The sequence below is a fragment of the Malus sylvestris genome, chromosome 13 (assembly GCF_916048215.2).
Source record: "Malus sylvestris chromosome 13, drMalSylv7.2, whole genome shotgun sequence".
NCBI classification, from domain to species: domain Eukaryota; kingdom Viridiplantae; phylum Streptophyta; class Magnoliopsida; order Rosales; family Rosaceae; genus Malus; species Malus sylvestris.
Window position 1 is genome coordinate 27,244,556 of NC_062272.1, and position 71,117 is coordinate 27,315,672.

Genomic DNA, 71,117 nt, shown 5'->3' on the forward strand with positions numbered 1-71,117 from the left:
AAAAAAAATTACCACACATGGAGGAGGGATTTACCTTCATGCATCTCAGTTTTCATGATTATAGAGACACATAGGTGTGTATGTTGCTGGGCCTCAAGTTGCAGACAATAATGAAGAGCTATGAGAGAGAGTGGAGCTGCTGTGAGAGAGAAGGCTGTAAGAATGGGCGATGGGCTTGAGGTTGGAGAAATGAGAGCATCTCTCATATTCTAGAGAGAGAGTGAGAGAATGAGAGAGTGGTTGGGAATCTGAAAAGCATCTCCTTTTTCTTTCTATATGGGTTGGTTTGAAAATGAGAGTGGCTCATGGCTCAAGGCAATTGAAAGGGGATCCAATGTTTCAACACATGCTAGAACAAAAACATTAATGTTCTTTTCTTTTGTTGAACAAAATTAAATTTTTTTTGGATTGTGTTTAGTTTGCGGATCTATTTTCTGTAAAAAAAAAGGGAACTTTAACGAAAAGCACCCGGTACTGTTCACTTTAACGAAAAACCACATTTTTACACTAAAAAGTCAATCCTGGTACTATTCACTTTACCCTTTATTTTGTCCTTATCATTAAAACTCAAAGTTTTCAAGCCATTTTCATTAGTTTTCCTAAAAAAAAATGGTTATAATTAATCTCGGATCCATATGGGTGGCATGTTAACAATCACATGCAAAACTATTTTGGGGATTTACCATTTGATGACTACTCTTCACAATACACTTACTCTACACATAGAGATGATGAAGATAGTCAAAATTTTGAACCTCATAGGAACTCTATGTGGTACTAAGTCACTTATGTATCTTACCATGCAATGTATAAAGTGTAAAATATTGTACTAATTCATTATATATAAATGATTATGGTGTGTTTAAACTTCTTTCATTAATTACTACATATTTTCTACACTCACAATGTTTGCCAGCTCGCTATATAATCAACTTGATAATGTTAAATCCATCATGCAATGCATTTCCTTCCAATTGTTTGTGATAAACTAATAGATAATTGACTAAATAAACATCCTGCAAAGTTTCAATAAAAATTTCCAAGTTTTTCTTACAATTTCCGTGGTTTCCATATTATTTTTACCGATATCGATAATATCCTGATATTTCCATCGATATTTCCGTGTTTTCGGAATACCGATATTTCCGATATCATCGATATTTAATACCTTGGTTTGGATGCATCAAAGTTGTCGAATTGCCCCGAGCTTGGGTTTTAGCCAGTACGACATCAGGAGTTTAGCCGATATGACATTATGGCTCTGTTTGGCACATCGTATAAAGCACCGGATAGTACTAATAATATGGTGTACGGTGTTTGGTGGCCGTTTGGATTAAATAGACACCAGATTAAATAATCTGGGCCCACCTTTTTTACACGCCGTTCACCCGCTTGCTTATACAGCCCAAATTCACTGTATAACTTACTCGGCCTCACTTCCTCTCCGCTCGCTCTCACCTTCGCTTCCTCTCTGCTTGCTCCCACTTCCTCTCCAGGCGCTCTATCTTCCTCTCCAGACGCACTCTTCCGCTCATCCCAGGTTCGTCTTTTCTTCTTCTTCGTTTGAATCATTGTTCCTCTTTTCAATTTTCTTCTTCTGGGATTCCACCCATCCCTCTATTCTTCCCCCTGCTCTTACCGCTCATCCCAGGTTCGTCTTCTCTTCCTCTTAGTTTGAATCACAGTTCCTCTTTTCAATTTTCTTCTTCTGGGATTCCGCCCATCCCTCTATTCTTCCCTCTGCTCCTATTTTTCTTGCAATTTTCTTTCAATTGATTGAATTTAGTTATTATTTTCTCTCTAATTATGCAATTGATTATGTAATTTTGCGTTTTAATTAGAATTTTTGAATTTTTGGGTTTGCTTTTGGGGTCGAATTTAGGGTTTATTGCGGTTAAATTGGGTTTATTGCGCTCGCCTTAAAATTGGATGTGGACAATCTGCAGGATACTCAACCTCTCTTAAACATTGCATAAGTTCTTGTTAACTTTGCTTCCACACTCGATTTAAGCAAATAAACTTTCCAATTATATTGGATCCGAACACAACGAGAGCGTAAAAGATACTGATTTCACAGATTGAAAGCTTTAAGGGAATGGGGTTGATTGATTTTAAATACCATACCACAAAGCATGTAAAAACAAATTGTCTGTACACTTCCTTTCAATTGCTGAGACTTCCCCAATATTATAAAAAGCATGACCTGTGACATATTTTCCTAATCAGAAAAATAAAGGTAATAAAACCATATAGCATTTCTCTTGATCTTGTCTGGTATAAAAATAGGCTCGAGAACAATTGGCTAGCCAGCTTTCACATGAGGTTCCCTGTAGTAGTAAAGTTTTTCATACTGGTAGAGAATGTGTACATAAAGGTTTAAGAGAGGTTAAGGATCCTGCAGATTGTCCCCATCCAATTTGGTGTTTGAGACTACATATATTTTATAATTACTATGACATTTTTTGGTAGGACTTATTAACATGCTTCATTCCTTTTTCAGTGTTATATGCATTCATGCTCCAGTTAATTTTTTGCCACTATCTAATAATGCTATTTTATATTTTCACTAGACATGGATGAAAAAAAGATTGTGGCATGCTTCATTGTTAAGGTTGGTACTTGAATATCATGACTTGGTTGATGATGTGGTTCATGATGAAACGTAATTCAGCAAGAAGGCATAATAGGCAACTTGCACTTACAATCGCACATTTGTTAGGAGAATGGTAGGGTCAGCCTATTTAGACAGCATAATAGGATATGATGATGTTCAGTGCATGAACCAAATTAGAATGGATAGAAGAACGTTTCATTATTTATGTCAAATGCTTCATGACCACGGTAGAGTACAATTGGATGGTGTAGTGACAATGGAAGAACAAGTTTGCATGTTTTTGCATATACTTGCACATCATGTAAAGAATCGTACAATTGGGAGTAGGTTTTGTTGATTGGGGGAGACCATAGTAGGTATTTCAATTCCATTCTACATGGAGTGTTAAGGCTACAAGGTGCACTTTTGAAAGTGCCAGAACTCATTCCTAATGCCTACCCAGATCCTAAATGGAGTTGGTTGGAGGTATTCTTCATATTTTATAAAAATTACTTATAAAATTAATGTAATTAAATATATTGAGCTTACTAATGTTAATGATTTTTTTTAGAATTGCTTGGGGGCATTGGATGGGACTTACATTAACGTTCATGTCCCTGAGCAAGATAAACCAAGATACCGATCAAGGAAGGGAGAGATTGCGACCAATATGTTGGGAGTTTGTAATGTGGACATGAATTTTATATTTGTGTACCCAGGTTGGGAAGGGTCAGCCTCTGATTCTAGAGTACTCCGAGATGCGATAAGTAGACCATCGGGATTAAAAGTTCCCACGGGTAACAATAGATTATTTGTTTATATTAGTAATTTTTTTGAAGAGAATTTATATTAGTAATTTGAATCCTCATTTTTCTTATATACAATAATATACATTTTTTGGTGTATTAGGGTGCTACTACCTTGTGGATGGTGGGTACACAAATGGTCTAGGATACCTTGCACCGTATAGGGGAGTGCGTTACCATCTCTCAGAGTGGAGAAATAGAAGACTCCCGATTAATCATGATGAAACATGCTCAAGCTAGAAATGTCATTGAGAGTTGTTTTGGACTACTTAAGATGCGTTGGAGCATCTTAAGAGGTCCATCATTTTTCCTAATTAGAACACAACTTAGGATTATGACAGCCTGCTGCCTATTACATAATCTTATTAGAAGGCATATGTTAGTTGATCCAATAGAAAATGAAATCCTAAACTTGGACGAATCTGAAAGTAGTGATGATGATGAAGATATGATTGAGACTGTTCAACCTACACAAGAATGGACTGCATGGAGAAACACTTTGACTATGAATATGTACAACGAGTGGAGTGCACAAGCATGATTTGATTAATTTTCTTACATATTCATGTTGTATTTTGGTTATGGTTTGTTATTTGAACAAATAGTTATTTCTTATGTATTCAGTTATGATGCTTTATTCGAACAAAGTGTGAACTGGTTATGTATTTATTTAAAAAGTGTGATGATTTGCTTATGGTTTTTATCACTTACTATTAATTGTATGCACTATTGATTATATGCTATCTTATTGTGTATGTAATTATAGGAATGGAAAGTGATCAAAGTAGTCAACCAAAAGGAAGTAGAAGGGTTTGGAAACAATATGAAGAAGATGCATTGTTGTCCATACTTGAGGAAGCAGTTGTTAAGAATTTGCGATGTGATAACGGTTGTTTCAAGCCCGAAACAGCTATTAATTTGAAATGTCCTAATGCAAATATAAAGGTAGTTCCACATATTGAGTCCAAAATGAGGAGGTGGAAAAAAGATTATGCAATAGTTTATGACATGGTTAATAAAACTGGTTTTGCATGGAATGATGCACGAAAGTGTATTGAGGTTGATAGCACTGAAGTATGGCAATCCTATGTGAAGGTAATTCTCTAACATAAAATTAGAATTTAACTTTACATATTTGATTACTTAACATGTTCCTTTGCATAGAATTTAATACTATGATTGTGTCCACCAAACTGATTGGGTACACAACAGTCTTGCTGATTAAATTTAATAGTATGATTGGGTACACAACAGTCTTGCTGATTAAATGGATGGATGCTTGATTATATCAAGACAAGTTGAAGTGAACAAAATAAGATTATGTATTTTATGGATAATGTGATTTGTTTTCGCATTGTAGGTTAAGAAAGAAGCAGAGGGCTAGCTAGGAAAATCATTTCCATTGTATGACAGATTGAATGTTATTTTTGGGAAAGACCGAGCAACTGGAGTAGGAGCTGCAATTCCTACTGAGATGATGAATGAGCCTGAGCACATTAATGAAGATGAAGGTGAAGATGAGGTGGAAACTATATCTCCCTCTATTGCTCGACGGTCTGGCAGTTCAAGTACCCGGAAAAGGAAGAGAGCTGCTAATGATAATGATCTTGCTATGGCATTTAAAGAAATGATTTCTGAATCAGTTGATAAGTTGGGTGGAGTTTTACAAGCTACTTTTGGGAACGGGCCACTGATGTGAAAATTAACTTGACACACAAATTAAACCCTATTGATGACAATTGTAGTAATGATGCAAGTAGGGATCGTTCTAGACCGGGGATTAACTAGGGATGCCAATCAACAAATATAAGATTCAAAAAACACTAAACTAGACTCTATAAACTCAAAACTAACTTAAAACACTCAAAACAGCAAATAACAATAAAAGACTCAATTCTAGACCTAACAAGTGATTTGGACGAAAATAGAACTTCAAAGACTCAAAAGACTTAAAGGAAACAAGTTTTGACTCTAAAAACAAGACTTAAAAGCAAGGGGTTTGGTTTTGACGAAATTGAACTTTTAAAACATAAACTTTGTAAACAAACTTAAAAACTCACGAAATTGATGAAATAGAATGGTGAAAGGCTAGTTATAGGGTTCCTTCTCCACACATGAAACATATGCATACGACTCGATTTCCAGTTACTCTTTCAACAAACCCTGAATGATAATGCCCCAAATTAACTAGATTGCACCAATTAATTCTCAGATTTCCCTAGATTAATTGAATTGAATGGAATACGCATTACAACCAAATTATTCTTATCAAGGACCCTAACTATGGAATACGCATGATAGAGACACATATCAAAGACCATTAAGTTCAATGGAAATCATAAGCATTGACGAGGCATTCATAACTATGGAATACGCATGTTACTCTTGTCGAGGATTTACTTAACACAATCGTGACTAGCGACTTTTACTACTTATGAATATAAGTTAATAACGATTAGGTGAAATTCCATTATACTCTAGCATCAAATTCATGCATGCAAACAAAGTGTCGACCCTCAATCAACATACATAAACATGTTATCAATCAAATAGATAAGTAAACCACATTCACGATTTATGAAATATCATAACTGGAGGAAATCAAGTTATATAAAACATATGATCATGGCTTTGAATTCCCCTCTAACTACAAAGAAATTAGTTCCTCATGTTCGCAAATAAACAAAGATAATTAAATTTAAACATTGACATAAAGATAGAAAACACCTAGAAACGCTCCAACAATCCAAGCTCCTTGAATGGCATGCACGGTTCCAAGAGTCTCCTTCCTTCTCCTTTGCAAACTCACGGCACAAGAGGGATGTTTGGGTGAATGGTGTAGTGAAAATATGGTAGAGGGTGGTAATCAATTGGTGCGGCAAAGGGTTGTATTTATAGGCTGAAAATCACAGCCCCTAGGTAGCAAAGGAAAAGGATTTAAAGGCCTAATTTGCATGGGAAAATAACACACAATCCTTGAAGGAAAACAAATCAGAAATCCAAAGGGAATGGGAGGATAAGGTGAGGCATTAAACTAGGAAAGGATAAGGGCTTCTAGAAACCAAAATCCCAAGGGAATTGGGTGAAAACTCACGGCAAGAATTGGAGGGAAAGTGGCTGAATTGCAATGCAAAGCAAAGGTTTTCTAGAAAGGTTCTAGGCGCCACCTTTGTAGGAAAGGATTAGATCTTCAGGAAATCTAATTTTAAGCATCCTAATATAGTTAGGAATCCTCCCAAGTAGCTGAAATATAGGTGGATTAGGATTAGGATAAGATAGGATAGGATAGGGTTTGGATAATGTTTTGGATAAGGTTTCTTCACTTGAGCTGATTCTTTGGCTTTAACTTCCCTTCTTCAAGTAGGAAACCTTGTTTGAGTAGAAAACTTCAATCTTCTAGAAATCCAACTTCACTTAGGAATCATTCTTCAACTAGGAATCCTTCTTCAACTAGGAATCCATTGTTGACTAGGATTTCATCTTCAATTAAGCACTTTCCTACTTCAATTAGGAAACTTTGCATCTTCAATTCTTCAACTTTGAAACACATTCCTAGCTTCTTCAATCCTTCAAATTTGTCCATTCTCTGTGCTCCACATGCATGAGCTTCATTCTAGCTCAATTTTGCTCCAAAATGCTCCAAATTGCATCTTTTTGCTTACTTTGTCCTTAAAACCTGAAAACACATGAAAATAGCTTAAAAGACTAACTTAACTAAGAAAACACAACATAAATGCATAAGAACTAGCTAACTAAGCCGCATAAATATGCTCCTATCAAATTCCCCCACACTTAGCTTTTACTAGTCCTCGAGCAAAACAAAGAAACAAAACATAACCTAAACCTTCCAACGTTCGCCTCAGGGATTTCCAATGGTACATGACACGCAAAAGATCACCACTCACATAGATCTTAGCCATCCCTACTCTTAAGCACATACTTAAGCATAATCATCACTTACTAGTTCACATTTAATCGATTAAAACAATGTTCTGAATGAAATAACATGCCTTAGAGAATCCCTCAATTCCTTACTAGATATGCACTCAATTTTCACACAGATTTTCTAACTACACATCCTACACTAGTTATATGTGAGAAGATTGATATGAATATGAAAACTAATGCTCACATATGTTATGATAAGAAAAGCATTTTCTGGAATTATGAATGTATGTATATGATCTCATGAATGGAATGCTACTACTTAGATGCGAGAACCAAGGATATCATATGCTCATACCAATTCCAATCTCCACATATTGAAACACATAACAATCAAAATAGAAGCAAAGGGTTGTAACGGGGCTAAGGTATTGGCTAACAAAGAAAGGTAAGGATAAACAAACATTCTTAAAGAATAATAAGCAAAGTAATGAAATTGACACTTAGAATTCACTTTTGCATGCAAAAATCAATTTTTAAACACAAGGGGAAGACTCATGCAACACTTAGGGTCAAATTCAACTTTCTGGACCCTTTCTTCAACAACCAACACATGTGAGGTAATTCTCACTTCTTTTCAACTCTTTTTCCATTCTTTTCACACTTTTTTCTTCATTTTTTCTTTTTCTACGAATTTTGCTCCTTTTTTTTTTTTTTTTTTACCCGTGCCCTTCTACTTCTTTTGGCACACAAAATTTCCCTTCCCCCACACTTATTTTTCTGCACAATGTTGATCAAAAGGAATTCCCTCTAAGTCATGCTTTATTATCCTTTAAGAACAAGGGTATGGATAGTTCTAATCTAGGCTAGGTAAGGATAATGTGGCTAACAAAGAAAATGGCTAACTAAGGCTCAAAAGGGTAAACCTACAAAACAAATGCATGGTATGAAGGCTTTTTGGCTCTGGTGGTAACTACTAAACAACTTCATCTTGTTATATGTTATGCTAATCAATTTTAAGCTTTGAATGAAACGGGCATGAGTTCTAGTATTTAAACTAAAGTGATAAAACGCATTCTAAGTAGCAACCAAGCAAAGAATATGCAACGACTTAGAAAACAAGAAATCACATATTAATAACTCTCCAAATACAATTTAGGCTCAAATCTCTCAAGGTTGTAGCGTTTGTTTGAGTTCCTTCCTTCAAGCATGTTACAAAAACTGATTTTTTCTTTGTGATTACATGTGAATTCGTAAACAACAACGATGACCAAGCATAAACAAAAGAGCATATCAAACTTCCATCCATGTTTGTAACTTTCTTTAACCGTCATGCAATTAAAAACCAAATCCTCATCATTGTGTTGGAAGGTACTCTAAGACACAAACAAACACACAAAAACGACTCTTTTTTTGGGTTTTCAAAACAAATTTTCAAATTTTTATGGGATTTTCGGATTTTTATGTTAAAACACACTAAAACGCTTCAAAACACACTAAAAACACTTAAAAACAGTGAAAAACAACTTTTGAAATGTTAGGTGGTAAAATCCTACGAATTTTTCAATAAAAACAAAACACTTGTTTACCCCCCCACACTTAAACCAAACATTGTCCTCAATGTTTCAAGCATAGACCCACACAAATGCAAGCAAATAACACAACTAGCAAACATGACAAATATGGCAAAGTAAAAGCAATAAAGAGTAGGGTTTAGGAACGCAAATCTGGTTGTGATGCTGGAGCTTCCTAGGTCTTCTTTATTCGCATGGGTTGCCTCCCACGAAGCGCTTGCTTTAACGTTTTCCAGCCGGACGATGCCTCCAATCAAGCTTGAATAGGGCCCACGGCATGGAGGGAGACTTCCTCCACGGCATTCTCCTCAAAAGTTGTGAAATATGGCTTCAAACGATGTCCATTGACTTTGAATTCTTGTTGCGTTTTCAAACTTTGAATTTGAACTGCACCATGCGGAAAAATATTAGTAACAATAAAAGGACCAATCCACTTAGAAAGCAACTTACCTGGAAACAACCGAAGGTGAGAATTGAAAAGTAACACTTTCTGCCCGATAAAGAATGTCTTGCTACGAATCATCTTCTCATGGAATGCCTTCATTTTCTCCTTGTAAATGCGAGCATTCTCGTAAGCTTCATTCCTAACTTCCTCAAGCTCATTCAATTGAAGCTTTCTATGAAGTCCTGCGGCATCAATGTCCATATTGAATGTTTTGATGGCCCAATGTGCTTTGTGCTCCAATTCAACCGGAAGATGGCATGGTTTCCCATAGATTAGCCGAAATGGGGACATTCCAATTGGTGTTTTGTAGGCTGTACGATACGCCCACAATGCATCATTCAAGCGCAAGCTCCAATCTTTCCGGTTTGGTCCTACGGTCTTCTCCAAAATCTGCTTGATTTCTCTATTTGAAACCTCTGCTTGCCCACTTGTTTGAGGATGATAAGGTGTTGCCACCTTATGCGTGACATTATATTTCTTGAGTAGCGCCTCAATTGTTCGATTGCAGAAATGGGAGCCCCCATCACTTATAAGTATCCGCGGCATTCCAAACCTTGCAAATATGTTAGTCTTAACAAAATCTGCAACCACTTTAGAATCATTAGTACGGGTGGCTCTTGCTTCCACCCATTTCAAAACATAATCAACCGCAAGTAGAATATAAACAAAACCATGAGATGAAGGAAAAGGACCCATGAAATCAATGCCCCAAACATAAAAAATTTCAACATTAAAGATGGGGCTTTGCGGCATTTGGTATTTTGGTCCTATATTTCCAGTTCGTTGACAACGATCACATGCTATGCAAAACGTTCTAGCATCCTTAAAGATAGTAGGCCAATAAAAACCACATTCAAGTACTTTCCGTGCAGTCCTTTGAGTGCCAAAGTGACCTCCATATGCATAAGTGTGACAAAAGTTTAGAATAGACTGAATTTCAGAATCATGCACACACCTACGAATGATTTGATCAGAGCAATATTTCCATAAATACGGATCATCCCACACATAATTTCGTGCATCATACTTGAGTTTATCACGTTGGTTTTTATTTAACTCACTTGGAATGACTTTAGACGCCAAATAATTAACTAAATCTGCATACCATGGCACACTAACCTCAATGGACATCAATTGCTCATCCGGGAATGTCTCTGGGATAGGCACGACATCTTCTTCATGCACCAAACGGCTCAAGTGATCAGCCACCACGTTCTCACTTCCTTTCTTGTCTCGGATTTCGATATCGAACTCTTGGAGAAGAAGCATCCATCAAATAAGCCTTGGTTTAGCCTCCTTCTTCGTGAGCAAGTACTTCAATGCTGCATGATCAGTGTAAATTATTACTTTAGTACCAAGTAAATAAGAACAAAACTTATCTAAAGCAAAAACAACAGCAAGAAGTTCTTTTTCCGTTGTGGAATAATTCAATTGAGCGTCGTTCAAGGTCCTAGAGGCATAATATATGACGTGTGGCTGTTTGTCCTTCCTTTGTCCCAAAACAGCGCCTAGAGCATAATCGGACGCATCGCACATAAGCTCGAAGGGAATGCTCCAATCTAGTGGCCGAATGGTGGGGGCCGAAGTTAGCATCTCCTTGAGGTGGTTGAACGCCTTGTCACACTCCTCGTTGAATTCGAAGGACACATCCTTTTGGAGAAGTCGGCATAGGGGTGTGGAAATCTTTGAAAAATCCTTGATGAATCGCCAATAAAATCCTGCATATCCTAGAAAAGAACGAACCTCTCTAACCGAAGTTGGAGAGGGTAAGTAGCGTACAAGATCTATTTTCGATTTATCAACCTCAATTCCCCTTTCAGAAACGATATGCCCTAAAACTATGCCTTGTTTTACCATAAAGTGACACTTTTCCCAATTTAAAACAAGGTTAGTTTCAACGCATCGTTTTCAGATTAATGTGAGATTTTCCAAGTAACCATCAAACGAATCGCCAAATACACTAAAATCATCCATGAATACCTCAATAATCTTCTCAATAAAATTTGAAAAGATACTTACCATGCATCTTTGGAACGTGGCCGGTGCATTGCATAAACCGAATGGCATGCGACGGTAAGCAAAAGTACCAAATGGACACGTGAAGGTGGTCTTTTCTTGGTTGTCTGGAGCTATGACAATTTGATTGTATCCCGAATAACTGTCAAGAAAACAATAAAAAGAATGACCGACTAACCTTTCCAGCATTTGATCGATGAATGGTAATCGAAAGTGGTCCTTCTTTGTGGTGTTGTTGAGTTTCCTATAGTCAATGCACACTCTCCAACCTGTTTGGATACGGGTTGGCACAAGCTTATCCTCGGCATTCTTCACCACAGTGACTCCGGACTTCTTTGGGACAACTTGAACCGGTGAGACCCAACGGCTATCCGAAATTGGATAAATCACTCCACAATCGAGAAGCTTTATAATCTCTTTTTTCACAACTTCCATCATTGGAGGGTTGAGTCGGCGTTGAGCCTCTCGAGTTGGTTTAGCCCCCTCCTCTAGAAATATGCGATGCATGCATGTTGTAGGGCTAATCCCCTTAATATCGGCCAATGTCCATCCAATGGCTATTTTGTGCTCTTTCAACACCCGAATCAAGTTTTCCTCCTCTAATGTCGTGAGTGATGAGGAGACAATGATGGGCAACGTCTCTTCATCTCCCAAAAATACATACTTTAAATGATCCGGCAATGGTTTAAGCTCAAGAACGGGGGCCTGAATCACAGAAGGTAACAACGTATTAGTGGAAACGGGAATTGGAATTGGGTTAGAAGGCTTACCACGATGTTGTGGCAATGATTCAAAGGCAGCCATAAGCTCGGCATGTTCTTCCTTGGGTACGGCCAGATTGAGCTTCATTCCAATTCCTTGTGCAATTGTTGTTTCAAGGGGATCGTCTTCCAACATATCAAGATAATCCTGCGCCAATTCATCCAATACATCAATAGAAAAACAAGAATGATCATCTTTAGGAAATTTCATAGCTTCAGAAATGTTAAAATTAATAATCTCCCCATCAAATTCCATTGTTAACGTCCCTTTGAACACATCGATCTTGGTGCGTGCTGTTTTCATGAAGGGCCTCCCAAGTAAAATCGGCAATGGGGTGACATTTGGTGAGTCCTCCATCTCTAAAACGTAGAAATCTGCTGGGAATATCAAGTTATCCACCTGCACCAAAACATCTTCCAAAACTCCTTTCGGATATGCATTAGAACGATCGGCTAATTGAATTATAACACCATCGTTTTTAAGCTCTCCTAAGTTCATAGATGCATATATTGAGTATGGCATGACATTAATTGAAGCTCCTAGATCTAACATAGCATGTTCAAACTTAGTATTGCCTATAACACATGGAATTGTAAAACTACCCAGATCTTTGCATTTAGGGGGTAATTTTCTTTGCAAAACAGCGGAAACATTCTCACTTACCTGGACAACCTCTTAGTTTGAAATTCTCCTTCTTGTTGTACATAGTTCCTTAAAAAACTTGGCGTACCTTGGTACTTGCTTAATTGCGTCAAGAAGAGGTATATTGACTTGCACTTTCTGAAACGTCTCCAAAATGTCTTTCTCGTTCTCTTCCTTTTTGGATTACCTCAACCTGCTAGGAAAAGGCACGTTTAGTGGAATAGAACTAGAAGAATTCGGATTTGAACTTACCTTGGTCGAATTGGATGGTTTGGAAATGCAAGATGGCTGCGGAAAAGGTTGTTCCATCCTTGCGGTGGGTGTGGCCTGTGTTTCCTCCTCAAACAACAACTTTTCATCCTCTTTATGACTTGATTTGGATGCTTGGGGTTCAGTTTCAACTTGTTTACCACTCCTCAATGTGATTGCTTTGGCGGTTTCGAATCCCCCATTTGGATTTGCAACGGTTGAACTAAGGAGTTTTCCTTGGTCTCGAAACTGTCCTACAAACTCCGCAATTTGCCCCACTTGCTTCTCGAACTCGTCCACCTTCTTGTCCCTAGTTTGCATGCCCTGCGCCATAGAAGTTAGTAAATTAAAAATCTGATCATTATCAATAGAAGAACCTGATTTTTGGGCGGGTTATGCTTGGGTTTGATTTGGTGCAAACGGCTTTTGATAGAAACCCGGGGGTTGTTGCCTAAACGTGCTTTGTTGTTGGCCTTGTTGGGGTTCTCTCCATTTGAAATTTGGGTGATCACGCCAACCGGGATTGTAAGTATTAGAAAAGGGGGCATTCCTCGGTTGGTATTGGTTGCCAAATCCCACGGCATTGAGGGTCTCCCACCCTCCATTCTCTATCAATTGTGGGCACTTGTTCGTAGGGTGTCCTTGCATGGAGCATACGCCACAAGCTACCACGTTTTACACTTTTGGACCTTCCACCACCTGAGAAAGCAAAGTAGTAAGGTTAGCCATTTGATTTTGAAGTTCGGTTATGGCACTTACCTCATTCACTTGGTGTTGCCGTGGGTTGTTCCTTTGTCCAACACCTTCGTATTGTTGAGCGTTTAATGCTCGATTGGCAATCAATGTCTTTGCTGCCGTGGGGGTCTTGTCCACCAAGGCTCCTCCCGCCGAGGCATCTAGCATTTGACGTTCGATTGGTAGAAGCCCCTCGTAAAAGTATTGTAGAAGAAGCTCCTCCTTCATTTGATGCTGTGGACAAGAAGCAACAAGAGATTTAAAACGTTCATAATAAGTAGGAAAAGATTCACCTTCATCTTGTTGAATTCCACTTATCCTTTTTCGTAGGAGGATGACTCGAGAAGTTGGGAAAAACTTCTCCAAGAAGGCCCGTTTCATGCTCTCCCAAGATGTGACTGTTCCGGGAGCCAATTCATATAACCAATCTTTCGCCTTTTCCAAGAGAGAAAAGGGAAAGGCCTTCATCTTTAATATGCTCCCATCGACGTTGATTGGAGTCATGCTTGAGCAAACCACCTCGAACTCTTTCAAGTGCTTGTTAGGATCCTCCATGGACAACCCATGGTACTTCGGAATGTGGTGTAGCAAACTTGACTTCAACTCGAATTCCTCGGTCTTTCCTTGGGTAGCTGCAGGATATTGAATACATAGAGGTGCGGCATTGTCCAATCCCGAAGCTGAAAGCTCCTTGATTGTACGATTGTCTTGTTCCATGGCTTCCTCCATTTCACCCACTCTAGCCGTGGGTTCCTCTTCCTCAAGCTCAACTTCGGCTTCTGAGTTTGAACTTGATTCACTAGGTTCTAGATTCTTCCTTTTTCGTCTCAACTCTTGCTCAAAATTGTCGTCAAAGTCCAAGATGTGTTCACGAATCGGATGAGAACTCCGAGTCATAAACTAGTACCTCAAACAAAAATAGGTCAGAATCTGGAAAAGTTAAACAAACTAAAATAAAACAATCCAAGGGATTAGCAACTTTGCTAATCCCCGGCAACGGCTCCAAAATTTGATGTGAAAATTAACTTGACACACAAATTAAACCCTATTGATGACAATTGTAGTAATGATGCAAGTAGGGATCGTTCTAGACCGGGGATTAACTAGGGATGCCAATCAACAAATATAAGATTCAAAAAACACTAAACTAGACTCTATAAACTCAAAACTAACTTAAAACACTCAAAACACCAAATAACAATAAAAAAGACTCAATTCTAGACCTAACAAGTGATTTGGATGAAAATAGAACTTCAAAGACTCAAAAGACTTAAAGGAAACAAGTTTTGACTCTAAAAACAAGACTTAAAAGCAAGGGGTTTGGTTTTGACGAAATTGAACTTTTAAAACATAAACTTTGTAAACAAACTTAAAAACTCACGAAATTGATGAAATAGAATGGTGAAAGGCTAGTTAGAGGGTTCCTTCTCCACACATGAAACATATGCATACGACTCGATTTCCAGTTACTCTTTCAACAAACCATGAATGACAATGCCCCAAATTAACTAGATTGCACCAATTAATTCTCAGATTTCCCTAGATTCATTGAATTGAATGGAATACGCATTACAACCAAATTATTCTTATCAAGGACCCTAACTATGGAATACGCATGATAGAGACACATATCAAAGACCATTAAGTTCAATGGAAATCATAAGCATTGACGAGGCATTCATAACTATGGAATACACATGTTACTCTTGCCAAGGATTTACTTAACACAATCGTGACTAGCGACTTTTACTACTTATGAATATAAGTTAATAACGATTAGGTGAAATTCCCTTATACTCTAGCATCAAATTCATGCATGCACACTAAGTGTCGACCCTCAATCAACATACATAAACATGTTATCAATCAAATAGATAAGTAAACCACATTCACGATTTATGAAATCATAACTGGAGGAAATCAAGTTATATAAAACATATGATCATGGCTTTGAATTCCCCTCTAACTACAAAGAAATTAGTTCCTCAGGTTCGCAAATAAACAAAGATAATTAAATTTAAACAATGACATAAAGATAGAAGACACCTAGAAACGCTCCAACAATCCAAGCTCCTTGAATGGCATGCACGGTTCCAAGAGTCTCCTTCCTTCTCCTTTGCAAACTCACGGCATAAGAGGGATGTTTGGGTGAATGGTGTAGTGAAAATATGGTAGAGGGTGGTAATCAATTGGTGCGGCAAAGGGTTGTATTTATAGGCTGTAAATCACAGCCCCTAGGTAGCAAAGGAAAAGGATTTAAAGGCCTAATTTGCATGGGAAAATAACACACAATCCTTGAAGGAAAACAAATCAGAAATCCAAAGGGAATGGGAGGATAAGGTGCGGCATTAAACTAGGAAAGGATAAGGGCTTCTAGAAACCAAAATCCCAAGGGAATTGGGTGAAAACTCACGGCAAGAATTGGAGGGAAAGTGGCTGAATTGCAATGCAAGGCAAAGGTTTTCTAGAAAGGTTCTAGGCGCCACCTTTGTAGGAAAGGATTAGATTTCTAGAAATCTGATTTTAAGCATCCTAATATAGTTAGGAATCCTCCCAAGTAGCTGAAATATAGGTAGATTAGGATTAGGATAAGATAGGATAGGATAGGGTTTGGATAATGTTTTGGATAAGGTTTCTTCACTTGAGCTGATTCTTTGGCTTTAACTTCCCTTCTTCAAGTAGGAAACCTTGTTTGAGTAGGAAACTTCAATCTTCTAGAAATCCAACTTCACTTAGGAATCATTCTTCAACCAGGAATCCTTCTTCAACTAGGAATCCATTATTGACTAGGATTTCATCTTCAATTAAGCACTTTCCTACTTCAATTAGGAAACTTTGCATCTTCAATTCTTCAACTTTGAAACACATTCCTAGCTTCTTCAATCCTTCAAATTTGTCCATTCTCTGTGCTCCACATGCATGAGCTCCATTCTAGCTCAATTTTGCTCCAAAATGCTCCAAATTGCATCTTTTTGCTTACTTTGTCCTTAAAACCTGAAAACACATGAAAATAGCTTAAAAGACTAACTTAACTAAGAAAACACAACATAAATGCATAAGAACTAGCTAACTAAGGCACATAAATATGCTCCTATCAGCCACAACTGAAGATTGCTTCAGAATTGCCAAAGATGAATTTGTCTACTGATGATCAAATCAAGGCACTAAATATCCTTTTCGAAAAGCCACAAAATGAGGGGACATTCTTGACTTTGGATGGTCCAATGAAAAAAGACTTTTTACTCATGTTACTTGGACAAAGTAACCGCAATTGACATTTCAAACCAACAACAAGATATTTTGTTAAAAGCAACATGCATATCTTTTGTTAAAAGCTGCAACATGCGTATATTTTGTTAAAAGCAGCATGCAAATATTATGGCTATCTAGACAAACAGTTTCTTACTGAAACTAACTTGCATTTGTATATTTTTTGAACTTGGATATGTGGTTGGATCATATAACGTAACGATTGTAGTTGTTTTTTGTGAACCTTTGTTTATGTTATTGGAAAATATTTTGAATTTGATGTATGGAATTTACTATATTTCTTTTTTATTTGAAAATTTTTGTGGTTTTCAATAGGTATAAATATGAGAAAAGTTCAACAAACTAACAAAGATTTGTCAAATTTTTTTTTTCTCTTGTCCTATCCGGTTCAGTACCAAACACAGTATAAATAATACGATCATTAATCAAATACTGCACCAAACGCTCGACTAATTTAGTCAGTACTATCTGGTGGCTATTTATCCTATCCAATAGAAATAGTCAGTACAGTCCGAGCTGCCAAACGAGGGGGGTTTAGTTGGTATGTGATAGGAGCATATTTATGCGACTGAGTTAGCTTGTTCTCATGCATTTATGCTGTTATTTCTTAGTTAATTATGTATTTTAAGCTATTTTCATGTGTTTGTAGGTCTATAGGCCTTATAAAGCAATAAGATGCATTTTGGTGCATTTTGGAGCAGTTTTAGGCTTGGAATGGATAGCACATGCATGGAGCAAGGTGGATGGACGAAATTGAAGACTAAAGAGGCTAGGAATGTGTTAAAGAGAAAGAAGAATTAATGTAAAAAGGACAAAGAGCTTAGCCACAAAGGGGTGTCACTCCACCATTCACCTTTCCATCATTGCCGTGCACCACCATTGGACTCCCTTTGGATTCTTATGCCATGCATCATCATCCATGTTCCCTTCATTGACTCATTTGTTGCATCATTGCACTTCCTTTCCTTTGTCTACCATGTGCACAATATCCTTTCACCTCCTTGCACTCATTGATTCACCACTTACTCACCTTTCCACCCATGCCATGCATAATCACCCTTGTCCCCTTCATTATTTCAGATTTCATGCATCATTACATTGAATCATTGCACTAAATTGCTACACCATTCCTTGTTCCCTCCATCATTTCAGATTCATGCATCATTACATTGAATCATTGCACTCAATTGCTACACAATTCCTTGTTCCCTCCATCATTTCAGATTTCATGCATCATTACATTGAATCATTGCACTCAATTGCTACACCATTCCTTGTTCCCTCCATTATTTCAGATTCATGCATCATTACATTGAATCATTGCACTCAATTGCTACACAATTCCTTGTTCCCTCCATCATTTCAGATTTCATGCATCATTACATTGAATCATTGCACTCAATTGCTACACCATCTCTTGTTCCCTCTATCATTTCAGATTTCATGCATCATTGCACTCAATTGCTACACCGTTCCATGTTCCCCTCCATTGCCATGCACTTCCTCTATAAAAGGAAGTGTGTGTAACATAAATTGAGTTTAGTTTTTGCTTGATCATTCATCCCCATTTCAATACAACCTTCACCCAAACACATCCATTCATCTTCACATCCATTCCTCCATACAAAAAAACCTTCAAACACTCACCAAGACCTTGTGCCGTAGCAAAGGAAGGGAAGGAAAATGTTTGGACGTGCTTGCTGTCCAACTTGGATCGTTGGAGCGTTTAGGTGTTTTCTTTCTTTTGTTTCTAATGTTTAAATTCATTTCCTTTCGTTTTGTTATGAATATAAGTGGCTAAACCCCTCTTAGCTAGAGGTGAATTCAAAGCCATGATTATGTATGTAATATGATTTGATAAATTTCAGTTATGAACTCGCGAATCGTAAATGCAATTGGCTTAACTATTTGATTGATAACTTCTTTGTATTTGTTAATTAAGGGTCGACACGTAATTGGCATGCATAAATCCGTTGCTAGAATATAAGGAAGTTTCACATAATCGTTACAAACTTATATTCACATGTAGTGAAGGTCGTTTATAAACGATCGTGTTAAGTTTAATTCCTAGCATGAGTGACATAATGTCATAGTTGCAAGTGCTTTGTCAATGCTTATGATTTTCATTAAACGTAATGATCTTTTATTGTATCTCTATTATGATGTCATGTAGGGAACTTTTGAAGAATGTTTTGGGTTGTCGAATGATGTCATCCAATCCAATAAAACAAGGAAAATCTGAGAGTTAACTAATGATGTCATGGTTAATTTGGAGCATTGTTGTTCATAATTCAATGAAGTAGTAACTGGAAATCAAGTTTGCATACATGTCATGAGTGGAGAAAAAGCCTCTAGCTATCCCATCCATCATCTTATTTCTCACATTTGTTTTACAATCTGTCTAGTTTTTCATACTTGTTTGTTTGTTTCAACTTCGTCCAAAACTCAATCCCCATTTACTTTAGTGTGTCTAATTAGTTAGAATCTGTTTTAATTTGTGTTTTTAAATGTTTTGATTCAAGTAAAAGTCAATTTTCATCCAAAGTCATTCCTAGTGTCTAGTTTAAGTTTATTTAGTTGTTTTAATCTGTTTTGAGTATTTTAAGTTTGCTTTGAGTCTTGTGAGTCTTGTTAAGTATTTTTAAGTTTAGTTTCATGTTTTTGAGTCAGTTTTGACAACTGTAGTATAAGTATAAGTAGGGATCGTTCTGGACTGGGGATTAGGAGGGCTTGCTAATAACCTCTAAACTGACTCAAAAACATAAAACTAAACTTAAAAATACTTAACAAGACTCACAAGACTCAAAGCAAACTTAAAATACTCAAACCAACTTAGAACAACTAAGTAAACTTAAACTAGACAATAGGAATGACTTTGGACGAAAATTGACTTTTACTTGAATCAAAACATTTAAAAAAACAAATTAAAACATATTCTAACTAATTAGACACACTAAAGTAAAGGGGGATTGAGTTTTGGATGAAGTTGAAACAAACAAACAAGTATGAAAAACTAGACAGATTGTAAAACAAATTTGAGAAGTAAGATGATGGATGGGATAGCTAGAGGCTTTTTCTCCACACATGAGATGTATGCAAATAACTTGATTTCCAGTTACTACTTCATTAAATTATGAACGACAATGCTCCAAATTATCTGTGACATCACTAGTTAACTCTCAGATTTTCCTTGTTTTATTGGATTGGATGACATCATTCGACAACCCAAAACATTCTTCTAAAGTTCCCTACATGACATCATAATAGAGATACAATCAAATATCATTACATTTAATGAAAATCATAAGCATTGACAAAGCAATTGCAACTATGACATCATGTCACTCATGCTAGGAATTGAACTTAATGCGATCGTTTATAAGCGACCTTCACTACATGTGAATATAAGTTCGTAACGATTATGTGAAACTTCCTTATATTCTAGCAACAGATTTATGCATGCCAATTAAGTGTCGACCCTTTATTAACAAATACAAATAAGTTATCAATCAAATAGTTAAGCCAATTGCATTCACGATTCAAGAGTTCATAACTTGAATTTATCAAATTATATTGCACACATAATCATGGCTTTGAAATCACCCCTAGCCAAGAGGGGTTTAGCCACTCATATTTACAACAAAACGAAAGAAAATGAATTTAAACATTAGAAACAAAAGAAAGAAAACACCTAAACGCTCAAACGATTCAAGTTGGACAGCAAGCACATCCAAGCACTTTCCTTCCCTTCTTTTGCTATGGCACAAGGTGCTGGTAAGTGTTTGAAGGTTTGTTTGTATGGAGGAATGGATGTGAAGATGAATGGATGTTTTTGGATTGATCTCCCCTTGATGAAGGGTGGATGAATGTATTTATAGACTAGGAAGAGGATGTAGTGGGTGGTGGTAATGAGTGGATGTAGTGGTAGGTGAATGTGTTGGATGGTTGAAAGGAGTGGATGTAGTGGTAGGTGAATGTGTTGGGTGAAATGAGTGGATGTAGTGGTAGGTGAATGTGTTGGGTGAAATGAGTGTGCTAAAATGGTTATTTATAGGGAGAGGATGATGCACAAACTTCAAATTTCATCCATTCCTTTTGCTCCAAGCATAAGCTATCCATTCCATGCCCAAAAATGCTCCAAAATGCACTTCTTTGCCACATTAACCATTTGAACCTACAAACACACGAAAATAGCTTAAAATACATAATTAACTAAGAAATAACAACATAAATGCATGAGAACAAGCTAACTCAGTCGCATAAATATGCTTCTATTAATGCACACTCAGCTTTGCGGAAATCACTGGCAGCTTGTCGAAGCACCGATTCCAGATATCGAAGAGGCACTTGGTTTTCCAGACGTGTCAGCGCCTGTCACATGCATACTCAGCTTTATGGAAATCACGGGTAGTTTGTCGAAGCGCCGATTCCAGATATCGAAGAGGCATTTGCTTTTCCAGACATGTTAGCACCTGTTACATGCACACTCAACCTTGCGAAAATTACAGGCAATCTGTCGAAGATTTCTTGTAAAGTAGAAGGCACGTGAAGTTTACTGTTAAATCATCCAACGATTGCCGACAAGAGTGAAAGAATAGTACTTGTTATTAATTCCTATAAATGTCAACCTTCACCCTCCATTGAAAGGCAGACATACATAACCTTTCTTCATCTCCGAGAATGCTTTCCCAACGAAGCCTCTCGAGTCAGTCAGTGTTCCTTATTCCTTGGGGTACCTCTGCAAAAAACTCATCCAAAGCAAAAGTATTTCATATCATGAAGGATGAAAGCAAGAGTATCTCATATCATGCTTTCTCCCTGTCCTTCTCCTTGTCGTTGTTTACATCTGCGGGATAAGGAGAAAGAGAGCAATCAGTCAGCACTTGGTATCAATCTTCTGATCTGGAACCGACTGCCTAGAACCCCTTCCTGATTGCTTACCTAGCCTTGCTCTCGAGTACTCATCTTCAACATCTTATGCTTCCTCTTTGTCTACCACATCTGCCTGGGGAACATATAAGGGAAGTGAAAATGATACCTCGAAGCATGTGGAGACAATGTGCTAATTCATCCTCAGCTAGGGACAAGGAGAAAGAAAGCAAATGGTGGGCACTTGGAAAGATTGAAAAAAGAAACAGACCATCACCTCTACCTCATGCCTGCCTGCCGTGCAGAAGAAACAAGCAGAGAAGAATGCAGACTGCACAATCAAATCAACCCAGCAGAAGGAGTCTGATTTGAAACCAAGGAACTCTCATATTCCTTGCTCAAAATTCCAAACCAGTTCGAGATCAAAGCTGTGGAAAGTCAACAAGATCATCTATCTCCAAAACTAGATTTGCATTCTTAAACTCTACTCTATCTGGTTTTTACTTTGCCATACTTGTCATGTTTATTCGTTGTTTGTTTGTTTGCTTGTTTTTGTGTGAGTTTATGCTTGAAACATTGGGGACAATGTTTGATTTAAGTGTGGGGGGGGGGGTAACCAAGTTGTTTTGCATAAAATTCGTAGGAGTTTATCACCCATTACTTCTAGTATTGTTCCTTGCTGTTTGTATGTATTTTTAAGCTGTTTTGGAGTGTTTTAGTGTGTTTTGACATAAAAATCCGAAAATCTCATAAAAATTTGAAAAATTGTTTTGAAAAACCCAAAAAGAGTTGTTTTTGTGTGTTGATTTGTGTCTTAGGGTACCTTCCAACACAATGATGAGGATTTGGTTTTTAATTACCTGACTATTAAAGAGAGTTATAAACATGGATGAAAATTTGATTTACTCTTTGGTGTATGCTTGGTTGTGGTTATAATTTATGAATTCACATGCAATCATAAAGGAAAAATCAGTTTTTGTAACATGTTTGAAGGAAGGAACTCAAATGAACGCTACAATCTTGTGAGACTTGAGCCTAAATGTTTATTTGGAGAGTTAATAATCTGTGCATCAAGTCGTTGCATGATCTCATTATTCTTTGCTTGGTTTCTACTTAGAAGGAACTCATGCCTATTTCATCCAAAGCATGCTATTGATTTGCATAACACATATTCAAGATGAAGTTGTGTAGTGACCACCAAAGCCAAATTGTCATGCCCCTATTTCATTATGTGTTTAAGTTTAACCTCGTTGAGCCTTGTTCAGCCTATGTTCTTTGTTAATCCACACTATCCTTACCTAGCCTAATTTTAGGACCATCCATACCCTTGTTCTTGAAGCATAGTAAAGCATGACTTAGAATGAACTCCTTTTTTATCAATGTATTGCAGAAAGCAAGTGTGGGGGAAGTGATTCTTGTGTGTGTGTGTGTGCCAAAGTCCTTAATAAGACACGGGTAAAAAAGAAAAAAAAAGAGTGAAAAGAAAAAAGTTTGTTAAAAAAGGGTCCAAAACATTGAATTCGGCCCTAAGTGTTGCATGAATCTTCCCTTTGTATTTAAAAGTTGATTCTGCATTCTAAAGTGAATTCCAAGTGTCTATTTCATTGCTTTGCTTGCTATCGCTTTAAGAACGTTTATTATTCATATCCTTTCTTTATTAGCCATTACCCCCAAGCCCTGTTACAACCCTTGACTTCAATCTTGAGTGTTGTGTGTTTCAATTTGTATGAGCATATGGTGTCACTGGTTCTCGTATCTAAGTAGTAGCATTCCATTCATGAGATCATATCCAAACATGCTTAATAACTCCATAAAATTGCTTTCTTTGTTATAACATATGTGAGACCTAGTCTTTCGTGTTTACATTAATCTTCTCACATATACTAGTGTAGGGTGTGTAGTCAGAAAATGTGTGTGAAAATAGAGAGTATCTTGTAAGAAATTGAGCAAATTCTCTAAGGCATGTTACTACATTCAAAACATCGTTTTAATTGGTTAATTTTGAACTAGTAAGTGGTGACTATGATTAAGTATGTGCTCAAGTGTAAAGATGACCAAAATCTGTGGGAATGATGATTTTTAAAATGTCATGTTTCATTAAAAATCCCTGAGGCAAATGTTGGAAGGTCTAGGTTGTGTTTTGTTTGTTTTGTTTCGTTTTGTTTCTTTTGTTTTGCTCGAGGACTAGCAAAAGCTAAGTGTGGGGGAATTTGATAGGAGCATATTTATGGGACTGAGTTAGCTTGTTCTCATGCATTTATGTTATTATTTCTTAGTTAATTATGTATTTTAAGCTATTTTCGTGTGTTTGTAGGTCCATAGGCCTTATAAAGCAATAAGATGCATATTGGTGCATTTTGGAGCAGTTTTGGGCTTAGAATAGATAGCACATGCATGGAGCAAGGTGGATGGACGAAATTGAAGACAAAAGAGGCTAGGAATGTGTTAAAGAGAAAGAACAATTAATGTAAAATGGACAAAGAGCTCAGCCACAAAAGGGTGTCACTCCATCATTCACCTTTCCATTATTGCCGTGCACCACCATTGCACTCCCTTTGATTCCTATGCCGTGCATAATCATCCATGTTCCCTCCATTGACTCATTTGTTGCATCATTCCACTTCCTTTCCTTTGTCTACCATGTGCACAATATCCTTTCACCTCCTTGCACTCATTGATTCACCACTTACACGCCTTTCCACCCATGCCATGCATAATCACCCTTGCCCCTTAATTATTTCAGATTTCATGCGTCATTACATTGAATCATTGCACTTAATTGCTACACCATTCCTTGTTCCCTCCATCATTTCAGATTTCATGCATCATTACATTGAATCATTCCACTCAATTGCTACACCATTCCTTGTTCGCTCCATCATTTCAGATTCATGCATCATTACATTGAATCATTGCACTCAATTGCTACACCATTCCTTGTTCCCTCAATCATTTCAGATTTCATGCATTACATTGAATCATTGCACTTAATTGCTACACCATTCCTTGTTCCCTCCATCATTTCAGATTTCATGCATCATTGCACTCAATTGCTACACCACTCCATGTTCCCCTCCATTGCCATGCACTTCCTCTATAAAAGGAAGTGTGTGTAACATAAATTGAGTTTAGTTTTTGCTTGATCATTCATCCCCATTTCAATACAACCTTCACCCAAACACATCCATTCATCTTCACATCCATTCCTCCATACAAACAAACCTGCAAATACTCACCAACACCTTGTGTCGTAGCAAAGGAAGGGAAGGAAAGTGATTAGACGTGCTTGCTGTCCAACTTGGATTGTTGGAGCGTTTAGGTGTTTTCTTTCTTTTGTTTCTAATGTTTAAATTCATTTCCTTTCGTTTTGTTGTGAATATGAATGGCTAAACCCCTCTTAGCTAGGAGTGACTTCAAAGCCATGATTATGTGTGTAATATGATTTGATAAATTCCAGTTATGAACTCTCGAATCGTGAAAGCAATTGGCTTAACTATTTGATTGATAACTTATTTGTATTTGTTAATTAAGGGTCGACACTTAATTGGCATGCATAAATCCGTTGCTAGAATATAAGGAAGTTTCACATAATCGTTACAAACTTATATTCACATGTAGTGAACGTCGCTTATAAACGATCGTGTTAAGTTTAATTCCTAGCATGAGTGACATGATGTCATAGTTGCAAGTGTTTTGTCAATGCTTATGATTTTCATAAAACGTAATGATCTTTGATTGTATCTCTATTATGATGTCATGTAGGGAACTTTTGAAGAATGTTTTGGGTTGTCGAATGATGTCATCCAATCCAATAAAACAAGGAAAATCTGAGAGTTAACTAGTGATGTCACGGTTAATTTGGAGCATTGTCGTTCATAATTCAATGAAGTAGTAACTGAAAATCAAGTTATTTGCATACATGTCATGTGTGGAGAAAAAGCCTCTAGCTATCCCATCCATCATCTTATTTCTCACATTTGTTTTACAATCTGTCTAGTTTTTCATACTTGTTTGTTTGTTTCAACTTCGTCCAAAACTCAATCCCCCTTTACTTTAGTGTGTCTAATTAGTTAGAATCTGTTTTAATTTGTGTTTTTAAATGTTTTGATTCAAGTAAAAGTCAATTTTTGTCCAAAGTCATTCCTAGTGTCTAGTTTAAGTTTATTTAGTTGTTTTAATCTGTTTTGAGTATTTTAAGTTTGCTTTGAGTCTTCTGAGTCTTGTTAAGTATTTTTAAGTTTAGTTTTATGTTTTTGAGTCAGTTTAGAGGTTATTAGCAAGCCCTCCTAATCCCCGGTCCAGAACGATCCCTACTTATACTTATACTACAATTGTCAAAAAAGGGTTAAATTTGTGTGTTAAGTTAATTTTCGCACCCGGACGTCACTAGGGCTCTAGTTGGTATGGTACTATGACTCTCTATGGGAAGTTAGGAGGATGCAGTAGGGCGACACCGTTATAGTTGGACTTTCTTTAATGATTAGCAGATTTTCAGTAGGAGTTATGGCTTTGGATTATTTTCATAGAACTCTTTCATTCTAGTTTTTATCTTAATGCGCTTCTTTCTTTTATATCTTTCATCTTTATATGGTCCCAAATAACCTATCATTTATGGGTACCCCGCATCTACCAAATAATATTTTCCTGAAAACTGAAAATTTTGTTTTGTATTGTAATAATTATACAAAGCAAGTATGTAAAATGTTATTGTGACAACCTGTCCCTAGTTCTATGATTTTTAAATTTTAAAAATTTGAATTTACGAAAATGCCCTAGAGGCGAAAGCTTGACTTCCGTTGACCATTGGTTAGAGAGATGTATGACTTATTCTTGTAGCATATCCTCGTAGTACTCGTTGGTATGAACGTATAGGCAAAAGCCGTTTGCAAGTCCGGATTATAACGATATATTTACGGACTTTTGAAATTGGTTACTTGTTAGTTTAATTTTGAACTCCCACCAAGTAGGAATAGTGGACCAATTAAATTAAAGGGACAAGGAACCAATTAGAAGAGGGGGGAGAGGGCAACAACCCAATGAAAAATCATAAAAAATAATGAGGAAAATGGGGAAGGAGAGGCTGCCCAATGGCAGCAGAAGAGAGGGGAGGAAGAGAGCACTGGAGGGGGAATGCCCACTCAGAAGAAAACGAAAGGAGGGGAAAGGAAGAAGGGGGAGAAGAAGAGGAACCAGCTGGATTCCCCTTCGACCTGCACCCCTCGACTCATTTCTACCATAATTTTTTATTGTTTTCCATCGGATTTTCCACGAATTGGACCTAGCCACCATTCTCAAACATCATCTAGCCTTTCCCTCTTCCTACCACACCTCAAATTTCAAGAGATTTGGGCTGGAAATTGGGAAAAATTGCACCGGTGGGTACGACTGTTCTTGGCCGAGATTCACCAAATTTTGAAATGATTTCATCTAATTACCATCACCTTTAGACTCCCCTTGAGGCCTAGAACAAAGCCCAAGCAATGGTTGAGGCGTCAGAGTGAGTATGGAGGTCGAATTGAAGCACATCATTTTCTAGGGTTCCGGCGGGTTTGAGCAAAATTGGAGCTTTTCCTAGCCAAATTGGACTTGGACACAGGTATAAAGTTTACTCTACTCATTGAGATCTTCATTCTTGTAAATTTTGATAATTTTTGGAAATAGTTGGATATTTCGGCGAGTCCGGCCGGCCGACCACCACCCACGGCGGAGCGTGCGACGGCGCATGGCCAGAGGACCGTCAATGTTATCCTTACGCTAAATTAGATATCTTGAGTTTATTTTTGTAAATTGTATATCGTAGGTTGATCGTTTGGACCTAAACTCATTAGGATACGTTACTTGGTAAAGATATGAATCGATGATCCGACTGTTGGATCATCACCAAACTTTAGTATGTTATAGTATATAATATTTGAGAACCATAGGAACTTACGGATTGGGAATCCGATATAAGGATCCTCCTGAATTGGATTTGTAAGTTCATAAAATAAAAGGTTAACCACCACTTAGTTTTGGCAATTGGCGGAGATTCGACTATTGGATCGTAATGGAACTTTTGGATGTTGTCCTAGAAATATAATATGGATCTTTCAAAGCACCAGACCGGAAATCTGTGATGTAGATCTTCATAATTGAATTACGTAGGATGTGTTTTATGTAAATTGTGTGTTTTATCGGTATGAACTCTGGGATGTGATTTGATAATTGGTCATAGGCGATGATGGTTCTTGATATCTCGATATGCATGCTAGGGAGTCGTAGTGCGGACCTCAGGTCAGTGAGTCTTTTCCTTTCTATCGTATATATATATACAGGATTGATAATTATTCAAACGGTTATAAACTAATTATTGCACATAATTACTGTAAATGCTTTGAAGTACTAATGTGAACTACAAATGGCTTGATCCCTGTTTAGGGTACGTAGGCAGTCTAACGAGACGTTAGATGCAGCCATACAAGAAGTGAGATTAAACACTTGAGACAACAGCCTGGTTTAGGAAATTGAGTAATGTAAGGAACATTGGTGGAAAATGTGAGATTTAACCTTATAAATTGGTGGTTAAATGTTAGTCATAAATCAATGTGTGAAGAATCAAGAATTTGAAGTAAGGAAACGTAAGTAATGATAGTTAACGCAGGGCTATCAGGTGAGTTTATGGTATTAGTTGAAATGATGGAGTTATGGCATGACTACATGTAGGTTTTAGGCAACTCCAACATTGTCGTAAAGGTTGCCCATGAGTCGTATATTTTACAATAGATGTAGTTAAAGTTCATAAACCTACACCCGGGTGTTAGTACTCCCGCCCGTGGCCAGGGCACAGTCTTTCACGTGATGTTCACCTCTCGCACTTTATGCTCACCTTGGATCCAAGGTAGGTGCACAGTCTTGTCGTACAGATCACTTTAGGTGGTTCCAACTCATAGGTGACCCGCGATTATTCACACAGTCTTCACGTGATCGTAGTACTTGAGAGTATTTATTTATACCCAGTCCCGTCGTACATACCACTTTAGGTGGTTCTGACTCGTGTGCAGGTATACTTATGAGATAGTATATGTGATGAGATATGGATACGTTGTACAAGTCACTATAGGTGACTCCGACTTATGAGCTAGCATATGTGATGAGATATGGATAAGTCGTACAGGTCACTATAGTTGACTCCGACTTATGAGCTAACATATGTGATGAGATATGGATAAGTCGTACATGTCACTATAGGTGACTCCCGACTTATGAGCTAGCATTGATTGATGAGATATGGTTGTAGTTGTACAGGTCACCGTAGGTGACTCCAATTGGAGTGCTAGTATGGGTTATTAAGCACTTGATTAATTATATTGCTAATGAAATCATGTGATGTGGTATACTTCTGGATTAATGTTAGTATACTTTTGATTTCATGTTTATCCGTAGTATGATTTTCTGGAACCTAAATAGGTGTTACGGTGAGGGATTATATCGTTTAGAGGGTCTTTATTAAAGCTTTATTTCTGGCCACTCACTCTTGTTTTTATCCCTCCAGGTCTAGTAGCAGAACTTTCGTATCGACGAGGATTCGTGGCAAGTCTTTGTATTGGAGATTACCTTCGATGGTATGCTTTTCAATCCACTCTATTATACTTTACTTATGCTCTAACTTCATGTGTGCAATGGGTTCATTCCCGCTCACAATGCACTCTTATATTTAGGCACTTTTAGGTTTAAATTTATTCACATTTTTCCACATCATCATACTTTATGGCTTCGACACCTGGAAGCACAGCTCGAGTCGAAGTCCTAGTGGACATTCTGGGTCGGGGTGTGTTAGCTTGGTATCAGAGCATTAGTTGGGCAGTATTACGTTCATCACACGCATGATGTGAGCATTCTTGGTTCTCGAGTCTAATGTTTGAATCTTACCATCTCGTCGAATATAAAAAATAGGTTTGTTGTTCCTAAGTTTTGATCAAAATTGATGACTTGTCGATCATTAGAAGATCATTTTGGGCGAGTGTCTCTAGATTATAATCAATGAACTTTTCTGCCAAGGAAAGGTGTGGAATTGAGACTAGTTGATAGCCATAATGTGGGGTTATTGTATCACTATTGGTGTATCGCCAAGGATTTATGGATCAATCTCATCACTATTGTTAACCGTCATTATTAAACCTTTTGAGAGTAGAAATCAAAAATAGTTTTGATTCCTTGGTGATATCCGGGAGAATACCACCATTCCATTTTTCGTACCATGTTAGTTTTCTTGCATCTTTTCGGACAAACCCTATTTTAAATTGGTGGTCTATGTAATAAACTTTTGAAACTCAGAGTATTCTAGTGAAACATGTTAAATCCATAGTAGTCTCATCAATGTATAGAACCATTTGGAATGAACTATTTTATCTGTGATTTAAAGTTAGCAATTATCATCTTTGCTTGGAAATCGAATAACATTTCTCTATGAAGAATGTGTCCAAAGTCTTTATCAACCTTAGAACTTCTTAAATACACTCACTTTTTGGAACGGTCTAAGTTTGGACAGTGGCAGTAGAAGAATTTGATTAGCAACTATTAGTACACTATCGTGTATCTTCCAATTGTACGGAAATGACATATTTACTTTTGAACACTTTCAGCTAGTCCCATTCTATTTTAGTTGGAAAAAAAAAAGAATATTGATATGGAGTTACCTTTAACCTATCAAAAAAATGGTTTGAATGATTATAATCATTTCTTAAATGAATACAGTTGGGAAGTATCATTATACACTCTCAATTCGAAGTATTTTGTATGTGTAGAGAAAGCGAAAATCAATAATCGTGATGCTGAACCAATGTTACGCTCATGTGGTGTTCCAATTAGTGGTATTTATACTTCATCATATGGCGTGTTTCACTTCTTACCAAATAATTCTATCATTATTCTTCTGCCATTAGTATTGAACCTTTTGAGATTGGAAATTTCAGCTAGTTTTCATTTTTTTGATAGTATCTGCTAGAATATCACTATTAGAATTCCTGCGAAGTCTATTCTTGTCAAGACTCTAGAACTGTCTTGCGCAACGATGGTTCAAAAGTAGTAGCAATCGACGGAAGCACATTTTGGGGAAATTACTTTTGGTCCCTGGTAGTTTTAATAATTTTTTATGTTACTTTTCAATCATCAAGAAACCTTGTTAGTTCATTCTTAAATTCGACCTCCCTACTTCTTGGACTAAGGTAATAACGGAAATGTCTAGCATTCTGGCGTAATTCATCTTTTTTTTTTATTATCTTATTTTTGAAATTTTTCGACTCTTTAATATTTTAGTGCATATCAGTTATGGTTGTACTCTTAGTTTTACCTCATGCTGTTAAAAATAATTGGGTTGATTTTGAGTCACTAGTATATTCCTCATATCATTTAGGAGGTTGATAAGTTGTCCGGGAGGACCGTTTAGACATTGACATTGCATAATTAATCCAGATACCTTGTACTCTAGATTTTTGAACTTGTGTCACTTCAATTTCCATAAAGTAACACCTTAGGGCCCATGAAAGCGGTGTTTTGGGTGTCGATTATTTTTGAGGAAAATCATTTTACCATCTATTATATAGCATTATTATACCTATAAACATAAGGAAGGTTGAACTTGAAAGTATGAAAGAGGAATAATTACATTCCGATCGCGACAGAATGACATTCTCTATTATGCTACCGCTCTAGCTTGATTTCCACTTTCCATGTATGTATATATATACTTTTTCCTATCTTCTGAAGTACATTACGTTTAGCTAATGATTTCAATTTCAGGGACGAAATTTTTTAAGGTGGGTAGATTGTGACAACCCGTCCCTAGTTCTACGATTTTTAAATTTTCAAAATATGAATTTACAAAAATACCCTAGAGGCGAACGCTTGACTTCCATTGACCATTGGTTAGAGAGATTTATGACTTATTCTTGTAGCATATCCTTATAGTACTCGTTGGTACGAACGCATAGGTGAAAGCCGTTTGCAAGTCCAGATTATAACAGTATAGTTACGGACATTTGAAATTGGTTACTTGTTAGTTTAATTTTGAACTCCCACTAAGTGGGAATAGTGGACCAATTAAATTAAAGGGACAAGGAACCAATTAGAAGAGGGGGGAGAGGGCAACAACCCAATGAAAAATCATAAAAAATAATAAGGAAAAGGGGGAAGGAGAGGCTGCCCAATGGCAATAGAAGACAGGGGAGGAAAAGAGCACAGGAAGAGGAATGCCAATCAGAAGAAAGGGAAATGAGGGGAAAGGAGGAAGGGGGAGAATGAGAGGAACTAGCTGGGTTCCCCTTCGACCTGCACCCCTTGACTCGTTTCTACCATAATTTCGGATGGTTTTCCATCGAATTTTCCTCGAATTGGACCTAGCCACCATTCTCAAACATCATCTAGCCCTCCCCTCTTCGTACCACACCTCAAATTTCAAGAGATTTGGGCTTGAAATTGGGAAAAATTGCACCGGTGGGTCCGACGGTTCTTGGCCGAGATTCACCAAATTTTGAAATGATTTCATCTAATTACCATCACCTTTAGACTCCCCTTGAGGCCTAGAACAAAGCCCAAGCAATGGTTGAGGCGTCGGAGTGAGTATGGAGGTCGAATTGAAGCACATCATTTTCTAGGGTTCCGGCAGGTTTGAGCAAAGTTGGAGCTTTTCCTGGACAAATTGAACTTGGCCACAGGTATAAAGTTTACTCTGCTCATTGAGATTTCATTCTTGTAAGTCTTGACAATTGTTGGAAATAGTTGGATTTTCCGGAGAGTCGGGGCGGCCGACTGCCACCTGTGAAGGAAGGTGTGGCGGCGCATGGCCAGGGGACCGTTGATGTTATCCTTAGGCTAAATTAGATGTCTTGAGTTCAGTTTTGGCAATTGTATATTGTAGGTTGATCGTTTGGACCAAAACTCATTAGGATACGTTACTTGGTAAAGATATAAATCAACAATTCTACCATTTGATCGTCACCAAACTTTAGTATGTTATAGTATATAATATTTGAGGACTATAGGAACTTATAGATCGGGAATCCGATATACGGATCTTCCTGAATTGGATTTGTAAGTTCATAAAATAAAAGGTTAACCACCACTTAGTTTTGGCAATTGGCGGAGATCCGACCGTTGGATCGTAATGGAACTTTAGGATGTTGTCCTAGAAATATAATGTGTATCTTTCGAAGCAACAGACCGGAAATCCATGATGTAGATCTTCTGAATTGAATTACGTAGGGATGTGTTTTATGTAAATTGCGTGTTTTATCGGTATGAACTCTAAGATGTGATTTGATAATTGGTCATAGGCGATAATGGTTCGTGATATCTCAATATGCGTTCTAGGGAGTCGTAGCGCAGACCTTAGGTGAGTGAGTCTTTTCCTTTCTATCATATATATATATATATATATATATATATAAATGATTGGTAATTCCTCAAACGGTTATAAACTGATTATTGCACATAATTACTGTAAATGCTTTGATGTACCAATGTGAACTATGAATGGCTTGATCCCTGTTTATGGTATGTAGGCAGTCTAACGAGATGTTAGATGCAGCCATACAAGAAGTGAGATTAAATAATTGAGACAATAGCCTAGTTTAGGAAATTGCGTAATGTAAGGAACATTGGTGGAAAATGTGAAATTTAACCTTATAAATCGGTGGTTAAATGTTCGTCATAAATCGATGTGTGAAGAATCAAGAATTTGAAGTAAGGAAACGTAAGTAATGATAGTTAATTAAACTAGTGTCTAGTTGGGCTTATCACCGATAATTATTCTCGAAAATAAATAGTTCGGGAGTAAGGCGTTACAACTTTTGCATTTTTATGCCATAATATATATATATATATATATATATATATATATATATCTATATATGTATGTATGCATATAATTGAAAATGCTATAACATGGTTGAGTATTAGATTGCATCATGGTTTATCTATATGTATATTACCTGCACATAATTATTGTAAATGCTTTAAAGTGCAAAGACGAACGCAGGGCACCCAGGTAAGTTCAGGTGAGTTTATGGTATTAGTTGAAATGATGGAGTTATGGCATGACTACATGTATGTTTTAGGCAACTCCGACATTGTTGTACAAGTTGCCCATGAGTCTGAAGGAAGATTTTGTAAAAACATGTTCATTTAAGCAACATCTATAGCATGCTATTAACAATTAAAAGGCGGAATCATGCTAGCATGCACTTAAAAACAAAACATTAACCATGAAATTCAAAGCCTAGTAGATTGGTGAACCAAGACTCAACTCAAATCAAAGTGAGTTGAGAAATTATACCTTTGTAGATTCCTCTTTGGATAAGCAAAGGCTAATCACCCAAAGAGAGGGCCTTCATTCCTTGCATCTTAGATCTATGGATTTGGATGGATGAAATAGGTTTCTCCAAGTTCCCAAAATTGAGAACCTCTAAGTCTCCACACCAAGGATGGATTGATGAAGAAATGAGTGACCTAGAGGAAGCAAGATTGCTAGTTAATTTCCTCTAGGGTGGCCGGCCTCTTTAGAGAGAAAAGAGAGCTTTGTGTTCTCATCCTTTCTCCAAAAGAAACCCTAAATGAATTTTGGCTATAAAGTCATATTTATACCTTAATTCATTGGAGTGGCAAACTTGTAAATAAGTCCAAAACCCACTCCATCTCTAAATGGCCGGCCATAGGGATTCATTGGACTATTTGGGCCTTTGTGAATCATTATTCATTAAGTTGTCATACAACTTAAGTCAATGGACTTGACGTTCGAAGCCCATTGGGCCTTAAGGTCCAAAACTATCCCGAGGTCTTTAACGAACTTATTCGTTTGATTAATTAACATATTAATTAATCCTTGCCATAAATAATTAAACCATTTAATTATTCTTACTCATCTCCGTTGTTTCTTCAATCTTTACCTTACACGGTGTACGATCCATTAGGTTCCTTTTAGCGAGGCAGTGGGCGATTAGAACTCTTTCAGACTGATTGTGAATTGAAACTTACTTTCAATTCTCCCTTTAGTGATTATACACCTTTAGGGCTTCCACAAACCATGAGTGACACCTAGCAGCATATCATGGTTACCCAAGCTAATCAGAAGAGGTGGAGAACCTATTCAGTTTAGGATTACAAATGCAATACGGTCTTTCTCTAATACAATACTCTTGACCACATTGTTTGGTTTGATAGTTTATTCATGTCTACTATCCAATGTGATTCGTGTGCTTATACGATTACCTTGAATGTGATTTGGAACGACTTCCTAAATCTCATTCATACTCTGATCAGAGATTCTTAATCATATCATAGAGTATTCTCCCTCAAACGGTTTGAAGGTTAGAGATCCCTTGTTGCGCATTCACTTGCCTCCATAGCTAAGTGGCTTAACCTCAACTATGCCGTGGACACCCTCCTGATGGAGTGACTTTGACATAATCAAAGATCAAGGACTTAACCACAAGACAACTATGATGCCTCAGGTCAAATGACTACTTTGCATTATCCCAACCATGAGTTCTCATGTGACATGAATATGAGAACTCTTCGTTGATCGTGTTCAGTGAACTCATTCTCTATTGAGCACCTACGTACTTGTCTTGATGTCACACACACCAATGACTCGAGACTAGTCACTCTCCCTGAGAGAAGACACAGCACGTACTGATCTTAACGGACTGTCAATGCCCAATTGGCAATGCTATAATCAGGAACGTTTAGGATGTGTTTACGAAAGAATGGTCTCATGAATTCAACTTCTTTTAGATTGCATTCTCCCAATCACATATTCCTTGGACTTATCGTTTAAGCATATAACATTTATATGAGACGGCTCAAACAATAATCTTTGCCCTTTATATTTAAACTGCATTAGTTTAACTTTGTGAAATGTCCGTAAAGTATCATCATATGATTGGTTTTAGGGCACATTTCCAACAAAGTCATATATGTTACAATAGATGCAGTTAGAGCTCATAAACCTGCACCCCGGTGTTAGTGTTCCCGCCCGTGGCCAGGGCACAGTCCTTCACATGATGTTCACCTCCCATACCTTACGGTCACCTTGGATCCAAGGTAGGTGCACAGTCCTGTCGTACATACCACTTTAGGTGGTTCCGACTCGTAGGTGACCCGCGATTATTCGCACAGTCTTCACGTGATCGTAGCACTTGAGCGTATTTATTTACACCCAGTCCCGTAATACAGGTCGCTATAGGTGATTCCGACTTATGAGCTAGCATTGATTGATGAGATATGGTTGTAGTTGTATAGGTCACCGTAGGTGACTCCGACTGCCGTGCTAGTATGGGTTATTAAGCACTTGATTAATTATATTGCTAATGAAATCCTGTGATGTGGTATACTTCTGGATTAATGTTAGTATACTTTTGATTTCATGTTTATCCGTAGTATGATTTTCTGGAAGCTAAACAGGTGTTACGGTGATATATCGTTTAGAGGGTCTTTATTAAAGCTTTATTTCTGGCCACTCACTCTTGTTTTTATCCTTCCAGGTCTAATAGTAGAACTTTCGTATCGACGAGGATTTGTGGCAAATCATTGTATTGGAGATTACTTTCGATGGTATGATTTTCAATCCACTCTACTGTACTTTACTTATGCTCTGACGTCACGTGTGAAATGGGTTCATTCTCGCTCACGGCACACTCTTGTATTTAGGCACTTTTAGGTTTAAATTTATTCACATTTTTCCACATCATCATAGTTTATGGCTTCGTCACCTTCCAGGTGTCGGCCAACACAGCTCGACTCGGAGTCCTAGTGGACATTCCGGGTCAGAGTGTGTCAATTATACTAAGTATAAAGATTACCATTTATGGCACAAATACAATCCTAAAAATAATGAGGATTTACGGTTGCTAACTATTGCGTATTCGCAGAGTTTGCAATTAGTTGCTTCTGCATACGAGTCATACCGATTAACGAATAAATAACGGTAATTTGAATAATGGTGTACGTAATCTATTAAAAACAAAAAAAAAACAAAAGCTAAGAAGGCAACCAAACCTGCCATGTGAAGCGTTTCCCATCCATGTCGATTTCAAAATCTACAAATGAAACAGAAGCTTGTAGTTAACTTCTAGGAAATCCCTTAGATATAACAGTATTGATATTACAGAATAGGACTTACCAATAGGGATGAGCAATGGTTATGGTGGGTGGGTAACCACAATTATTTACCCATAACCGTTTATGTTCATATCCGTATAACCGTTTACCGTTTGGGTAATTACATAAATGGTTATACTCATAACCATAACCGTTTATAAACGGTTATCCATACCCATAACCATGTACCCATTTAACCATAACCATTTACCCATTTAACCATAACCATAACCATTTACCCATTTACCCTTTTTTTCGCCCGTCTACATTATTTTTTTTAACAATTTGAAAATTACAAAAGAAAAATTTGTCATAATTTTCATTTTCTGACAATTAGACACCGTTATAAGTACATTTTAGCATAAATTTCCCTATTTTAATCATTTAAGTCCTCATATAATTCCAATAATTGAAATAATAGTTTACGAAAGATATTTTTCTGCTACACCCAAGCAAGTCTTTAATTATAATCCATATGATTAAAAAGCAAAGCTTCTAAAAATAAAAAGTAGCCATTATCTTGAATACTAGATTTCAAAGCTCCAAAATATTCCGAAACTAAACACTTTCAAACACGTTCAATTACAAAGTATCATCGACTCGTTGTCACCAAATGAGGCCTACAAAAGAAATGTATAATTGAATTAGTATGCATAAATTGAATGAGTATCACCAATAACTCCAAAGTAAAAAACAAAAATAAAGATTAGTTTTTACCACATTCACATCAGTATCATCACCGAATGAAGAATCTTCAACACGAGTAGAGTATGAATCTGGTTCAATAGTAAAAATTAAAATTAGGCTAAAACAGTAAATTTTTGAACATGTACATAATTTATATGAAATTTTACAGTAAGTACCTCGCATCTGACCTCACAACTAATCTCGAGAACACATGAGTGCTTCCACTGTGCTTGAATGAAGTCGGCTACGGTGTGGACTAATAATCCTACCACCAGTACTAAATGAAGACTCTAAACCTACTGTAGATACAGGAATAGTCAAAATATCTCAAGCTATTTGATGCAAAATAGGATATTTAATCCCATTTGTCTTCCACCACGACAATATATCAAAATCTTGAGTCCTAGGCAAGACTTTCTCCCCCAAATGCTACCTGACAATTGAAGTTCTTTTTCTCTTCCTACCAGTGTCATCAAAACTTGATTCACTTAGGTCCAATTCTTGATAAGATTAATTGGTTCAATATCTTGGTTCTCGCTTTGAGTCTCCATCGCGAATGACATAGCCAACTAACAGCACTCCGAAAAACACTATTGCTATGCCAACAACTGTAATTGCAATCTTCACTTTTCTGCTGTTTTCTCCTTCATTGTTGACTGATTAAGTAAAGCAGACAAATTTAAAATGGAGCAAGCAGAAAAAAAAATAGCAGGGTCAGTTCAACTTTGTGAGAAACAAAACTACTTCTTATTGAAACATGTTGAAAAACAATAGTTGAACTACAGGTGACATAAAGTATAAACACGTATCACAGGAAATACGTATCAAAACTAGAAACGAAAAAGGTTACCATACGGTCTTCCTATATTAACTTGAGGTTACACGAAATTGAATTAAGTCGAATCAACCATCAGGTGATTTTAAGAAACATGTTAAGCGGTACATGAAATTTTAAGAAGAAAATCACATGACTAATGGTCACATAGCAACCATCAGGTGAATCAAGTCGAATCAACAAGGTTTGGAACAAGATGAGAGTACAACTAAACTAAAAATCTCTCCAGAAATTGAATTACTTCAGACATCTAAACTAAAAATCAACCAACATTTTTAATAAAATCAAGAACAATGCAAATTTTTAATAAAATCAAGAACAATGCCTAATCAAGACTAGATTTCACAAACCCTAAATCTCAAACCCTAAATTAATTCGAAAATTTACCTGATGTGGGTATGGCCGGATTTTGAGGTGAGGAGGTTGTCTGAGGTGAGGTCGAGGAAGGTGGTGAGGTTGTCTGAGCGAGGTCGCCGCGGTGTGGTCAAGTCGAAGTCGAGAGGCGCAGAAAAAGAGCGACGGAGAGAGAGAGCGATGGAGAGAGACGGAGAGAGAGAGCGACGATGGAGAGAGAGAGACAAAGAGAGAGAGTGACGAAGTCGAGAGGCGGAGAGAGAGAGGGACGGAGTTGTAACTTATTCTTTGAGGGTTTTTATTTTTATTTTATTTTACATATATTAAATTAAATGGGTAAATGGATACCCGTTATAACCATGAATATTACCCATAATCGATGGATACCCGTTATAACCGCGGATAATACCCATAACCGCCCATTTAAATTTCATGGATAAATGGTTATACCCATAACCGTTTATTTGTCTGAACGGTTACCCATAACTATAACCGTCAACTTTAAATGGGCGGGTAACCGCTGTTACCCATACCCATGGGTATTTTGCCCATCCCTACTTACCAGTAGGATAAAAGTCAATAATGCTGGAACTTTATTCAGCCATTAATTTCTGATAATCTTTAGGAATCATATGAGCGCTACAAAAAGGAGAACATTTGTCTTATCTTTTATAGAACTTAACTTAGGAAGATCTAGGGATGGGTTTGGTACGGTTATCGTACCAAAACCCTCATACCAATTACCGTACCAAACTTTCGGTTTGACGAAATCTATTACCATTACTATACCAAACTTTCGATATAATGAAGTTCGGTATTGCCAAATAGTTCGGTTGGCATGGTATGGCAATGGTAATTGCCACTTTGTTTTGGGACAAAATCAGTTTTTGTTTTTTTAACCCAATTCAAGGGCAAAACTTTTTTATTGTACCTTTATCTCATACATTGTAGCCTAAATTCATCTATTATTCATCATTCACAATTCACACACACAATAATTCAAATGATGCATCAAGATTTATGATGAAAAATTAAGCTTACAATCCAAATAGAAGTTACAAATCAAAACAAATAGAAGTTTCAAACCAAATGAAAATTGAAACTAAACTTCAAAAAGTAAAATTCATTGATCAATTCTTCAAGTTTGAGATGTCAAAGCTTTTGGAGGAGGCATTGAACTTGTAGAAGATTGAGCTTGTGTCAAGCCTACATTACAAACAAAGAAAACATATTAGTAGCAAGAAGAACTAAAGTTGAAAACCATTTAACAACAAATTTACTAAAAAAATTAAAGCATATCTTACTTGTTTCCACTTCTTCTATTTCCTTGTAAAATTGAAGCATATCTTCCATTGGTTCCTTGTAGAAGTTTACTTCATCCGCCCTAAAAGGGTCTACAACCCTCCTCCCTACGCTAAATGCATTTTCACAAGCAACAGTAGAAGTGGGGATTACAAAGATATGTTTGTGAAAGAATTGGGAACTCATTTGTGTTTGATTTCCACCAATTCAAGAGATCAAAGCCACCAACAACAATGCTAATATAAGGAGCGACAAAGTACTTATCAACTTCATTGGATATCTCCGAAAGACGTTGCTCCCTCCTTTCGTGTATAAGCTCCTTCATCATTTCAATTTTGTTCTCATCACCCCCACAAACTTGAATTATGTACTCCTCATTTAGTTCCACATCTCCCAATGGAGCCCCAATGGTAGTAGAAGAACCCCTCCTATACTCATTATACAAATCAAGCAAGCATTTTTTAAATCTCATTAAGCATCCAAGCTATCTTTCAATCATTCCATCCAAGTGTTTTGAGGCTAATGGTAATCATTTGAAGTTTATAAGAAGGGTCTAGAACTTGGCCAAGAAACATAAGTGGGTTCACATTCTCAAAACTTCCCCAATACTCGTTAAATTTATGCATCATTGTAGTAGCCACCCTTTGCAATGTAGGATTGGTAGACACATCGAAAGGCACATTTGACATCTTGTCCATCTTGAATAAGATAGCAAAATCCCTAAACTTATCCGATCTAACCGGTGAAGAATGAATGTACTTGACACAATTTCAAATCCCCTCAACCGACTTAGCAAGCTCCTTTAATCCACTCTTGACAACTAAATTTAAGATGTGACAAGAACACCTCATACTTACTATTTGATTATGCATTGCTTCAAATAACTTAGACTTCTCCAACACATATAAATCCCACACACCGGCCGTAATCTTCTTCCTTATTTAGAATCTTCAACTGAGGTTAAGCCTCTTTCACCATATCAATGTACCCACTACCTTCAACCACCTTAAATGGTTGTTCATCCTTAATGACAAACATCACAACCTTTAACTCAAGTTTTTTTTGGTTAAAGGTGTGGGGGACCAATCCACCGCCCATATACTCATTTGTTAAGACCGGTTGATTATTATCCACTTTCATATAAAGAGGTGAGTCTTTACAAGCTTTTCTAACGTGATGTTCTATGCTTGATGTCCCATTTTTCCTAGGATCGGTCAGAACCTCTTTTTTGCAATATGAGCAAATTGCAGGTGAATGTATTTTCCTTTACTCAAGGTTCTTTTCACTCTCTTAGCATGTAACCAACACTCCTATCGCAACCCACTTACATCTTCTTATTCATCGGGCACATCTCTCTTACCACTTCCCACACTTTCATTCATTTCTCCTTGATTTTTGTTGAGGTTGTGTTTAAGTGTTTGGGGTTGAGGTTGGTTGGGGTTGGGGTTGGGGTTAGGGTTGAGTGGTGGAAGGTGTACTAGTAGTAGAGCCACACAGAGATTGGCTTGTCCTAGACTTCATCTTGACCTAATACCGAAAATAAAACACAACATTATATCGTATACACATCATATCCAAATATAGTAGAAGCTAACCTTGATAGATCAATTTAACAAATCAATTACACGGTTTACACGGTATCATCGCTGGAACAAGCATAAAAGCTTGACGGATTTGTCGATCTTGGTTTGATTGCTTCCTCTATTGTGATTGATTTCTGGTATATTGGTATATTGCTGATTTGTTTCTGATATTTGGGGTACTTTCTCTGTACTTCTCAGTCTGGTTCTTCAATCTTCAAATCGTGCCTACCAACTGTTTGTGGTTTGGTTTCTGTCAAGATTTCGTGTGTTTTCTTTACAATTTGCAACAATGGTGACAACTGCTCAGCTACAGATCTTACAATCTCCGATTACTTCTTTGATTTCATTTGTTTCAAGTTCGGTCAATGTGAAGTTGGATGAGACCAACTATTTAGCTTGGCATTTCCAAATGCAGCTTCTTTTTGAAAGTCATAGCATCATTGGTTTTGTTGATGGTTCAATGCCCTGTCCTGCTCAATTCAGTTAAGATTCCTTTGAAAGTTCAACAATTTCGTTTGGTGATTCCTCTACAAGGGTTCCAACTGATGATCACAGGATATGGAAGATGCATGATAAAGTGTTAATGCAATTAATTACTGCAACTTTGTCTCCTGCTGCAGTTTCTTGTGTAATTGGAAGTACTAGCTCTAAAGAACTATGGAATCACCTCAAAGACCAATTTTCTACAGTCACAAGAACGAGTATCTTTCAACTCAAATCTGAGCTTCAAACAATTAAGAAGGGTAATGATTTTGTCACATTATATTTGCAGAAAAATTAAAAAAGCAAGAGATTTATTGTCTGCTGCTGGTGTATTTTTTTATGATGATGACATTGTGATTCTTACGTTAAATAGGCTACCTGCTGAATTCAATACCATAAGATTTGTAATTAGGGGCCATGAGACGGTGATATCATTGAAAGATCTTCGTTCTCAATTACTTGCTAAAGAAAATTTGCTTGAGAAAGGCTTGAATTCACCTGTGTTATCTACATTTATGGCACAAAGTAATAGTTTTCCTTCCAAGAATTAGTCCTTCTCTGGTTCTGGTACTAATCATAGCAGTTCTAATTCTGCTGGCTACAAGGCATTCAACTACAACAATAAGGGTAGAAATCGGTTCAATTCCAACTTTACTCCGAAGTTGGCAACAACAAGACCTTTTATCTGAACCATGCTTCTGGAATTCTTGGTACATCTCCACCAAGGCCTCAAAACTATGGTGTTCAGAATCAACCATGTCAGATTTGTGGGAAAAATAATCATTTGGCTTCTACTTGTCGGTTTAGAAATACAACCACATTTCAAGGCTGTCAAATTTGTGGTAAAAACAATCACCTTGCTGATACCTGCAGATATAGGAATGCAGTTGGTTCTTCAGGCTGTTAGATTTGTGGCAATCCTTATCATAATGCAGAAACTTGTTTTTAGAAGACTTCTAACACACAAATGAATGCAATGCATGCTACTACTTCTCCATTTTCAGTACCATCTGCACCTGCACAGCAACAAGTTTAGCTTACTGACTCAGGTGCAAATAATCATATGACTTCCAAGTTGAGCAATCTTTCCTTAGCAACCCCTTATCCCACAAATGAAGTAGTCCAGATCGCTAATGGTGAAGGTTTAGCTATCTCTCATATTGGTTTTTCTCTCTTAACAACTCCAATGCAGCCTATAAAGCTTAATTCTGTCTTATATGTTCCAAAATTGTCACAAAACTTGTTGTCTGTGCATAGAATCTGTTTGGATAATAACTGCTGGTTGATTTTCGATGTATTTTCCTTTTGGATTCAGGACAAAGCCATAGGGAGGACTCTTTACAAAGGGCTGTGTAACAATGGATTGTATCCTATCATCTCATCGTGCTCTCTTCCAGTCAACAATAAAGGACAACTTGTAGCGTTTCTTGGCAAACAAGTCACTATCAGTATTTGGCATAAGAGGCTTGGTTATCCTTCAAATAAAATAGTTTCTCAGATGTTAAGCAATTCCAAAATTTCTTGTATTGCTGATACTATCCCATCCCTATGTCAAACTTGTCTAGAGGGTAAGTTTAGTAAACTACCATTCTCCCCTTTAGTTCCAAAGTCTATAAACCCATTTGGTATTGTTCATAGTGATGTGTGGGGCCTTGCTCCTTGTGTGTCTTTAGAGGGATTCAAGTATTATGTGACTTTCATTGATCATTGTACCAAGTATTGTTGGCTTTTTCCAATCTGCAATAAAAGTGATGTTTTCCCAACTTTTGTGTCATTCTACAATTTATTTTCAATCAGTTTCATACATCCATAAAAGTCCTTCAAAGTGATGGTGGTGGTGAGTATATAAGTAAGGCATTTCAAAAAAGTTTCTTCTCGATAAAGGAGTAAGTCACCAGATGTATTGCCCTCATACACCAGAACAAAATGGCACTGCAAAGAGAAAACATAGACACATAATTGAAACATCCATTACCTTGTTACAAGCTGCTTCATTACCATCCTTGTTTTGGTCCTTTGCTTGTCAAACCTCAGTGTATTTGATTAATAGAATGCCATCATCAACATTAGATCATAAATCCCCATTTGAGTTGCTGCATAATTCTTAACCTGAGATCCAACACTTGAAAGTGTTTGGGTGTTCCTGTTATCCTTGGTTAAGACCATACAGTAGCACAAAACTAGAACCTGGAACAACAAAATGTGTCTTATTGGGCTATGCCTCTAAGTATAAAGGGTATTGTAAACACGGAATTTCCTGCGATGAACGAGACAAGAAACACGTGTACAAAATAATATTTGTATTGATGATTTAGGGGTTACAATCTCTTCTACAAATTTAGCCTCTGATTCTATCTTTGCAATGGGTGGATTTGTTGGTCCAAAGGGCCGTCGGGGCTTGATCTTGGGATAAACAGTTGTGCAGATTTGTTGACGTCGTGGATCCAAAGGGCCGTCGGGGCTTGATCTAGGGATGAACGAGTGATGAACGATGGACACTTTCTTCAAGGGCCGTCGGGGCTTGATCTTGAATTGATGGAAGTTCTTCAAGGGCCGTTGGGGCTTGATCTTGAAGGTTGAGTTGACGAAGAACGAAGAGGGCTTTCTTGATTTTTCGGGATTTGCTTAGGAGCTTTGGAGTTTCAAAGCTTCAAGGTTTTGGTGTGAGGTGAATTGGTTATGAATTGGTGTCCCAAAATGAATGTCTTGGCCTCCTATTTATAGAATTCCAAAACTTGATTTTTTGGATTTAAATAATTAGATGAAATAAATCATTTCTGCCAGGTGTTGACACGTGTCCCGTTTGATGACTTTTTCGATTTATTTTGATTTTTCGTTTATTCACATGCTATGTGTAAAATTTATGTGACACATAAACATTGAAATTTTAATTATTGATCAACATTTATTGTACCGAAATTTCGATGTCTACAAATGCCCCCACTTCAAGGCGCGTCGTATACATGTGCTTGTCACGTGTAGAAGATGCGTTTTGAAGTCCCTTACTGCAGATGTTGATCCAAGGGCCGTTGAGGCTTGATCTTGAACTGGGTTGGTGATTTCTTCAAGGGCCGTTGGGGCTTGATCTTGAACTTTGTTTGAAATTTCTTCAAAGGCCGTTGAGGCTTGATCTTGAAGGTTGAAATTGGACCACAAGGAGCTTCATGTGGTAGATGATCTTTTGCTTTGGTAGTGGGTGAATCGGCACGTATTTTGTTGCGCTTATTGACTTTCCACAGCTTTGATCTTGAACTGGTTCGGAGGATTTTCTGGTTTCCTCCAATTGTTGACTTTCCACAGCTTATTCTTGAACAGGATTGGGGGATTTTTTTTTTTATTTTTTATTTTTTTTGTTTCCACCAATTGTTGACTTTCCACAGACCGTTGCACTTATTGACTTTCCACAGGCCATTAGTTCTTAAATTACCCGTAGGGAGTTCTTTCGCCTGGCAGAAGTGGTGGCAACCTCTTGCCTTTGAATGGTCCTCCAGAGCATCACTTTTCAGCCACTCATCCGTGTCTGGCAGCTTCAGTGTAAAGAGCCAACACCATACCAATTGTTTTGAAATATTTGCTGAGGAAATTCGAGATTCGTCAACAGTTGAAGATGAGTATTCGAGAGCAATGCTAGGTAAGCAACCAGGCAAAGGTTCCTGGCAATCAGTTCCTGATCGGACGTTTAATTTCAGGTTTCGACTGATTGCTTTCTTTCTCCTTGTTCTGCAGGCAAGAACAAGGGAAAAGGAAATGATAGGGAAAAAGCATGATATGAGATACATTTGCTTTCAACCCCGATGATATGAGATACTTTTGCTTTTGAAGAAGTAACGGATGATCAGCACATGTGTTTGTTGAGCTTGTCTCCACATGCTTCGATGATCATTTTCATTTGCCTCTTCTGTTCTCCTAGCAGATGTGGTATCTTCTCTAGAAGCATAAGATGTTGAGATAATGGGTACTTCGAGAGCAGTGCTAGGTGAGCAATCAGGAAAGATTCCAAGCAGTCGGTTCCTTACCAGGAGCTTGAGTGGAGGTTCCGACATATTGTTTTCTTTATCCTTGTCATCGTAATGAAGAGGGAGGACAAAGAAAAGGATAGGGTGAAAGCATGCTATGAGATACTCTTGCTTTCAACCCTAGTGATATGAGATACCTTTGCTTTGATGTGGTTTGGCTGAAGAAGCGTTTCCAGGGAGGAAGAAAACTGAGTTTTGGTTGCAGATGCCTTCGGCAAAGAAGAAGAGTTAAGCTGGAGGTGTGTCTTGCTATAGATGATGGAGGTCGAATTATATGGTGAGCTCCCAACAGCAAGTGGCAGGGTGGATGTGCCTTGTCTCCCATGCTTTGTCGGCCAACCGTCGGGTAGGTGAGTATGATGGACTCCACACGTTTTTCAATTTTGTCAGTGACCTCTGACAAAGTTGCATGCGATAGCCAAAAGCTGAAACTGCGTCTAAAAAGTGTTGACGGATTTTACGCAGGAAAATCCGGGTTTGGAAATTCGAAGAGTGACGTTTCTTTAATTTTTTTTTTTTTTTTTTTAACAAGTGGTTGTGTTGCCTCTTCTTTTTAAGGAGGTGTCAATCATTTTCAACCTGCACGCTTTGAAGAGCTCGCTTTTGAAAATCGTCCTTGCTGTATTTCTGAGATTTTTTTTTACTCACTCCAACCCTTTTCTTTTACCATCTTTTTGAAAATGGCTAACCCATCTAATATTTGTTTAGATTTGAGTCTTAGCAGTGACGCAGGTGCACCGCGTCAGGGTAATATATGGCGCCCGTCCTTCTCATCTTCTAGTGGCCCTCTTACAGTTGAAGACTCTGTAATGAGGGATGCAGCAACGGCTACGGTTGTAGCTAGAAACCTTATCACTCCTACAGATAATATGATACTTTCACAACGGTCTGATGAATTAGCTGTTCGAGAGTCCCAGGCTCTCAGTGTCCAGTGTGCGAACTCTGTTTCCAACATGAGCCAACGCTTACTTGTTCGAACTCGCCAAGTTGAATCATTGACAGCCGAGGTGGTAGTTCTTAATCAAGTGATCAGACAGCTGAAGTATGAGAATAGAGAATTGCATGTGCTTGCAAATAATTATTCGACGAGCATGAAGAGGAAGTTTGATCAGTTGCTGGACTCCGAAGGTCGGATTCAAAATGACAATCGGAGATTTGTGGATGTATTCCAGAGGGACCTTTTGCCTTCGTCATCTGAAGTTCGACCAGGTGTTGAGGCTTCGAATAATCCATCCCCAACGCCTCCCTCTTCTAGGATTCCGCCGAGTATTAAGGCTTCACATAAGTCGCCAAGTACCAAGGTTTCAAGTACTGAGGCTTCCCATAAGTCGCCGAGTACTAAGGCTTCAAGTACTGAGGCTTCACATAAGTCGCCAAGTACCAAGGTTTCAAGTACTGAGGCTTCACATAAGTCACCAAGTACCAAGGTTTCAAGTACTGAGGCTTCACATAAGTCGCTGAGTACTAAGGCTTCAAGTACTAAGGCTTCTCATGAGTGACATTCGTGAAGGTTTTTTTTTTTTTTTACGCATTTGTAATTTCTTAGAGATATCAATGGACATGCTTTATTTTATTCAGTATGTTGTGCTAAAACATATATCTGACTAAGATGCGTTACTCCTTTTTTTTTTTTTTTTTTTTTTTTTTTTTATTTAGATGGTACCTGATGTGCACTATTCTTTTACTCCCTATTTTTTAGAATGAAATTCGTCGTCTTCCCCCTGCTTTCTTCCTTTCAATTATTCTATCTCCACCACCTATTTCCTTTTTCATACTTGCGAATAGTAACGTACACCATGACCTGCCTTTCTTGTTTTTTTCTTTTTTTATCATTTCCTTTTGGATGGTGCTTGTCAATCACTTCTTTTCTTTGCTTTCGGTGGCTGGTCACCATTTGAAAACCTTTTTTTTTTTTTTTTTTTTTTTCTTTATATATATGGTGCTTTGTAGGGATGGAACTCGACGGACGGTGAGCTGCAGTCGAGGCTTCATGACCGGCTAGTCGTTTGACGGCGGTTTATTGAAGTTCTTCGATGTTGTTTGTCACGGACGGAGAGAAGGCCTTTGGGTGTGAGTTGACAAACTTTGGTTTTGTCAATCTCATTCACAGGCAGCAGCCATGGCGGAGGTGCAGAAGCAGCTGGAGCTTGAGGTAGAATGCAAGGCATTGAGCTTCACTACCGGCTAGTCGTTTGACGGCGGTTTATTGAAGTTCTTTGTCGTTGTATGGGCTAACAGTCAAGACCTTGTCTGATTCCAAGATTATTGCTTTCATCCGGTTAATTTTCCTCCCCTTTACTGGTTTGTCATACCCGTCAATGAAATCAAACGAGCTCTTGAATTCATTGGGCAGATTGAGAAGTGCAAAGTCAGCGAAAGCAAATCTGCCTTGGTAAGCAATGTTGTGAATGCAAACGGCTACTTTGGCGGTCTTGTATATGCCTTTAGGCTTGTATATGGCTTTCAGGTAGCATGGAAGCAGGGCGGTGTGCCAATCGTTGGCAATGAAAACAACTTCTTCCCTATATGGTCCAGAAAAATATTTGCTGCTGTTAAGGTTCAGAACTCTTGGTGCTACTAGAGCTGCCTGGTATAGAAGGCTAAAACTACGTTGATTGTTCTTGAAATTGACTCCAGCGACCGGACCATAAATTTTGGATGCAGTTTTCCCCTATACCCTCTCGAGAAACAATGGGTGATCCACGAAAACACGATCAACTCCTCGTTTGTAGCAGTGAAAAAAAAAATCGAACTGTTTCGGTTTTATCTCCCACTTTAAGCTCAACTGTGACTTCTGTACCCCATGCATCCTTGTACTGATCATAACGCGGAGAAATCGTCATCACTCGATGCCCATTTGCAGCCATAGCCGGTGGGAGGCCTCCAAGAACATCACCAAGTCCACCAGTTTTACTCCATGGACCAACCTCAGTTCCCAGAAACACTAAATTCATCCCATTTCCACAAACAATGACTCCTGAAGTCTTCCTAGTGCTGTTGACGGTTTTGCCCCCCAAATGCGTATCTCCTGAAGTAGATAGCACTTCAAACACACCATCACCAACCTCAAGTACTGAAACATCGAAAGTACCACCTCCAAGGTCAAATACCAAGATAGTTTCATTGTTCTTCCTGTCAAAGCCGTATGCTAAAGAAGCAGCAGTAGGTTCATTTATAATCCTAAGAACTTCCAAACCAGCAATACGGCCGGCATCTTTTGTAGCAGTTCTTTGAGAGTCATTAAAGTAAGCAGGCATAGTGATCACTGCTTTACCAACTTTATCATTCAAAAACTTTGAAGCATCATCCACAAGCTTCCTCAACACCTGAGCTGAAATTTCTTCAGCGGCGAACTGTTGCCGATAGCAGGGCAGTCGATCTTGACATTCCCATTCGCATCCCTTACGACCTTGTACGAGACCTGCTTCGACTCCTCGTCCAGCTCAGACATCCTCCTCCCAACGAACCTCTTCACGGAGAAGAAGGTGTTCTCAGGGTTCACAACGGCCTGTCGTTTGGCAATCTGGCCCACAAGCCTATCCCCGTTCTTCGTATACGCCACCACGGACGGAGTAGTTCTCTGGCCCTCGGCGTTGGTGACGATGGTGGAGCTGTGGATGATGTCCTTTATGATCCCGTCTATCCATGCCGTGGCGGCAGAGGAGGTCGATTGGAGGGCGGCGAAATTGAAGAAGCGTGGTGGAATCTAGGGTTAGGACTCACTGAGTGCAGTGGAGGTGACGATAGCATCCTCAGCAACAGTGATGGAGGTGACCTCCACCTTAGCATAACGTGGACTGCTAGAGGTAGGGTTGGGTTGGGAAAAATGGGGAAAATTGGAACTGGAAAATGGGTACTTTGAGGGTGTTGGGTTCGAAGGAGGGGAAGGTAGGGACGGAGATGGTGGTTGAATTGTCGGCGGCGAAGAAGATTCCTGCGGCAGAAATGGCCGATCTGGGCGAAGAAGAAGATGACGACGTGGGTTGATTCGAATTGGGAAAGTGGGTTTTGGTCTGAATGTTGAAAACAGGGGTGAAGTGGGTAATGAGGGAGAAGATGAGAGCAGTCTCCGCTACATGGTTCTGATTGTTGCGGTGGTGAGTGTGAGGCCGAATTTGGGTGGAGAGCTCGGAAATTTCGAGGAGCTTGGGCCTGGATGGAAACGCGTGGAGCTTGGGCCTAGGTGGCCTCCTTTTGAGTACATATATATATATATATATGTATGTATATGTATATAAAAGAAATATTTTTTTTTTCTTTTTTTTTTATTATTATTTATATATACATATATTATTTTTTTTTAAATACATAAATTTTTTTTTTTTTTAGATACATAGTAATCACATATGTATTTTTTTTTCTTGTAATGAAATTGACTTTCATTAATAAAATAATTTTTTTTTTAAATTTTATTTTGATGTGACTGAACTCGAAATTTAATGTTCGAGCTGCCTACGTACCCCTCCAAGGAAAAGATCAAGTCAAAACGTAGTTCAGATGCATTTTTTTTTTCTGATGATTTTGCCGTACACAGTTTATGCTCTTGCGGGCCAGGAGCTTTGGCTGTCGCATTTTAGGGGTAGTAGCGCTTCAAGAATCTTCCATTGATAGGACCAATCTTCAAGCCGTCTTCTGCCATAATTAAGTAGGCGTCATTGGTGTAAACCTCTTGTATTACGTATGGTCCATCCCACTTTGATGTGAACTTGCTTTTCGTCTTGTGAGTTGTGATGATAGGCCTACGCAATGCGAGGACGAGATCTCCAGTTTGGAAAGACCTTGGGCGGACCTTCTTGTTGAATGCCTTGGATAGCCGTGCTTGGTAGCATTCCAAGTGTTGTTGAGCTTCGAGCCTTCTTTCGTCTAGTGCTTCCAACTCTTGAAGGCGCAACTTTGCATTCTCCTTCTCAGTCAAGCCTTCTTGTATAGCCATTCTCAGTGAGGGGATTTGACTTTCGAGCGGTAGAACAGCTTCCACGCCATATACAAGAGAATAAGGCGTAGCTTGGGTAGGAGTCCTATGTGTCGTCCGATATGCCCAAAGTGCTTCGCTTATTCTTTCATGCCAATCTCTCTTTGTTCGGCCGATCACCTTCTTTAAGAGATTGCACAATGTTTTGTTGAATGCTTCTGCAAGACCGTTGGCCGGGGCATGATACATGGAAGACTTATGCTGCTTGAACTTGTATTTCTCACATAGCTCATCCATGAGTCGGTTGGAGAATTACTTTCCGTTGTCAGTGATGATGTAGCGAGGCACCCCATATCGGTGGATGATGTGCTCCTTGATGAAACGGACGACAGTTTCCTTCTTTACTTCCCTTAGAGGTATGGCTTCAGCCCACTTGGAGAAGTAATCTGTTGCAGCTAGGATGTAAGCTTCTCCTGCAGATGATTTTGGAGTAATTGGTCCTACGACGTCCAATCCCCATGCATCGAATGGCCATGAAGCAGCTGTAGGGTGTAATGGCTCAGGTGGTTGGTGTATGAAGTTTGCGTGGAATTGGCAGGCTTGGCACCTTTTGGCATGTTCCAGGCAGTCCTTCACCATGCTTGGCCAGTAGTAACCCATTCTTTTGAGCTGGAAATGTAGCTTTGGTCCAGATTGATGCGCCCCGCATACGCCCGAGTGTGCTTCTTCCATGGCTTGATTAACTTTTTCCTCACCTAGGCATCTCAGAAGTACTCCTTCGAAAGAGCGTCGGTAGAGTGTTTCTTTGTAATAGAGGAAGCGAGGTGCTCGTCGACGTATTTCGGAGCGGTGTCTAGGATCATCTGGAAGTTTTCCATGCTCTAAGTAATCGATCAGCGGTTGTCTCCACTCTTCAACATCGACTGGAAGTACTGAGATGACATTTGTATCATCTAGTAACATTTCAATGACGAGGGGGATCACCCATCTTTGGCAGACTGGCACGTCTGCAGCTTCATCTTCTAATGTCATGCTTGAGGCTAGGTTGGCAAGAGCGTCTGCCATTTGATTTTCTTTTCTTGGCACATGCTCTAGTGTCACAATTTCAAACTCTTGTAGCAGTTGAGTTGCCAGCCGAAAGTATGGGATGAGATCATCTTTCTTCACCTCATATTCAGTTAAGAGTTGATTGATTATGAGCTTGGAGTCGCCAAATATCTCAAGGGCTGTGATTCCCATATTGATCGCCATTTGGAGTCCGATGATCAGTGCTTGGTACTCGGCGACATTGTTGGAGCATAATTCGCTTAGTTGAAAGGAATAAGGTAATATATGCCTTTGCGGCGACATGAATACTACTCATGCCCCCGCTCCGTCTGCTCGTGCAGATCCGTCGAAGAACTTCGTCCATGTCGGGAAGATGTCGATGTAGAACACTTCCTCGTCAGGCAAGTCGTCTGAGATTTTCCAATCAGCTGGGATTGGGTGATCGGCAAGAAAGTCTGCCAGCGCTTGTCCCTTTACGGCTTTAGCTGGGACGTAGATGATCTCATATTGGTTAAGAAGCAACGCCCATTTAGCGAGTCGCCCTGTCAAGACGGGTTTAGACATGACGTATTTGACCGGGTCAGCTTTTGCAACCAAGTGGATGGTGTACGCATGCATGTAATGCCTGAGTTTCTGGATGGCGAACATCAAGGCAAGGCACATCTTTTCTATTGGGGAGTAGTTCAACTCGGCGCCGGTGAGGGTTCGGCTGAGGTAGTAAAGCGCTCCTTCTTTCTGGGATTCATTCTCTTACGCCAAGAGTGCTCCAACTGAACTTTCTTGAGCGGCGATGTACAATATGAGTGGTTTCCCGGGCACAGGCGCCCCCAAGACAAGTGGACTTGACAAATACTTTTTTATGCTTTCAAAAGCTTTGTGGCATGCTTCGTCCCATACAAACGGAACATCCTTCTTCATGAGTCGGCTGAACGGTTGACAACGCCTTGCAAGGTTAGAGATGAAGCGTCTGATGAAGGCTAGCCGTCCTTGTAGACTTTTCAGCTCGTGCAGGTTTCTTGGCTCAGGCATGCTTTGAATGGCCTTGATTTTTGATTGGTCAACTTCAATACCACGGTGCTTGACAATGAAGCCGAGGAACTTTCCAGAGGAGATGCGAAACGCACATTTTAACGGGTTCATCTTGAGGTTGTATTTTCGCAGCCTTTCGAACACTACTCGCAAATCCTTCAAGTGATCTGATCTTTTCTTTGTTTTGACCACCACATCGTCCACATAACATTCTACGTTCTTGTGTAGCATGTCATTGAAGATTTTCTGCATTGCGCGTTGATATGTAGCTCCAGCATTCTTTAGACCAAAGGGCATCACCTTGTAACAGTAGATACCTTTTGGAGTGCGGAATGCTGTTAGTTCCTCGTCTTCGAGAGCCATACGAATTTGATTGTATCCAGAAGAGCCGTCCATGAATGACAGTGCCTCGTGGCCAGTGGTTGCGTCCACCATGATTTAGATGATTGGCAAGGGGAAGTCGTCCTTCGGACAAGCGTCGTTGAGGTCCCGGAAGTTTACGTAAACACGTATTTGTCCAGATTTCTTAAGGACGATGACGATGTTGGAGATCCACTTGGGGTATTGCACCTCTCGAATGAATCCTGCTTCGATTAGCTTGTCAATCTCTGCCTCGATTTGTGGAATGAGCTCGGATCGATAGCGCCTTTGAGTTTGCTTTATTGCTCGTGTTCCAGGCTTGACTGCAAGATGATGCACAGCGATGACAGGGTCAAGGCCGGGCATTTCTTTGTAAGTCCAGGCAAAGACGTCTTTGTACTCTGATAGCAGTTGGTAGTACTCATCTATCTCGTCTGCTCTTAGCAGTGCACTTACAAAGATAGGTTTTTGCTCCTCTTCTGTGCCCAAGTTGAGCTCCTTGAGATCGTCAACCGTGGCTTGCCCCCCATCCTCAAGTTGTGGTGGTGCAGCAGTGACATCTTCTTCAAGGGTCTCGTCTTCTTTGCCTTCTTGGATCGTGATGTGGAAGACATCTTGGACTTCCTTTTTAGTGTCGTCCTCTTGGGTTTGTTGGTATGCAGATTGTCCAGTATGGATTATGGTGCGCCTTCTTACTATCAGTGGTCCATTTGCGTCAACCTCCAAGATTGCTTGACGCTTCATCCTTGAAGGAATCGAGCTTCGAATATCGCCTTTTCCTGCTAGCCTGTCGAGCTTTTCTTCCTTTGACGTTGTTTCCCTATTTCCAGAAAACTTTATGTTGTCTTCAAGTCTTTCCAAAGCTGATTGACGAGGAGGAGAGCTAGCCGTGGTGCTTTGCTTATTAGGTTTTGACAACCTTTCAAAAATAGAGATTCGAGATGTTGGCCTGTTAAGCCTCTTGAAGACGGAGGTTCGGTTTTGACCACCAATGTGATCAAAGGCTGACGTTCTGGGTCTTGAACGTTTCATCCTATTGAAAATTGGCGTTTGAGGGGTGGATTTAGGCTCCTCTCGATCTTGTTCAATGCTTACGCTAATGTGTTGAGTGCTAGCATTTTTCGCTTTGCTTGAAATCTTCACGGGTGCATTTGGTGTGAAGCCAAGTCCAGCTTTGTTGTTGTTAACTCCGTAACCATGCTTCTTCAACTTCTTTTGAGTCTCGGTGAGGTCACGTTATTTATTGTTGACGGTGTTTGAAACCTTTTTTTTCAGGATTCGAAGCAGAAGCGAAGTCGTACCCAGCTTTTGACATGAGTTTGTAGGCGTTCGGATCAAAACCTTCTTCAGTCCTCTTGGTTGGGAGAAAACTTGGTTCCGCTCTCTTTGGTAGAGCTTTTACGAAGCCTTGTGGTAATCTTTCAACCTTAGCGTTGCTTAGCTGTGTCAGAGGTAGGACTGCATTCGTCTTGAGCAACTTTACATTATCCATGTATCGTTGTGCATCGGCTTTGCTTGCTTCAGTTTCGAATGGGGATTGACCATTCTTTCTTCTCGACATCGGGATGTATCGGAAAACGGGTGTGTTTAGTACATTTGAAGGCGTCTTACTCCCTTTGGTTGTTGCAGGTTTAGCAAGCTCATCATTGTTCTTGCTTGAAGACGACATGGCTTCTTCTTCTTGCTTTTTGGGCATGGCTTGCCACTCCTGCTTTTTAGGTGTTGCTTTACTCGTGGATTTGATCTCTTTTGGAAGAGCTTCGAGCACCATGTTTTCATCCATGTAGAACTTGGCGTCTGCGAAATGTGATTCGGCTTCGGTGAATGGTTTGGTGTCACCATAGATCACCTTCACTCCTTCTCGGTAGAATTTCAAGCATTGGTGAAGGGTGGACGGTACTACTCCATTTGCATGGATCCAAGGCCTTCCTAAAAGCAAGCCGTAGGAAGTTCTTGCATCAATCACGTGGAATATCGTGCTTGACTTGAGTTCACCAATAGTCATCTCCACTCGGATCATGCCCATCGCTTTTTGTCCTCCTTGATTAAAACCTTGGATTAGTAGACGACTTAAGGACAGTTCATCCGCCTTGATGCCGATTGTAGTCATTGTTGACTTTGGCATGATGTTTATGGCTGATCCACCATCCACAAGCATACGGTTGACTTTGTGCTCCCTTACGTACCCAGAGACGAAGAGAGGACGGTTGTGAGGCTTGGATCCTAGCAGCAAGTCTTCGTCGGTGAAATGGATTGTGTCCTCGATAGTACAGCATGTGGCATATTCATGTGGCCAAAGCTTGAAGCCATCGTTCTTGCTTTCTTGCACTTCGTGGTCATTGGGACTTTCCAAGACCGCTGCTAATGCTATTCGCATCTTCTTTGGTAATCGTAGCGCTTCCTCAATGCTAAAGTGTGTTGGCAGACCTTCTTCGAGAGTGAGAGTTTTTTCTCCCTCAGTGGTGATATCTTTGCCTTTTAGTGGTTCTTCTATTTCTACTTCGACCATGTGGCATGCAGTGATAGTGCACTGTTGGAAGAAGTCATTCGGGAAGTACTCGTGCAATGAGATAGGAATGTGTGGCTCTTGCTCCATAGGGTCCCCAGCATACATTGGCTTATCAACTTTTACGTTTCTTTTGGGCTTCCTACTGTTGCGGGGACGGTGCTTTCTCACTTGTTCCACCTTTTGTCTTATGGCTTGTGGTTTTGGTTTCCTTATTTTTTTGTAGGTCACCAATGTCCATCCTTCTTCATCATCGACATGTACATCTTGTTCGTTTGCCCCCGGTGATGGTTGCGCAGAAGGTATCGTGTAACTTGAGCATTGATAGGAATGGTCAGGTACTGCTTGGAGAGGCACGGGATCGAAAGATCCAAATGCAATTGTAGTAGTATGTGTCGCGGCTGTGTCTTCGAGGTCGAGCTCGATTCGCCCTTGTTGTGCTAGCTTCATGATGAGCTCTTTGAGGACAAAGCATTTACCCACAGGATGGCTCACGATTCGATGGTACTTGCAGTATTTAGGATCATTTATGCGATTCATTTCTTCAGGCCGCTTGCATTCGGGTAGCTCGATTACCTTCTTTTGTAGCAAGTCGTCTAACATTGCATCCATGTCTGAGTCAGGAAAAGGGTATACCTTCTGCTCCAATTCCCTCAAGGTACTTTTGTACCTTTCTTGGGTGCGAGGAGGCTCACTTTTCTTTATCTCCTTTGCTTTGGTTTTGGAGGAGATCTTGATAGGCGAGGAGGCGGTCTTGACGGGCGCAGTACTGATGGTGAACGCTTCCTTGGGGGGTTTCTTCCCAGTCTTGTCTACATTTGGGGAGAACACCTTATCCTTCTTGAAGTCGGTGATCGGCTCTTTCTTCCCGTGATGGGCTATACTTAGCTCCATGTCATGGGCACGGGTGGCTAACTCTTCAAATGTTCGTGGTTTGATGCCTTGAAGGATATAGTGTAAACACGGAATTTCCTGCGATGAACGAGACAAGAAACACGTGTACAAAATAATATTTGTATTGATGATTTAGGGGTTACAATCTCTTCTACAAATTTAGCCTCTGATTCTATCTTTGCAATGGGTGGATTTGTTGGTCCAAAGGGCCGTCGGGGCTTGATCTTGGGATAAACAGTTGTGCAGATTTGTTGACGTCGTGGATCCAAAGGGACGTCGGGGCTTGATCTAGGGATGAACGAGTGATGAACGATGGACACTTTCTTCAAGGGCCGTCGGGGCTTGATCTTGAAGGTTGAGTTGACGAAGAACGAAGAGGGCTTTCTTGATTCTTCGGGATTTGCTTAGGAGCTTTGGAGTTTCAAAGCTTCAAGGTTTTGGTGTGAGGTGAATTGGTTATGAATTGGTGTCCCAAAATGAATGTCTTGGCCTCCTATTTATAGAATTCCAAAACTTGATTTTTTGGATTTAAATAATTAGATGAAATAAATCATTTCTGCCAGGTGTTGACACGTGTCCCGTTTGATGACTTTTTCGATTTATTTTGATTTTTCGTTTATTCACATGCTATGTGTAAAATTTATGTGACACATAAACATTGAAATTTTAATTATTGATCAACATTTATTGTACCGAAATTTCGATGTCTACAGGTATCTCTGCTATGATGTGTCTAGAAAGAAAGTTTATGTGTCAAGACATGTGATTTTTTGATGAAACTGAGTTTCTTTACAAGTCATTGGTTCTCAACTATCACTCTGTTGCTTCTGCACCATTACCATCACTCATCTCATCACCTATTCCAATACCAGATCAAAATAGTGTTCTTATTTTACCAACAACTCAGACTCCATCCACTTTTGGTTTATCCCTTGATTCTCCAAACCCAAGTTCCGATGCTACAATAAGTCCTTTGTCAAATACTGATATGCATCAAGTCTCTCCCGAGCTCCATTCCATACCAGCTGCAGCTACAAGTTCACACTCAGAAGAATCAATCTCTACTCAATCTATTGGTGCAGCAATTACACAACCCTTGCCTCCTACACTCCCTGTGGTCCCTGAATTCCAACTTGAACACCTACAAGTGGTTATATCTATACCACCAATGAATCTCCACCCTATGAAGACACGGTTAAAAAGTGGCATCTTCAATAAAATTGCTCTTTTAGCTGCTATACATGAACATGGAGGGGCTGATCTGAGTCAAGTTGAACCTGCCACATATAAGTCTGCATTAAAGTTCCTGGTATGGCATGAGGCTATGAAAGATGAGATTTCAGCATTGCATCATCAAGGTACATGGTCTCTGGTACCTCTACCAAGACATAAGAACTTAGTAGGCTGTAAATGGGTATTTAAGATAAAAGAATGCTGATGGTTCTATTGGAAAGTATAAGGCTCGCCTCGTAGCTAAAAGGTTCAATCAAGAAGAAGGTATTGATTTTGGGGAAACTTTTAGTCCGGTTGTGAAGCTTACAACAGTAAGACTAGTTCTAGCTCTATCTGCACATTTTGGTTGGGCATTGCGGCAATTAGATGTGAAAAATGCCTTTCTCTACAGTATCTTGCAAGAGGAAGTTTACATGACTCAACCACCTAGCTTTGTTGATTTAAAGCATGAAGATTATGTGTGCAAGTTACATAAATCTTTATATGGATTAAAACAGGCACCAAAGGCCTGGAATGAGAGGTTTACTCGATTTCTCCCCTCATTGGGGTTCAAATCTACTTATGCAGATTCTTCACTATTTGTAAAAGTTGTTGACAGCTCTGTGGTGATTTTACTCCTATATGTGGATGACATTATTATTACTGGCAGTGCAACACAAACAATTACTGAGGTCATTCATTCACTTACACGAGAGTTTGATATCAAAGATTTGGGACCTCTCCACTATTTCCTGGGGATTCAGATTTTGCAGAAGAATGATGGTTTATTTCTCTCTCAAGACAAGTATGTTACAAATTTGCTAACTAAGGTTGATATGCTACTGTCTAAACCATGTGCAACTCCATGTTTGCCATACAACAGGTTGCTCAAAGATGATGGCAAACCTTATAATAATCATGCCCTTTATCGAAGTTTAGTTAGAGCTTTACAGTACTTAACTTTCACTCGTCCTGACATTGCTTTTGCAGTGCATCAGGTTTGTCAGTTTATGCAAAATCCTATGGAGTCACATTTCATGGTAGTAAAACGAATTCTTAGGTACTTAAAAGCTACTCAAGGTTGTGGCATTCATTATATCAAGATTTCACTAGATATTACTGCATATAGCGATGCAGATTGGGCTGGGGATCCTAATGATAGGAGATCGACTACTGGAATGGTTGTATTTTTGGGATCTAATCCTATTTCGTGGTCATCTAAAAAGCAACAAACTATTTCTTGCTCATCCACAGAAGTTGAGTATTGGGCTTTATCTACTACAACTGCTGAACTTGATTGGATTCAACAATTGTTTCATTTTCTGCAGATTCCAGTTGTCGAAAAGCAACTTCTCTTATGTGACAACTTATCTGCTATAGCACTGACCTTAGATCCTATTCAGCATCAACGTACAAAACACATAGAGGTTGATGTGCATTTTGTTCGCAAACGAGTAGCAAAACAGCAACTGCAGGTGCATTTTGTCTCTTCCAACGAGCAATTTGCTGATATAGTTACCAAAGGCTTGTCTGCTCCTCTTTTTCAGACTCATTGTGCCAATCTCAGGCTCACATTCTTTTCCTTTGAGCTTGTGGGGGGATGTTAGGAGTATTAAGATCCAATGGGTAGGAAAGGGACATGTGTCAAAAGATCATGAAGATAGTTATGTTGGTTATATTGTTACTTAGAGTGTAAGCTACAAAGTGTTAGAATATATAGCTTGTAACAAATCATTGTAACTAATAAGAAAAGATACAACAATTCTCAACAGTTTTCTTTCTCTAATATCTTCTATATTCTACTTCTCTTTCAATCTCTTTCTTCCTTCTTGCTTCTGTGACTACTTCTCTTTCTGCGCCGAGTCGGAGAACGCGACCTAGAGAACGAGAGAGGTCGCTGGGAGAACGAGAGAGATCGTTAGGATTGAAGTTTTTTGGTTTTGCAAGGAGGCGTGCTGAAAGTTTTCTGGTTCTGCGAGAGGCATGTTGAAAGTATGAGGAAGGCAAGATAAAGGAGGGTAATGTTGGCAAATTGAAAAATTCATTAAAGATTTTACTGTTCATCCGTGTTTTTCAATAAGCTAGTTTTTTAAGCTGTTTTTTGCAACTTCAGGTTTTGGGCTTATTTTCATCCAAAACTTTGAAATAAAGCTGATTTGGAGTGTTTACCAAACACCAAAATCACCTTAGTACCAAACCACGGCTCGCTACAATTGTCACTTGATATTCTAGGGTCATGGTAGTGATCAAGTGATGCAGTTAGATTCATGGTCATCATCCCATGTTTGGGAGTTTTTGTTGCCATATGATCTCCATGTAACACAAGATTTGGTGATCATATATATCATTGTGTTTGGAACCAAATTCACAGTTCTCTACCAAGATTAATTATGGGCTTGACCTAGGGGAGAAGCCCCAAAATACTTGGAATATTTCCAAGTAAAGCCCAGCCCAAGGAGGGATGGCCAAGTCCTACCAGGAGTCAGCTCCATTGTAAACCTGGATAAAGTCAACTGAGTCCGAATATAATAGGGAGTCTTCAAATGTAGGTGATGCCTCAAGAATCAAGGAGCATTTACTGAGGATTAGAGATTGATTCTGGAAGATAATAAGGCTGGGTTCATAGTTATGTTAGAATAGGCCGAGGCCAACATATAATGGAGGGTTTGAGGAATTATAATCCAAGTGGGATTCTACTTTGGCCATATGTGAAATTATTACTATATAATGGAAAAGGGAGTGCATCATTCAAGGCCCTTCAAATCAACACGAAAATCTGCCTTGCACAAACTCTCACTCTATGTGAAACTTCTCAAATATCTTAACAATTTTATTTTATTATTTTTCCTGCCAACACATCTTCAGTTTGGATAAACAGCACTGTGAAGGCAACATGCGACATCTTCAGTTTGGATAAATAGAACTGGAGCCATAAAATCAGGCAAAGCACCATCAGTTTGGATAAACAACACTGCTTCTAGATTGACTGGTTACCTATCTAAGTCTCGGTTAGCAAGAAATCATATGAATCCTTATTGGAAGAGGTCACTTCATTAACTTCACGGCGAGTGAGGTGTTACCAAGTTACGACAATCGGCACATTGAAAGCCGAATATTTATTGAACTTTATAGTAACTAGCAGCCTTGTCTTTAGGTTATAGAACCTGAAAGCCGAGACGTGTTCCTTTCTCGGCCGCAATCGCAAGATTTAGAAGTCATCAGTGTATCCAACCCCACAACATTCATTTACTCCCAGCCGAGCTTGACCAACGAGTTAGCACGCCCCACATTCAACTGAAGGACCTAGTTAGCTTATTAGCTATTCGGCCTGCGCGCCACATAGGCTAAGTAATTTTTAGGATCAACACATTGTAATCTTGTGATTCCTAGTGAGTTCGACTTTCAACAAAATGGTTTTGCTCATGCTTTACGAATGATCATGCTTTAATATAAATTTTTTAAAGGAGTAATTAGGTTTTCATCCTTATTTTTACTACTCTATTGATTAAAACCTTATTACTTTTCAATTTTTGATCAAGGTCCTTTGTATTAATAATATCATTAATTATTTCAATAATAAAATATTTTTTATTTCTAAATATATTCATTTAATATTAAAAATGTTACCATTAGTATATTTATATTTATGGCTAAATTTTTTATCATATATTTTTATTTTTAGTTTGTACCCATTTTTAATTTGCAACCCATTTTTAATTTGTACAAATTTTCCTTTCAGTTTTAATTTGTACAAATTTTCCTTTCAGTTTTAATTTGTACCCATATATTAATTTCTTTTTGTGCCCATATTTTTTAAAGTTTATTTGTATTGTACCCATATTTTTTTATTTATTTGTACCCATTTTTATTTTTGCTAAATGTACCCATTTTGAAGAATGTACCCATGTTTTGATACAATAATTTTTTGGTTATTTTTTATGAATGTACCGATGTTTACACACACACACACAATAGTAAATTTATGTTTTAATATTTTTAATCCCACAAATTATGGTTTTTTATTTAAAATCTCATTACTATAAACAACTATAAATTTTAATTTTTAATTTAAAAAATATAGTAACGTACATAGAAATAAATTATTAATTAATTTTAGGGACTTGAATCAAAAATTGAAAACCAGCAAGGTTTCAATCAAAAACTGTTCATAACTAGGGACCGCATCCAAAGTCTCCCATTTTTAAATCTAGTTCTCAAGTTCCCTTTTGAGGTTGAATTATTCATTAATTTGTATTTGTAATGCCTTTTAACGGTTTTCCTTAATGTGGAAATGAGTATTTACTTGGTACACCGAGGGTAAGGATATTAACTAAAGGAAGTGAATCTCAAACATTTCTCTCTCTTTTTTAGAAACTTGTTTATTAATGAACATTCAAGTCAATAAGTCAAAGGAGAATAAGGGAAGATAAATATCCATGTGGGATTTGGGCTCAATACTATAGGCTATCGGTAATCATCTTTACTTGTAATAAGTATTATATTCGACTCCCGTAAATAGTGAGTTCGATATCAAATTGTTAAAATTGTCACATTGACAGTTTTTACATGTTCCCTATAGATTGAGGAAGGCTTACCGCAAGATCCATGTTTGTCTTGTTAGGGAGCTAGAGAAGAAGTTCAGTGGAAGGGTAATTGGTGATGAATGCTATTTATAAAATGTTGAACAAACTGAGATTAGTTTTTCTTTGGTGATTTTATGTTGTACTTGCTTCTGGGCAATACATTTTGTGCTTGATAGTTCAGGACAGTTCTGCCACTCTTGTAGTCCCTTGATTTCACGTTTTTGTCTTCTCATGTTGTTATGCTATAAATTTATTTAATGAAAAAGAATTAAATATTAATGAAAAACCCTTAAATTTTAATAAAAAAGACAAAAGAACTTAAATTTTAATGAAAAATGACACAATGTAAAAAAAAAATATTTAAAAAAAAACTGATGCGCGGGACCCATGCATCCATCACATACATTGTTTATGAAACAAAACACTATTTATGAAACTGAATATTATTTATGCAAGTAAACACTATTTATGAAACTGAACTACACTATTTATTGGTCGAGTTGTATAAATAGTGCTTAGTTCTTGGTCCACTTTCATAAATAGTGCATAGTTCTTGATCATGTTTCATAAATATTGCCTAGTTATTGAGTCAATTTCATAAATAGTGTATAGTAGTTGGTACAACTACAACTTCATAAGTAATGTCTCTTTCTTGGTCGGTTTCATAAGCAATGCCTAGCTATTGGACCACTTTCATAAATAGTGCCTAGTTCTTGGTCATGTTTCATAAATAATGTCTAATTCTTTGGTCAACTTTCATAAATAGTGTATAGTCCACTTTCATAAATAGGTTCCACCTAATGGTTTAGTTTTAGAAATAGTGACATTTTTCTCTCCTCTGTCCCATTTTGCATCTCAGCATTTCACCTTTCACATTGCCCTCACCTACCACATCTCAGATTTTTCAACACATCCATCTTTGTTGTTGATTTCAAACCAAAAATCAATCAATCCAACAAAATTAAACACACCAAATCCCAATCTTTACCCCTATCCTCCATCCCAAATTCCTGACTTCTTTTGTTCACCCAACCAAAAACACCTATAAACCAAGAATAAAAATCTTAATATGTGATATGTTCCCAGAAATTAAAATTTCCGAACAGCCAAGCAATAAATTGCAGGCAGAAAGAAGAAATTTGTCAAATTTAACGTGAAACCCATTAAACCTGGGAAGGGAGAAAAAGGAAAAAAATAGTTCCGATCGAAGATCTTCCCTTGGCCTGTCACGCAAAGATGGATGGTTTTTTGTTAAAATGCAAAGAATTGAAGCCTTTTCGTTAATTTTTCTATATTTTAAAGGAAGTATCACAATTATTAAGTCTACTATAGTCAAGTTCCATGAATCTAAAAGTTGCTTTGCATTCAAAACCACATTTCACCTTAGAAAAATTCTATGAAAGAAAAGGCAAAAAGGTATGTGTGTGTGTGTGTGTGTGTTGGGATTGTGGAATATGTAAATGTGACATTCTACATAAAAAATGCTTAAGTTACTCTCTCAAAATGAGATAATTTATGAACTTTCTGCATTTCAAAATAAACTTCAATTCTCATAAAATATGGAGCTTTAATGAAAATGACTTGGGCCAACTTAGCCTAACATGCAACATCAAATCTTTCTTCCAACTTTGCTCCTGACATAAATTATCCAAAATCTGTTAACACAACTTTATATTATTTACAAAATTGCAATCGAGCTCAAAAAATCAAATAAAAAAAAACTAATCTAATTTTCAATTTTTTCTAAATCAATTTTGCAACCATTCCACCAATTAAAAACCCATATTATGAAACAATTTTTTATCCCAATTTGATAATATTATTTTAATATTCGCCCTAAAGCAGACAACCCACTTTTGTCCTTGAAAATAACTAGAACAAAATAACCATTCACTAGACCCTAACTGCCATAGTTTTGTAATTAACTTTTTTTATTTACAGATCGTGTTTAACATTCTTTAGGAATAAAAATTGCTATGTTTTTTCTTCCAAATCTTTATTCACCTTTGACCCAACAAAAAAAAAATAATCGTAATAACTCAATAGCTTAAAAGTATTCAAATGACTAATTTCAGGGATGTCTTCTAGAGACAATTTACAAACTGATCAACTATAGCAAAAAAACATATCAAATTAAATGAAATCAACACAAGTTTTATGCAAACAACTATGAAGTGCATGACACACCCCGACCCAGACCGAGGCATGCTGGCCGTCACGTGAGAGTGACGTAGCCATGTGCACAATGCGGAAGCAATATTAATAAGGAAAACGAATAAATAAAAAGAAAAACCAAACCAACTAGAACACTAAATAAGGTAAAGTGTAAGTGCGATGACCAGAGCATAAGTTGTCTAAGTGCAGTCCAGTAGGATGAATACTAATTATACAGTATCAAATATAGTCATACACTGGTGATAATTTGTCTACCGTGAGTTCCTCGTAAGCCACAACGAGCACTCCTACCTAAAACTTGGAGGGGCGCAAAACAGAAAGTGTGAGTGGGAAAAAACAAAGCTTTTCAAAACAATTTCATTTATCAAAAGTTCTAACCCCTCGCCGTAAAACCTGTATAATTTCCCAGAAAATAGAATCTATAACATAACTCAAAACCATGCTCAGAAAAGCGATATACATAAGTATGCCACGCCAAATATCTCAAAATAACAGAATAAGTGACTCAGGTGAAATAAACTCATGAGAAATAACATATCAGCCGGATCCACCTCAAGTGGCTTGGACGACTGAATTTATAGCTCAAAAAGTATGCATGAACACTAGTCGGAACCACCTATAGTGGTCTGTACGACATGACTGGGTGCAAATGAATACGCTCTAGTGCTATTATCACTTGAAGACTGTGTGAATAATTGTGGATCACCTACGAGTCGGAACCACTTAAAGTGGTATGTACGACAAGAATGTGCACCTAACTTGGATCCAAGGTGAGTGTATGATGCAGGAGGTGAACATCACATGAAGGATTGTGCCTTAACCACAGGCGGGAGCACTAACACCGGGGTGCAGGTTTATGAGCTCTCAACACATCTCACATAATCATCAATTCACATAACAATCTACAACTCACCTGTACTCACCTAAGCATCCACATCATCAAACATAGATATATGCAATTACTATACTAATTCACAGTCTAAGCATAAATCAATAGGCATGGCATTTCAAAACATAATTTCATTTAAACATATTTTCTGGGAAAAAAAATACCAAGTATATAAGTATATACTGAAAACCAAAAGCCCACTCACTGATATATGGATGGGTCGTAACCCCTGAGCCTTGCTTGACTGCGCTCATCCTCAGGATAGGTCTCACCTATATGCGAAATAACTATTGAAATTTTATTTTAAAGCACATACACAAAACTAGGTAATAACTTCTCATACATTGCTCAATTGGGGTATTTGAATATACCACCTTGACCTACTCAACCTCAGAAACATCCCCATATTTTTAGAAAAATTTTCCAAGCACTCAAGCGTCGGCCAGACGCACGGCCCACCCACAAGCACATGCCTGGCACACTGACGGATCCCCTAACGGCGTTAGGGAATATTCCGTTAAATAATAGCATATACCGTTATATATACCTGACGCCGTTAGCATATTCCATCAACTTTGACAGAATATTCTCCTCCTTCAACCTTGGTTCACCGGAGTCCGGCACCGGTGACCTTTGCGATTGCCGGATTCTGGAAAAACTTTGAACTTCAATATCTTCTTCATTTCTCAACCAAAATTCCCTAAATTTGTACCAAATTGAAGCTTAAGATGAGAGGAACAATTCCTTACCACTTTTGGGACTTAAAACGAACGGAAACTCGCCGAAAAAAGTCACGATAATCCGGCCACCCTGCAACTTGTCAAACCCAAGCTTCCTAACGTCCAAAACCTTCCAGAATTAATCCAAAGTACTAGAACAGCAAGACTAGAGCCTTCTTAAGTCTCAAAACTACCTGAAACCTTCGCGATCACGTCGAGTCACTGTGCACCTCTTCAGGGGTATCCTGGTTCCCGAGTTCCCAACGTCCTTACGTCCAACCAAAAGTATTGCTCGACTTCTGAGCTTGAAAGGAGCATGAAAACAACTACCAAAACCCTGATATGTGATTAGTGAACTAGGTTCAAGGTTGTCCATACAGTTGTACGGCAATCGGATTGGTTGGTGTATGTGTGTGGTCTAGTTTGTAGCCAATCAACCAAAACCTTAGGCCTTTTAGTTCTAATTAGGTCCAATTAATTAGGAATAGAACTAATTGGTCCAAAACCTTAGCCTATACACACACACACGACTCAACAATTAAAGGGCATAATAGAAATTTCCACGCTCTTGAGGATAAAATTATATATACGTTCGGGACAGGCTGTCACAACCTACCCCCCTTAATAAAATTTCGTCCCCAAAATTTCCTTCATACGCTCCTCTGACTCCCAGGTAGCTTCCTCTACTGAGTGATTTCTCCACAAAACTTTCACTAAGCGCACGGTCTTATTCCTCAAAATCTTATCTTTCCAATCCAAAATCATCACTTGCTCATCCTCATAAGTCAAATCTGAATTAAGAAGCATAGAGACATGAAAAACATCATGCACTTTAGATAACATGTGATGGATCAAAGATATAATGACGAAGCATAGAGACATGAAAAACATCATGCACTTTAGATAACTCTAAAGGCAACTCAAGTCTGTAAGCAATCTCACCAACTCGCTCAGTAATCTGATATGGTCCGATGTACCTAGGATTTAGCTTGCCCTTTTTCCTAAACTGCACTACACCTCTCCACGATGATAGCTTCAAAAATACCCAATCACCAACTTTATACACTCGATCAGTGGCATGCTTGTCTGCTAAACTTTTCTGTCGATCCTAGCTGCTTTCAAGTTAGACTTAACTACCTGAGTATTCTAAGTAGTCTCCTCTACAATCTCCGGGCCCACTAAAACTCTTTCACCAACCTCTGACCAACACAAGGATGTACGACAAGATTTGCCATAAAATGCCTCAAAATGTGACATACCAATACTCAAATGGTAGCTATTGTTATATGCAAACTCCATCAGATCTAACCGTTGATGCTAGGCGTCGCCAAACTGTAAGACAGAAAATCTTAGCATATCCTCTAACGTCTGAATAGTCCTCTCTGATTGTCCATTTGTCTAAGGATGATATGCCGTACTATAGAGTAATCTCGAACCAAAAGCCTCCTAAAATGCCACCCAGAACTTAGAAGTAAACCTAGGATCCCGATCCGAGATAATACTAACCGGAACTCCATGGTATTTAACAATCTTTGATATGAATAATTCAGCTAATCGACTTAAAGAATATTTCTCCCTCATGGGAATAAAATGCGCCAACTTAGTAAGCCGATCCACTATTACCCAAATGCCATCATAGCCTTTTTGTGTACGAGGAAGCTTGTACACAAAATCCATAGTAATATCTTCCCACTTCCATTGAGAAACGGGAAATGGCTGCATCAATCCAAAAGGTTTTTTCCTCTCAGCTTTGACCTGCTGACAAATTGCACACTTAATCACATACTCAGCAATTTCTCTTTTCATACCCGGCCAATAATAAAATGGTTGAACAGTATGATACATTTTTGTACCTCCAAGATGCATCGCATATGCCGAACAGTGCGCTTCATCCAAAATTTCTTTCTTTAACTCTGCATTATTCGGCACATACATTCTTCCTTCCTGCATGAGCATGCCGTCAGTTTCCCAAATTCTGAGATCTTTCTTTTTCCCATCATTTCTTGCTTGAATTAATTCCTGGGTTTCCTCATCATTCATCTAGGCCTCGAGCACTCGATCAATTAAGTCTAACCTAAAAATTAGCAATAAGGCTTCCTCTCGATCTTCCACTCATAACTTCACTCCAGTATACCTCAAATCCGCAAGAAAAGGAACATGACAATCGTACAAAGCATTAATTCTCGCTTGAGGCTTCCTACTAAGTGTATCTGCCACCACATTTGCACGACCAGGGTGATAATCAATCGTGCAATCATAATCACTGAGTAACTCTATCCATCTTCGTTGCCGAAGATTAAGATCCCTCTGAGTGAAAAGATATTGAAGACTTTTATGATCTGTAAAAATCTTACATTTTTCCCCATAAAGATAATGTCTCCAAATCTTCAAAGCAAAGACGATAGCTGCTAAATCAAGATCATGAGTAGGATAATTCATCTCATGAGGCTTCAACTGACGCGAAGCATAAGCAATCAACCTACCATGCTGCATCAACACACAACCTAGACCATTCAAAGAAGCATCACTGTAGATCTCAAAATTACCACTATCATTAGGACGCGTCAAAACAGGTGCATGAGTGAGATAATATTTCAACTACGGAAAACTCTGCTCACAGTTATCATCCCACTCAAATTTAACAGCTTTCCTGGTTAGCCTCGTCAGTGGTGTAAAGCAATAATTGAAAAATCTTTAACAAACTATCTATAATATCAAGTTAGGTCAAGAAAACTCCGTACCTCAGTGACGGTTCGTGGTTGCTCCCAATTCTCCACAGCAGCCACTTTTTGAGGATCCACCATAATACCTTGAGCTGATATAACATGTCCCAAAAATGCCACTTGATCTAGCCAAAATTGGCACTTGCTAAACTTAGCATACAACTTGTGTTCCCTCAATTTCTTCAACACCAAGGTAAAATGTCGAACATGCTCTGATGTAGACTTAGACTATATCAGAATATCATCAATGAAAACAATGACAAACTTGTCAAGATATTGCTGGAATACTTCATTCATCAAATCCATAAAAGATGCAGGTGCATTAGTTAACCCGAATGGCATCACAAGAAACTCATAATGACTATATCGAGTCCTAAAAGCCGTTTTAGGAACATCTTCACTTTTAATCTTCAATTGATAGTAACCAGACCTCAAATCAATCTTAGAAAACACACAGGTGCCCCGAAGCTAAACAAATAAATCATCTATACGCGGTAATGGATAACGGTTTTTAATCGTTTCCTAATTTAATTGCCTATATCAATGCATAGCCTCAACGCTCCGTCTTTCTTCCTCACAAATAAAACTGGAGCTCCCCAGGGTGAAATACTAGGCTGAATAAAACCTTTATCAACTAATTACTGCAACTGAATCTTCAATTCCCTCAAATCAGGATGAGCCATTCGATAAGGAGTTAAAGATGTAGGATCTATACCTAGAAGTAAATCAATGGTGAACTCCACGTCTCGGTCTAGCGGCAATTGTGGTAAATCATCAAGGAACACATCAGGAAAATGCCTGACCACACAAGTAGGAATATCATCATTCCACACCACATGAGCCAAATATCCCTGACAACCTTTCTCTAACAACTTTATAGCTTGAACAGCAGAAATAACACCATGCCTCACTCCACTACGCTCACCCAAGAATGAAACCTTAGGCAATCCAGGATGATGAAAAGTAATTGTTTTCCCGTAACAATCTATATTGGCACGATTATAATGCAACCAATCCGTGCCTAAAATCACATCAAAATCAACAATATCTAACGGGATGATATTAGCTGGCATAACTACATCCTCCACTAATACGGGACATCTTGGATAAACACAACTAACATAACATCTCTCCCCTCTAGGCATAGCAAACTCTAAATCATACCCTAGAGGTTTAGGATGATGTTGAGTCAACTGAGCGAACGTATAAGAAATAATAGAATGCGTAACACCATAATCAATTAATACTCTAGCAAAATGACCAAGAATATTCAACGTACCCATGATCAAATCAGGATTATTCTGAGCATCCTGCAGTGTCATGTGGTGAATACGTCCCTGAGTCTGCTGTCGGCCTCCACGACCTCTGCAAGTCTGACCACTACAACCTTGCACATTACGCCCTTGGCCTAGCTGATTGGGCTGCCTCGATGATCTCGCACTGCTAGAAGCAACCTCTATATGCTAAGACTGTCCACCAGGGTACCATTGTGATCCACCAGCTGAATATAACGGATATGGCATGTAACCTCAAGAATATTGAGGGTATCCACTCTTCTGATTCTAGTCCTGTGGATATTGATATTGTCGCACAGAATAAGGAGCTACATCACCCTGGTAATGATAAGCACCTCCACTACCTGTCTGACCATAACCATTAGGTTCTGAAACTTGCTGAATCGACACTGGTGATGGTAAGGAAGGTTGTTGGGGCCTCTGCTGATTCTGAGGACAATGCATAGCCCTATGTCCTATTTGACCACAAGTATAGTATCCACTACTACCTCGCCTACATTCCCCAAAGTGCCGATTATTTCACCTACGACATAAA

The 71,117-nt window shown here is 38.4% G+C and overlaps 1 long non-coding RNA gene and 2 pseudogenes across 1 annotated transcript; 2 read left to right on the plus strand and 1 right to left on the minus strand.

The window, feature by feature from the left end:
• Positions 1 to 3,063: 3,063 nt before the first annotated feature.
• On the plus strand, positions 3,064 to 16,982 carry LOC126595408 (uncharacterized; annotated as a pseudogene).
• A 27,696-nt stretch (positions 16,983 to 44,678) lies between these two features.
• On the plus strand, positions 44,679 to 45,005 carry LOC126596301 (uncharacterized). The gene is made up of 2 exons (XR_007613941.1): positions 44,679 to 44,763; positions 44,804 to 45,005. It is a non-coding gene; the product is annotated as an uncharacterized LOC126596301 (long non-coding RNA).
• A 3,156-nt stretch (positions 45,006 to 48,161) lies between these two features.
• LOC126595409 (stromal 70 kDa heat shock-related protein, chloroplastic-like) lies at positions 48,162 to 52,215 on the minus strand (annotated as a pseudogene).
• Positions 52,216 to 71,117: the final 18,902 nt, after the last annotated feature.